A 65189-nucleotide genomic window follows, 5' to 3' on the forward strand; every position below is an offset into this window, starting at 1 on the left:
ACTAAAAAAAATACCTCAGTGAAAATTTCAAGCATGGAATAAACTGAGCTCTGAGAATGAAGACAGAGTAGAGTAAAGGGATGAATTATTTAAGTTACTGTAAAATTATGGTGGCACAGGAACAGGGAACTGGATGTGAAGTGAGGGGGACTGAGGTATAGATCCTGTTCTGGGGCTCACTAGCTCTGTGACCTTGGGCAAGGGACCTTTCCCCTCCAAGCTTCAATACCCACTGCTGTGAAATAACGGCGTTAGTAGATGGGACCCTGACTCAGGTTGGTGACTGCTTCCTAGGCTGCTTTTGAATAATCAAACATTGACTAACACAGATTTAGGAAGCCCATTCGTATCCAAAGGTAAATGGGGGTTTATCTTCTTTCCAGGCAAGTCCACACTTTCATTGGCTTGTGCCCAGGGAAGTGGAATTGTGTAACTGACAAACCTTACAGGACCTAACTTGTACCGGATCTTGGAAATCTCAGATGGCAGCCCTGGGAGAGGGTCTCCAGGCTGGCTTGAGCCCTACTGTGCTCAAGAGACAACACCACTCCACCACCCAGCCGTCTGAGAGAGGACTTTCCCATTCATTCTCTGTCCACCATCATGGAATCGCTCTAGAGCAAACTTGGACTACGAGCGCCCAAGGCGCAGCTGGTCTTGGTTGTCTCTTGATGACACCAGCCAGCGAACTGGAAGGTGGCCTGTAGGGATCCCGTGAAAACCACACTGGTTAGTTTATAAAGGTGGACACTGGCAGGTCGCACACAGGTAGCGACTCTGAAAGCATGTGAAAGGCAGAGTGCTTTGTTGACTTATTCCTCTAAATAGTAACCTTAGAATTTCTACAATTTTTAAAAATAGATGTTTTCACCTATTTTGAATTTCATACAATGAAGAAAGTATCTATAAGAATTGGAGATAGGAAGTCTGTCACTGTAATAGACTTTTCATGCAATCTGCCTTTAAAACCTGTATTCTGTCGCAAATAAGTATATTTCGTTCTCCAACAGTTCGATCTAAGAACTAATTAGGTGTTTGCGACATGAGATTTTAAATTTTGTTTTGTGAAAAATAAAATACACAAATGGATACGTAAAATGCCTATTGAGATTTGTTAGAACAAGGGTATGTTATAGTCAGAAGTCACCGATGCCTTTTCAGAGGCAGAACCATCTTCTCAGCCTCAAATAACGCCAGGAAATGCACTTGCTTTAAGTCCTGGTGAAGTCCTAACATGGACTTTGACTTTTGCCATCTCATTTGAATGACATTCTAGGGCTGTTCTGTCTGGGGGCTCTATGTGGTAAAGAGACATCATACTACTTAGCAGAACAAAAAAGAAGACCAAAGGAACTCCCATTTTTATACTCTTGGAATTTGACACATACTCAAATTCTAGCAAAACGTCCAGTAGAAACGATTAACAGTGCACAACTCTTGTCACAATGACTGTAATTCAGCTACATAAACACACAAGAGGCATAAACCGCTGCTGAGGACGAGATACAACACTGACAAGAAAAATAATTAGGTTGAAGACCACAAACCTCCACTGAAGTTTCTTCAGGGCCAACAATTTCTGTCTCTTGGTGTGAAGATAATGCGTATGTGTTGATCAAGGTGAGTGACGACTTAATTACCTATAGAGGAGTTTCTAAACTCTAGCAAGTCAAAGAGGGCTTTTATCTGCCTTCAAACCTCACCTCCAGGTGCAGAGTTAAGTCCTACAGGTGCTGGACCCGCACAAATGAAGCGTAATGGCTACGTTTCCTTTAAAGAATTTCCTAAACACAGGGAGGAGACAGGTGTTGTTAATAAGTTACTTTTCAGTCCCACCTGGATAAGGTGGGCGCCTGTTTGCAAGGCTCACCACATTTCTTTGGTCCCTCATGTTTCCTCTTCAGTGTTCCTTACCTCCTTCACATCTCCTTTGCCTGGCCCTAAGCAGCCCAATTTTCTTGCGTATCTTCAGGTATCCATAAACACTGGTATTTCTTACTAGTATCATTTAGGAATAAAAAAAGGTTTTTTTGGGGGGGGTGCTATTACTGTTATTGTTTGCATTTGTTAAAATGAGCATGTATTACTTTTATTCTAAAAAAAAAAAAGGATTTTCATAAAAATAAAAGGTGTCTGGACTCTACTTTAAGATGTGAATTTAAAACAACTGGCCAAGTATCTAAAAAAACAGGCCTACCTTGACCAGAACACTGCAGTACCATGAAGTATTAACATCAAGACCTACACAAGAACAGCACTTAACACTTTGTAAGGGGCCTCCATACATATTTTCTCATTTAATCTTCCCAGCCAGTGATGGGGGCATTCATTCTCCCTGTTACCCAAATGGGCAAACTGAGGCTTAGAAAAGTCAGGCAGCCCTCTCAAGGTCAAAAAACTAGCAGGTCTGGGTGTAGGGAGGCAGGAGCTAGTGTACTCACTCAAAACACAGTGCACTTTCCAACCAGAAAAACAATGCCCCAGGAGTGGAGGATGGGTTTCTTAAGAATGGGATCTCTGATGGGCTTGTGGCCATGTTGCTCCTTCATTCAACAAACAGCAGAGCCTCTGTGTGAAGGGCTGTGTGTGTGTGTGTGGGGGGGTGTGTGTGTGTGTGTGAAAAGGCCTGGGAACTCTCAAGTTAGCACATTTACCAATAAGCACACACACTAGAATGAACCAAGCGCCATAGGCGAGTTACAAGAGAATTCAAGGGGCTTCTAGATTGTGGGAAAGGTTTGAAAGCTCAACACAGCCTTCATGGCAGAAGGGGCCCTGGCTCACCCTCGCACCCCGGGAAAGGGGTGAGCCAGGAAGGAAGGAGGTAGAGGTCTGGAGCCACAAGAGGCTTGGCTGGAGCAGCTCGGGGCACACGTGTCAGAGAGCCTGGTGAGAGAAGGAACCAGCTCACAGCAGAGGTAGACACCTCGGCTCATTGCTGGAATCTAAAATACAGCTTTAAATTATTAAGAGTCCTGGAATGCCACAAACATTTTGGAAACTGCCGTTCAGGATCAGAAAGATACTGGGAGGAAGGATCTTCAAACTAAGTGTGAGAAATGAGGGATGGGCCCGTATGACCCCCCTTTACTCCGCACACGTTCATCAACCTTCAGCGGCCGGGTGGCGGCGGCGCGGCTGCGTGGAAGGAGACCCTACAAACTCATCGAATAGGAACCCACAGTCTGTGCATTTGTGTGTTTTGCCTACATATGAAAGGGAAAAACCGTCTGGGCCTTCTTTCCAAAATTGTGAAATCAAGGTATGAACCCAGCATGTTTGAAGTCTTTTCGGGAAAGGCGTAAAGCACTGGGGGAACCATATTTTGTGCAACAGCAATTCTTCTAAATATAGAACGCAGAGCAATCACAAGAAGGATGCGAGCAGTGTCCTTGGATGCTCCACGGAACAGGCGGATGACAAAGCTGCTAAAAGGGTTTTGCATCGAAATCCTGTGCTCCCCGATTTAGCAGAAGGCTTATTTCACTCTCTCACGAGTGGGTTGCCCGAGCAGACCCGCAGCAGTTGTATTTTGAAGCCCACAGCTTCACCTTGTCCTAGGCCTGCCTTAACAGGTACATAAGTCCCCTGGACGAGGGGAATTTCCTTTTTAAGCAGGTAGAAGTAAATCTCCTTGTCCAAACTTGGGCTATCGCTAATGTTTGCCAGAGATCACAGCCCCATTTCTGTTCCTTTTTTTTTTTACCTCATCTTCACAGCAGAAACATAAAAGGGAGATCTATAAACATTTCAGATTCATAATATACTACTTCCTCTAGGTTCTTCTAAGCGGAAACTTTGCTCTTCAGAAAAGGTGAGCATCTACTAAAAAGAAATGTTCTCTGTCAGGAGGGCTCGCCGAGCACTCGGTCGCAGCTGAAATGTGTTTTAGTAAGGCCTTTCTCCTTTACAAGCCCGCCTTGCTTTCAGCCCCATCCCGCAGCCGGAGCAGCGAAGATGGCTCTCAGATATCCTTTTGTTGCTCTAATCAGAGCCAGAAGGGCCGTATTGACTTTCGGGCCTTGGGGAGTTGTAGTTCTTTTGTATCCATCTCATCCAAGAAATCAAGTTTGATTAATTTGTCATCAAGGAAAATGTGTGATCTGCTCAGAGCCAGGCCTTTGAAGTGGAAGGATGAACTTGGGCTGCAAAAGCCCAGGTCAGCGGGTGAAATAACAGTGGTGCCGAATGGAACAAGTTCTTGTCCTCAGAGCTGCCTGTTCTTATTTAAAACACTTAAAAAAAAAGCAACAAAAAACCCTGTCTCCACACAAGTGTTCAGAGTTGGATTGCTTCCTGTCCGAGGTCTCCTTTTGTTTACTTTAATTTTGAAAATAGAGTTATCAGGGCTACAAAGCAAGACCCAGAACACATTGAGACACACCACAAAGCGTGGGGGTGGAAGGATCTGACCTCCTGCCACTCTTAAAAGACCACTGCGAGTGGGGGATTCGAGAGCGCTGAACTTGGTGTCAGCACGTGCTTCTGGAATGAATAATCGGAAGGGGTCTCCAGCTGGGTCACGGGACAGATGCTCATTTATGATGCTCTGGTCTTGTTAACCTGCACTTAGTGGAGTTCCCAAATTGCTGAAAATGCATAAGGTAGTGGCCCCAAGATATTATTTAATCCTAGACTTAGTGTCATATTTCTTGTTCAGATGCTATATATGCTTTATAAGGAATTACAGGGCTTTTAAAAATTACAGAGTAAGCAATCTTTAGACATTCCACAGTGTAAGAATCCCTATATTTAGCATGTTGGTGCACAGGCCTTTTTATGATGGTTACCCTTCAGGTATATACATAAAGTCACGGTGAATTACCAAGCAAGTCAAGGACTCGCTTGGCTTTTAAAGATGTTTGAAAAGCACCAACAAATTATAAGCAGCCTTTGTGGTTACTGAATTCAGCGTCAAAACTATTATTAGAGAATTTTAAAACAATAATGAGATTAGTGAGAACACTCAGCTTTAGGAATTGAAAGATATTTTGACTTAAAAAAAAACAAAACCTCTGACAACATTCAAACATTACTTCATTCAAACATGCATTCAGTTTGTAGTATGTGCAGGTATGTGGAACTCAAAGATGTTTAAGATATACTTCCTGCCTTTCTTATGGTCTAGTAGTTCAAATTTTAATGATATTTACCAATCCACTAAATTGTAAGCTCCATGAAGAAGGGACGATGTCTTGTTTATTTTTGTATTCTCAGTGCCTAGCATATCATAGTTTTTCAATAAATAGTTGCTGAGTGAATGAGTCAATATCCCATACGATCCATAACTCAGCTATATTAACGCCTATCAACTTCCTTTAAGGTATCCAAGATTCAAAGAATATGCATGTAATACAGGGGAACTCTTGGGAGCCCCTACAATCCTCCTTCAAAGGTAAGTGTGAGTGCCTACAATCCACAGCGGACTATATGGAACTTATGCTTCATCAGGAATTTGTTCAGCCTGGAAAACATTTTCATCAACTGAACTTCCTTCTTATATTCCTGAGTAGTGAATGCAATAACATCCTTAGAAAATAATTAATTGGAAGATTCATTCAGGTTTTAAATTAGTTCATGGCAAATCGACTCAGAAGTCAGGTACACAGAGCTCAAGTGAAGATGGCCGATTTGTTGTTTTTTCCAATATGGTGTGATGAGGTCAACAGATCAGTAAACAAGCAGTTAGGAGACTAGTGGGTTTGGCCAATGTTGTCACCAACAACTTGCAGGACCTTGAACAACTTAAGCTGGACCAAGACCTCAAGAGTAGAGTGAGAAAGTTTCATTGGATCAGTTCATTCTCTACTGTATGGACAAATGGAAAGTCAACTAATGGAAGTACCATTTACTAACTCTCTACATGAGCAAAGTACTGAGCTGGGTGCCTATATATGCTTTTTGCTTTGAAGAAGCTCTACCTTCTTCCCTTCTAAGATGAGGAAACTGGAGCTCAGAGAAGATAAGTAACTTGTTCAAGGCATAAACTAATAGGATTTCAACCCAATAACGCAAATTCCAAACTAAGCTCTTTGTATTATGCCAGTTTGCTTCCCTCCTGATTGTTGACATCCAAGGCTAAGTTGGGCATCCCAGAGGAGTTCAACCCAGAGAGAATCCCACAGTCTGTCACCAAAACCACCAAACCTTTTACTAGGACACCTAACACTGGTCAAGAAACAAAATCCCATCTTCTCTGCTCTTCTCTTTTCAAATCCCTGGTAGAAGCATTTGCAAACACAAATAGTTGAAGGTCACCAGTAAGAAGTAGAAGAGGGATTTTGCGGGATCCATCTGTGCTGGGATAATCCAGAATTGGCCGTGAATATGTTGAAGGGCCTACACTACAGCAGTAATTCTTTTTCACCTGCCATCCACACCAGTCAAATGTGTTATTCTTGTACGTTCTTAGGAGAAGAGTGTTAGGCATGTGCATCTACAGATTGGGCACTCAATAAGTGAGAGAGAAAAGCAAAATTCAAATATAAATTTTTTAATTCTCAGTTAAAACCTTGAGAAAATAAGCAAGTGGATGGTATGTCCTAGTTATAAACTGGTTTCAAGTCAAGTCTGCTTGTGTGGCACTGATGCAAAAAAGCAGATTAGAAAATGTGTATTTTTCCCACATAAGGTATGGAATGAAGGAAAGATCACTGATTTTAACAGCCAGAAGATTTGGGGGATCTGGCTGCAACTTTGCCACCAACTGCTTGTATGACCTTAAATAAATTCTTTCTACTTTCTGGGTCATTTCTTCATCTGTAAAATGAAAAGGTAGAACTAGACCAGCGAGTTTTCAAGCTTTTTCTTAAAGCTGTACATCCTTTCCTTTAGAAAGGATCTTATAATAGGAATCTCAAAATTCTTGTACACCAGAATCTTCAACTTCCGTCAAGGTAGCCTAGCATTGGGAGAACAGGCTGGAGCCACACTACCTTGGATGTATCTTGGCTCTGAGAGAGACTGTGTGACCTTGGGCAAGTTACTTCACCTCTCTGAACCTGTTTCACACATACAGAAAATGGGAATAACAATAATAGTATTTACCTTGTAGTGTTTTGTGGAGAAGTCTATTAAGTAATCTACTGCTTAGATGGCATAAGTCCATAGACATTAGCTATTATTTATTACTGATATTATAGCTATGAACAGAGCCACACACTACAGCAGAAACATGTCAAACTCTGCCCAATCACTGACTTATGGGGGTGGCAACTGCTTACAGAGTGTCATTCTGCACTTATGATTTAAAGAGCTTATATATAACTTTTCTGAACCCAACTTTCATAAGTAGAGGAGCTTCTATATAAAAAGATAAAAGTGATGTTTATCACTTGAGTGATAAAACCAGAAAGAAATGCAAGGAAGTGCTTACTGTAGGTCAGGGTAATGGTTATTTTAGTGGGGAAGGCAGGGGCTGTGACTGGGAGGGGACTCGTGAAGGGGGCTCCTGAGGGGGCTGACAAAGTTCTATTTCTCGACCTGGGTGCTGTTATAAGCATGTTCCTATAACAATTCACTCAGTTACACATTTGTTTTGAGTGGTTTTCTGTATCTTTGTTTTATTACAATAAAAAGGTTTTAAAAAATGATGTTTCACAAAACAAAATCAATAAGTACATAAATTATGCTTACTGGCTTCCAAAATGTTAACATTTTGCCATGCAATGCATATCAGTATAGATGTGTTATTGTTTTACTACACTTTAAAAATACTTTAAAAAATATATTTTACAATAGGAGCTTTGTTTGCAGTATCTAAAAGTATTTCTATAGACCCAGCTACCTGGGGAACACTCTTTGCAAGCCAATGGACTTCTGTTAAAATTTTATTTATGATTCCATGATGTTTGTTTTTTTTTTAAAAAAAGATACATTCTGAATATCAAAGTTTTGTCCCTTATAACTTGACTATCTTCATGAAACGCTAATTATTTTTGCCTTAAAAAGGGACCATTGCTTTAGTGTTTAACTTTCATTTTCATCATTCTCCAGTAAGAGTAAGTCACAAAACCCACAACTTTCCTAGGACTTGAAACCTTCCTTCAGTTCTGTGCTTTCTAGAATTCTGCATGTGCAAAAAGCAAATGATTTAAGTTTCCCGAGTGAAAGAGGAAATTGGGGAGTAAGATCTTGTCCACATCTTTGGGGCTGGGAGGAGCACACATCTAACCATACCATCTGTACAAATGGTACCAGAGTTCAACATGCTTATGATTAGAAGGCCTTATGATTTATGCTTGCTAGTTAAATATGCTTATGATTTAAACTTATTTTCTCTGGCAAGAAATAAGCTAGTCAGCACCATAGCCTAGCCAGATGATAGGAAATAAATACATATTTCAATGATATACATTTTAACTTGCTGAGCCTCGTAAATGCTACTGTTTTCTTTTCTTCCTATAACAAAAGATCTATCTTTCCGTAGGATTCCAGAGTTTTTTTTTTCTTTAACACAGTACATTCATTAGTGAACACAGTTAAAAGTTCTTTAATAGCCGTTAGTACACTAAAAGAATCACTGGTGTTAGTCTCGAAAACACTGTAGCTTAGGTGGGAAGACAGAGCCTATGCTTATAAAACAACCAAGAACAAAGTGCATTAATAACCACCAGATGATAAAGTACACGCAGATTACACAGTAATCAGACTCAAACATGAGAGGGAGATATCATGAAATCTTAAAGCCTTCAGAGTGTTATGCCCTGCCCCTCAAAGATTTCATTAAATTCACTGTGTTAAAATTAACTGGGCATCACATACATAACCTTGAATTGCTTGCTTCTACAGTGAGAGATAGGAAAGTCTACATATGAATGGGAGAAATAACAGTTGGCTGGTATTTTTTGTTTGTTTTTAAAGGGATATATTAGACTGTCAGAAAGGAAGAGTAAAATTCACTTTACTTGGGCTAAATGGGGGACAACTGAATCTTATAGGCAAATTGGAGGACAAAACGGAAACAAGAGTAATTGAGTTATTCTAAAATGAAACCATTCTTACGAAAGAGCACAGAAAAAGAATTGAAATACATAAAGTGTGTTTTCTAAAAGACCAAGATGAGCCCCGTCACCAAATATGTTCAATAGGGGAGTACAAGAAATAAAAAGAGCTGCTTCCAGTCAGAGTACCATAGACAACCTACTAAGTGTCAGGCACACGCTAGGAGGAGTTGGATAGAAAGTTTCACTATGTGCCAGATAAACAGGGTTATGACAATCACCACACATATACTTGGAATCTAACTAAGATGAAGCAATGTGGTTAACAAAACTGCATGACATTTTAAGCTTGAGAGAGGAGAATGACATTTCTATACTACAGGACCCAAATACAGAGTGAGATTTAGTGGCAACAGGTTAGAGAAAATCTCAACATAAAGTTCTACAAACTAATAAACATTTAAAACAAACCCGACCAAGTTATAACTTGAAAAAGGAAGGAGTACAAATTCATAGCAATATCGTCTCAAATGAGAAAACTGCAAGAACTTTTGCATGGAAAGTCTAAACATTTGCACTAAACACATAAATCACTACATTTTCAAGTAAGAAAAGGTCAGTCTCATCTTACCTTATTGCTGTAAAATGCTGGAATAAAAATTACTGACTTATAGAAGCAACTTTCACATGTATCTGAACATCAAACACAACACACAATATAAAATCAAAAATAACTAGAACAGAAAAGTTTTCAGTCTGACCTTAAAAATACTGAGCAAATCACTAGATGAAGCCAGATCAAAAGGAAGGGCATTACACCAGCTTGTAGCCAGATGTGGAAGGGCCCCAAATGCACAGGGCACAGATGGTATACAGTGGGGAGGAGGGGGCACAAGCATATCCAAAACATAAGGCAAATAAACCTGCTTCAACTTACACAGGTAAGACAGTCTGAAAGAATGAATAATTTTGACTGCAACTGATAAGATTTTCAATTTGAGACGAATGGTACTGGATGTACATGCTAAAGTGTGCTTACTGGTTTAAGCTCTGAAATACTTTTGTGTAGTAATTTAAATGGAACTAAAACATCCGTGAGGATACATGCAAAGGGATGGTGACTTGTTATTAAAAGATTACTAAGAAGATAGTTTAACTTTTTAATAAAACCATACAGTGGATGTAAGCCATATTATTTGATTAAGTTCTGAGAGATCTGGGGGGAATTTAATGTATGCTCACAAAGTTAATAGCTCTATTTGAAAACAGAAACCCTATAAGTTTATTAAAATGCTCAAAGTCCTTTAATATTCCCCATTCATCATATAATGTAAAGTGCTAAAATTAAAAATTTCACCTTCTGAAATCTTCGTATGTAAAAAGACCAGAGGTACCATTAATTTTCTATAGAAAACTCAGAAACGCTCATATTTACTTCATGCTCCGCTGTCTAACGCAAAGTGGCCAGTTTAATAAATCTCAAACACTTGTTCCAAAATAAAAGTTTAAGAAAAATTCTCTGACTTCAACATTAGAAGTTGAAATTTTCATAAATAAATCTTGCATTTAGTTAAATGAGTTGATGATCTTTTTCAGGCAACAACCAAAATAAAACATTTAACACAGATTCCTTCAACCCCATGATTTCTGAAGGACACAGGAGCATAGAATATCCAAAAGGCTATTTTATTGGATATTCTAATAAGGTACATTCAACACACACATATACAATGGGACTCTAAATTTTAGTAGCAATGATGAACAAAAAAATATTGACTTCACAATGACTTTTGCTTATCATTCACATGATTTAGGGAATACTTATTTGATTTTTTTGACACTTCTATGCATTAAAGAAACCCTCCAGTTTAGTAACAGCTCTGCTAACCTATGTCTAAGAGTGACAATTAATTTTAGTGCAAATTCATTCACAGACTACTTTGATAGTCATTTGAATGGTTTTGCGTTATTTTACATGCAATTTTATAGCTCTGTAATGTTCATTTAATCTTTGTTCAATGATGCTGAACCCCAGATGCCATAAGACATTATAGAAAAGCAGTTACCACACATAGGGAGTAACTACTTTTTCTGAACATTAATTTCTTTTTTCTTAACAGGCTGAAATGGTATTTAGAAAAGAGAAAAGCCACCACGCTGTATTAAAGGTTTTTTATGATGGACTTGCGGAGAGGGGCTACCTATTATGCTGTAGTCCTCGCCATAAAGTTCTTATTTACCAGCATCATCTTCTCAAGTCTTAGTGGTAACGGCTTTCTCCAGCCTTCCTGGAGTTGTTGGGATTATACATTCGAATCAGGTCATCTGAGAGGGCTTGGGAGGTGGGAGGCTTTCCTTATTTGTCATAGTGGGGGGTTGGCTATAATCAGGGGTTCTCAAAGTGAGATCTGAAGGACATCTGCATTAGAATCACTGGGCACTTGCTAAGAAGGCAGGTATCTAGGCCTTCCAGACCTACTGAAATCAGAATCTCTAGGATTGGAGTCAAGAAATCTGCATATTAAGTAAACACCCCAGTGATTCCTCTGCATGCTCAGGGGTGAGAAGCACTGGTAGATGATCTCAAAGGTCCTTTCCATTCTAAAATTCTAAGAGTCTGAGTTTTCTTTTAAAAAATGGAGTCATGTCAGCAAGACGAAAATATCTCTACAACACAAGATAGTGACTTTTAGCCTCAATGGGTTAACCTACATAAGAAGTGTTTCCAGATTTTGATGCCTATGTAAAAACAGAAAATGAGACAGAACAGTATCATCAGATGTGTAAGGAATCTATTGGGGCTTTTTCCCTTGTGAGAGAAGTAGAAGAAGAACCCATTCTAACTGATATCCAGGAGCATAGGTTCAAAGGGTTTTTCACTGCACCTCTGTTCCTATCTTGTTCCTCTTCACCTTCTGACTCCTCTCAGCTGCTGAGGCAATTATCCTGGCTTGCACAATCCTGTGTCACCAAACTCTTAAGTAATTTTGAATTGGTCTGCATCGATTCTTTTAAGAAATAAACTACCCACAGGCAGTCCTCTACTTGCATTTGTATTGAGTGAGACCTTACAGAACATACACCATAGGAAAGGTAAATCATAGACTTACATTTTTAAAGGGGAGTTCCATATTTAGAAAGCTAAAAAAAAAACCCAAACCCTAATTTTACTTCTCCCTTTGGGCACAATATTTGATGGAATATTTCTGGTATTTCATGTTAGTTTATTTCATTCTTTTTCTTCATAACTGCTTCTAGGCTCAATGAGAGCCTAAGATTTGAGATTTTTTAAGCACATCTGGGGAGTTCTACCTTTGACACACTTTTATTAGGTATAGGAGAGCTAAATTTCTATTGGTAGTATATCATCAAATTTTTATAAAACCGTAAAAGCAAAATGCAGTAGAATCTTAAAATAATTACAAAAACATAGCTGGATAAATTATGCTGCTGAGCCAGAACCGTCGGCTGGAAGGCAGCGCCACCATGTGATCGCTCCAAATGTTGTCAGTTTTGTGTAAGTACGAAAGTTGGGATCCTCTAAGAGTTGAGCATCTTATAGCAAAGGCCCAACTCCTATAATAATAAGGTTATTTTCAAACACCTAACTGTAACACTGCTTCAGTCACTGGGAATGAGAGGGAGAAAATGAGAGCTGTTTATAATGAGGACATCTGATTATGTATAGGCCTATCAATGGCCAGGCTGGATCACTTATGTAGTACTTGATCAGGGTGACGTGTTTTGGAGTTAGGTTGACAGACTTGGAGTGTTCTTGGTTTAAGGAAGCCTGGATTGGGATGTAGCCTGCAGACTTCAATGTCCAGCTCTGTTGCTCGCCAGCCCCATGTCCTTCCACAACAGACAGGTCTGGTCAAGGCACTGGCCCTGTCGGTAGATTGGACATTGCGTCTAATGGACCTAATTATACCCAGAGTTTCTTTCAACTATAAAGTCTTGTGACTGTGTGTATGATACAGACGTGAGCTAAATTCAAGAAGAGAGTTGAGAAGGTTAGAGTCAAACTCACTTAAAGTTTGCTAGAGTTGTGTTTTTCTTTTCATGGTTTTTCTCCATCGACTGTACCATGAATTTAATATCAACATTATATTAAATGTGTATATTTGCTGTAAACTACACCCTCATTTCAGAAATGTGGAAAAGTGGGGGAGAGGAGGAAATTTTTAATTGGAGTCAGTCAGTACTTCAGAAAGTGTTTAACGAAAATTGAAATCTAGACAAGTTACTTTAAATGGATATTATTCGTCCTTATTTAAGGGGTGTGACTTTCCCGATGTAAGCAAGCACTTGAGGTTTGACAACCCAGGGAATAATAGGAGGCGAGAAAGCATGCTGGTTTCCATGACAGTCGATGGCTCTGCATCACAGACCCCAGGAATGACAAAGACAAGAAAGTGAGCTCTCGGGCTTCTGTATGGCTCTTTGTGGAGAGCACAGGCTACGTCTGCAAGGACTTGGTTGAAAAAACCCAGATTCTAGTATAAGTTCCCACTTTCCCCAGCTTGGCCAAGATGGGTACACTGCCCTGACACAAAAGTCACATGCTCCACAAAATATTTCCTTGTATCTCGAAAGAGTATTAGCTTCTTTAATCCAAGGAGGTAATGAGAGGTTTTTAAAGTGATTAAATCAGCTTAGTTCACACAACGTCTCTTACAAACTAAATATTCAATTAAAACAATTTCCAAAGCAAAATCTGACAAAATCCTCTCAAAGTAACTTAGATGATAGGTTCTTAACCTAGGCAAATTAAATCCTTCTCATAGTTGGTATTTTCCACAAGGTCATAATAGTTGCACAAGTACTCTGGGACAAAAATCTACTTGTGTGTTAAGCCATGTTTTGTGATCATAAGCAATAGAAACTAGAAAACATGAATGTGAGCCTAACAGTCCTATTTATTTTATTTATTTTTTTTACTTCAAAGGCTACATACATGCAAAAGTTGAACATGTCATCACAATGCTTTAAATAAAATCCAAAAATAAAAATACTTCAAAATCCATTTACTTATGGAAATATATATGACAATTATAATGAAGATAAGTCAATTATATCCTTTTTCTAATCTATCAGAAAAATACTTATATTATAAAAAAGAATTTTAATTCATGTCCAGAATAATTTTTTTAAATCCTTGATGAATAATTTAAAAACAAGTTGGATGTTAGTACAATGTTTAGAGAAACAAGTCCCAGGCTTTTGAAAAATGGGTCGGAAATCCTTACACCTCATTTTGAAATCACTGAAAAAACTCAAGTTTAGAAACAAAGCATTTTTTTAAAACTATGATCATTGTTCTTGTGATTGATGTGGTTAGTAATGAAGTGAAGGGCACAACTTTTATAAATAGATATTGTTGAAAGTCCTTTAAAATGTGGAGAATTTTATTTACAAACACATGTTGGAAGCTTGAAGTAACCCCACCTTTCTCTGCTGGTCAATACTGCAAGAGGAATTAAAAATCCTGAGTACAATGAAGTTCTGAGAGCTTGGCCCTTCTTCAAAACATATAAGCATGCGCTAGCTCCCCTTACTCCAAAAAAAGCCAGCAGGAGGGAGCATCTTCAAACGGGCGGCCCTGCCCCTTTTCAGGTAAAAGCAGGAGGAGGCTTGGCAGAGTCCAGAGAAGGCAATCAGCACATTTTGAGCGAGTCTCAGTGTTCCAGAAGGTGGCCATTTCCTTCCACTAAAACCAGTATTTCTTTCCATATAAATACAATATATATCAACAATTCCAAAAATTAATATGAACAGAATGTACTCAAAGTTCGACTTTTTGAATGTTCACATTCATCCAGGAAATGAGATTTAACTTCCTGCTCCTAAATGAGAAAAGGAGGGGAGAGCCACCCAGGCTGGAGGACTACTTACTGATCATTGGAAACAACGTACAACATGAGCAGGAAAAGGGGCTCATTTAACAACACGTGTTCGAATTGATTTGGAAAGTCCTAAGTGGATGGTACACACACCCAAAATTTGGTAGAAGCTTAACAAACAATTAAAACATCACCTCCTCTTTAAATCAGAAATATAAGGTTTCCTATTGGGAGAAATTCTTTGCTACCACTCTAAGCCTTCCTTTGAAATGGCCAAATTGAAATTCTGGTTAGAAATATTTCCACAGAGGGTCTGAAGACCTAGAGTTTGATTTATATCCTGACACTCTACTGTGATTATAGTTTTTATGTTAGGCAACCCAACTATTATTTTCCTTTCATTGCAAAAAAAAAAAAAAGTCTTAAATAGGAAAAATAAAAGATGTGTGTGCTGTCAGTGCAAAATCAGATTAAGTATGGTTTTTCTTTTCCCTGGGACAGAAAAAAAAAAATGCCCAGTGCATAGTATGTAGGAATGTGTCACAACAAATAATCAAAAGACAGGTTTCACCAAGCTAGTATTCCTCTGAGTACAGTGTGGTTTTCAAAAGCAGTATTGTCATGAGTATGCATATTCTCATTAACTAGGTACAGCAGAGCTACTTAAAGGGAAACCGATTTCTTGTGCCTCAATGAAAGGGGAGTGTAGAAAACAATAATTAGACTGAATAAGGAATTTAAAAGGGCAAAAAAAAAAATTGGAGTGAATAGAACAGAGAATTTAGAAAGCCAAAAAAAAGCAAATAATGTGACGGTAGAAACCCACACAATCTCCCCCCACCCCACCTGTCACTTTGAATCCTAATTGCTCAATCTGCAAGGACAGAAACCCACTCTAAAATGACCAGCATCGGGCTTCGGCAAGTCTTCTCTTCACTCTCCCTCCTGTTAAGACCGTTTCCAAAACCAATCAGCAAAGGACAAAGAATTCTTTACAGAGTGCAATTAGTGTTTTCCACGTCCACCTTCAAAAGCATGATGCTCTTCATGGGCTAAAGGACAGAAAAAAACAAAAAAGAAAAAAAGGAAAGAAAACTTTAAGCAAAGGATGGGGCAACCCTTCTCTAAGGCATCTCATTCAGTTTCCCCAAATGTTGGCAAGAACTCAAATACCTTTTTGTGCCAGTAACTGTTAGCTAAGGCGTGCATTTCCTGAGAAACGTAATAATGAAAATTAAAACAAGGAATAAACAAGCAATGGGCATGCTGCCTGTTTCTTCTTGCTGTGCCAGAGAGGATGAGTAATCCTGACAAGCTGATGAAGAGGATATGTTGGGCTGCAAGCAGATGCTGTAGGGGAAGATGCGTCCCGCAGAACGCACAGGGTGGGGACCTGAGGTTACCCAGGACAGGCCCATTCATAAGCCTATCTTTAAAAATAAAATAAAACAAAAATAAAACAAAACAAAGAAGAACACAAGGGCAGTAGCAATTCTATTATGTTCCCCCCACCTCTGAACACCCTCTGTGGGAAATGACATTTCATTAAATTGATGGGTCTTTTATTTTTCCCAATCATGGGTTGTTTTTTCTTTTTTTTTTCAGCCCTCCTGTCTGGCTTGCAAATGACTAATTACAATTAGGAACTCAAGAATAAAAGATTACACTACCAAAAATATTTTCCAAAGAATTGAAATTTTATCAAGTGGAAGTGGGAAATGGGAGACCTAGGAAACACATAACGTTTCCTCCCAGGCAAAAGGCCAAGTTTGAAAATCCACTGCCTGGACTTGGTCAACCGTCATCACGAAGCAAGGGCACACCAAGTGGAAAAGTCGCTGTGGCTTGGGACTGATAAAGCCAAGGGTGACTCAGGACCCCCTATGCTTTGTGCCCCCATACCCTACCCCCATGGGCAGTGCAGGATATCCTAGGAAGGCACCAATGACCTGGCCCATTTCACCTGTTAAGCCCCTCCCAATTCTCTGTTTTTAATATAGACTAAATTCGTCAGACTACTGTGGGGTAGGCGGAGGGGAACAGGACCATTTTCCCTTCAGGATCATCCTGGATGTCACCTCAACCTGCTTGTCACTTGGATAAATGGTGGGAGAAGTACACTTTATAGCTCCCAGGGTAACCTCGCGTTGGCTCAATTCCTAAGAGTGGCTTGTAATCCGAACTGATTTCACTGAACGTTTCTTTCTTTTTTTTTTTTGGTGAGGAAGACCAGCCCTGAGCTAACATCCGATGCCAATCTTCCTCTTTTTGTTGAGGAATATTGGCCCTGAGCTAACATCCGTGCCCATCTTCCTCCACTATATGGGACGCCGCCGCAGCATGGCTCGACAAGTGGTTCCGAACTGGCGAACCCTGGGCCACCGCAGTGGAGTGTGCACACTTAACCAGTTGCGCCACCAGGCTGGCTGGCCCTCACTGAACATTTCTTACATGTAGAATTTCACAAATATTTTACTTTGTATGTTTTATTTTTTCTTTTTAGGAAAGACTTTTAGGACAGACACCAAAGAAAACATGGTCTGCCCTGCAATAAAATATGAAGTGCTGCTGGGTCAAGTGGAGGAGACACAGACCTCTCGGTGATGCTGGGCTCCAAATCATAAATCAAGAGATACGGACTGTCCAAGGATTTCTATTACTTCTAAGTGCGAGGGACAGTCTGAGGTGGTCATAGTTGAGACACTGAAATACTGCCATTTTCATGGGTTATGGAGATAGGAGAACAGAACACTCAGAATGGGGAAAGTTCTGGGGAACAAAGGAAGCTCTGTCAGCCTTACGTTAGCCTTGGTAGAAAGGGTATAGAGAAATGCTTGAAGCCAGGAGTCAGCAAACTTTTCTGGAAAGGGGCAGAGAATAAATACTTCAGGCTTTGTGGACCATAGGATCTCTGTCCCATCTATTAACTCTTGCCTTTGTGACACTAAAGCAGCCAGAGATGATATGTACACAAATGGGCTTTGCCAGGTACCAGTACACTTTATATATATATGGACACTGAAATTTGAATTTCATACAGTTTTCAAGCGTTACGAAATGTAGTTTTTCTTTTGATTTTTTCCAAAATTTAAAAATGTGAAAACGATTCTCAGCTGTAGCCCATACAAAAGTAGGTGGGGAGGGGGCAGATGTGGCTTGAGGTTTGTAGTTTGCCAACCTTTGCTCTAAACAATTCTCACATCAGAAAAGACATTTGTCATTCAGCTGCTCTGAAGAAACTAAAAGAATTTGCAGGGAGGGGTCTCTGTACATTGTGAGTTTCTCAGTCAAGTAACCAATCTGAATTCAAACCATCCATAACTTATCAACAGCCTAATCCTCATCCACTCTGCTGGAGGCCTTCACAGAATAGTCGAGGGCTGCCTACATGGAAAATGTGCCCTGTCACCTGGCTCCAGCACCTTGTGCATACTTACACCAGGATCCTATTAAAAAGACAGAGTGATAGCATGGAGTTGGCCATTTCTAACTTAGCTCACCGCACAACTGTTCCCATCATGCTGGGAATAAGATTTCTGCCCAAAACTCATTTTTCCAAATCAATTTTGCAGCATGTGGTGTATAACCCTACTGAGTAAAGGACTGCCTGCTTTCTGTGAAATAAAGAGAACTGCTTTTTTTTCTAATTCAATTTTTATTTGAATCATCTTTGAGTTTTTAAATGTTAATTTATGCCATTAAAATATGGATTTCTACTGAGACCAGTAGCCAGTTCTGCATTACTCACAAACTTCACAGTGGCATCTATCTTTAGGATGTCTACTCAGCTTGATTCAACTGGCCAAGCTGCATCGTCCCCCCTTTGTTTGTTTTTCCTTCCCCCCAGCCATCACAACAGCTAAGCAGTGACTCCTTCTGGTTCAGTCTTACCTGATTATTGCCACTGCTCTAAAAACTAGCCTAACCTTTTTTGGCCTAATTATCTAATGAAACACTCATATCATCTTAACCTGATGCTAACGAGCGTGTTACCTGGAAATTTAATCATAGAATTTTGAAGTAGAAGGGACCTTGGAGATCATTTAAGACCAACCACCTCGATATTTACATGAGAAAGTGAAAGGATGAGAAGTTGTGACTTCCTCGAGGTCACACTGTTGAAGTGGGACAAAAAGCCAGAGTGCCTGACTTAATGATTCCAAATTGCTTTTCTCCTCTTTTGAGTCAAATGTGGAGCTGGTTCAAAGGCGGAAAGAATGTTTTAGCCCCGTTCATAAATGGCAATGAAACACACTTCCTTCCAGAAGCAGAGTTTCTGCTGGGGTTAGTCTTGTGGCATGGAAAAAGGAAAAGACCCTTGGTGACCTTTCAGTTACTATCTGGGTTGAAAATACAAGTAATGTTCCCTAAGGAATGCAAATTGCATCTACAAATTGCAATTTCCACACTGCACAGCCAATAAGCGACTTCTGCAGTGCCATCTTTCCGTCTCTTTTATTGAAACTTTGATTTACAATTCAGAAGCTAAGCACCTCCTGAATACCTGCAGCACCTGATCGGTTCCACTGCTTAAAATCTAAATCATTCGGCCTGTGATTATATGATTCCTTAGAGGGAGGTCTTGCTTTTAACATCCTCTATCATACTAAGACAATCATGAAAAAAAATTCGATTTGTTCTCCTTTTTGGTAAAGGGTTGGGAAAAGCGAAACAATAATGAAGTGTATTTCAGCAATTCTAAGATGCATTCCCCCACTCCCCATGCCATGTTTGAAGACCCCTAGAATCAATAATGTGTCATGGTTTAATTGGAAGCCTTTTATTTTTCTTTCTTAGTAATACTAAAATAATACTTATCATCAAAGGCATCTTAGATTCAATGAAATACAGTAGTTAAAAAAACTGGGTTACTGACTCTTGGAACAGTTTGGGAAATAGGAAATTTATCATATACGTGTAAGGCTGTCAATGCTTTTCTCTAACTCATTGTTAAAAGTGTAACCCACAGTTTGATCTACCAAACATTGGTTTAATAGCACTAAGCTGTTTTCATTATGAAAAAGATGACTTTTTCAAAAGAGCACACAAAAGCAATGAACATGAATCATGATGGAAACAATGGGTCCACACACCTATTCATACTGCTAACATTTCACCACTAGGCGTGAATTCTCCTTCGGTTCTGTGTCACAGTCTCCCATAATGAGGAAGTATTAGCATTTCAGTAGAACATTCAATCATTCCAGCGCTCAGAACGCATTCCTCCACAAACTCAGATGTTACACATTATAAACTCCTGTTTATGAAGGGAAGATTGAATATCTACCTGCCAGCTCATATAATAACATTTTTGTTATTGTTGCTTCAAATAGAAGGTAATTTTTTCTGAGAATGACAAATGTAAGATCAGGTTTAAATTTTTGAAATAACAAATACATTATGTATCTCCTTTTCTGATCCATGCATTTAGGTGAAAATAAAATCTCATTTTAATTTCTGAGACTAAACTTGTTTTTTTAAAACAAGTGAATGTATCTTATTATTTTCTGGATTATAGAATTTCAAGTGATTCTGCCTTCACCTCATTTGCAACACAGTTTCTATCTTGAAAAGTATGATAGAATAAGCTAGAAAGTAATAATCCAAAATGAAGCACTTACGTTTATAAAATACTGCTTTAAAAGATATGTGGGGCAGAAGTTCATAGATCTTTTCTAAAACGGTCGCTTCACCCACTAAAGAGGCATTGACATTCCAGACTTGGACGACATCTTCTCGGTCCCGAACGCTGACACTAACTCCTATGACTTCGTCATCTGAGGGGAAGGTATGGAAAAAAGAAATAAGTGATAATTTCAAGTCTGCCTGCGTTGTTTTTAAGCACTTATCATTCTATCTGTAAGTTATGGATAAGATGATAAAAAGAAGGTGGCAAGAGAAAACCCGTAATAAATACTGTTTCTAAGGGGAATTGTTGGACGAAAGCAAGTTAGCAGGCAAAAGCTCTAGCAGTCACATCGCATTTATCCAGGGACTTAGATAAACACAGTGTTCCAGCCAAACAATTTTCCAGATAAATAATTTACCCTTTTTAACATGTTACCAAAGCTTTTTGACTATTTCTTACTCTGTTTTGATGAGACTTTTTCTAAAATGAGTTGCATAATACTTTGCCCTCGAAAGCCAAGTGAACTCAAATGAACTTTTCCTCGATGCTTGACTGTCTTTCTTAAGAACAGCAAGTATTTCTCCTGACCTCTGGCCAAGCGTTCAGGGATCTTGGGGTGGTTAGCGCTATTTGCCCCAACACTAACTGGCCCCAGACTGTGTGTTCTGAGTTGCTCTTTCTGCTTTTTGTGGTTTGCTCGTCTGCTCCTTTCCTATTAATTTTTCCTGCTCTCTAGTGCTTCTCTTTAGCCATCCTGCTGCTGGTTTTGGACTTTTTAACTGTGGGCTAGAGAATGAATGACCATCTGTTAGCACTGTGTATAAAGCAAGAGTAAATATCTCCTGAGAGTGGCTCTGCTATTGCAGTATTTCAGTGAACGGACATGAAAGCATTTATCTACACTGATTAATGGAGGTCTTTTTCTTTTTTTAAACTAAATTCTGGATGTGAGGCTGCCTTGTAGATATTTGAGAATGGCAGCTGGATAAGTAAGGTTTTGTTGTACTATTATATACTCCCTTGCAGCCACTTTGTGTACATTAATTTACAGCAAAATGATAGGAGTAAAGACTTTTGATTCCTGGTTTACATGTCTATGACATATTAATGAAACAGGGTCAGCTCTCTGCACTTGCTTATTCAGCATCAATAAGTAAAACGAGAAAGGTAAGCATTATCAAAATTAGAAAATTTTGCTTTAGTTAACATGCTTTGCCTAATTTGCCTAATATTCTGTAAATCTGTAAATCTAAATATTTATGCCATCAGTTTTTCCAATTGACTTCTGGACATTACAACATTCTAGTACTTGGATACAATTTAAATAAGGATATGTCCAATTTACTAAAGGAGTTCATCACCAGTAAAATAATTCCTTCTGTTCACCCTATCCCCCTGTCACCCGCACTCTTCCTTCTTTCCTTTTTAAAAATGAATTTGATCCTTGCTAAATGTGTATGACTTGACACTAAATGATTCCATTTATATAAATGTTTGAAAGCAGCAAAAATTAGCCTACAGTGTTGGAAGTTAGGTTGGTGGCCCCCTTTGGGGGAAGGGATGACAAGGAGGGAAGGATTCGGGGGGGCCAGTAATATTCTGCTCCTTGATCTGGATGCTCATTACAGGCATCTGTTTACTTTGTGAATATTTATCAATCTATACACATTATAGTTTTGTGTACTTTTCTGTATATATGTCACATTTATACAAGAATTTTCAAAGAAATAAATAGTACCTGATCACGGCCATCCACAGGAACTTATTATCCCATCAAGAAATCTGTTTTATGTATAGGTTTCTTATTCTTTAATTTAAACCTTTAAAATCTACTTACTAGAGCTTAATGTTAAATTTTGTGTGAACATAAAATCAAGTTGGGAGGGAAGCTTTGCAGTTTGCCACTTTCAAGAATGGCCATGAAGTCCCTAGATCAGCCTTTGGGGGAAGTAACAGCCTTCTTCAGTCTTTTGGTATTGCCCATTTCTACACTGTTGGTCAGGGGGTGCTATAATTGATGGCTGCTAAATATGCTGAACTATCAGTATTTCAGTTTGGCTTGGCTTTTGGTAACTAGGTGTAGCCTACTGCACTGCACTTTCAGAAACAGCATGGTAAAAGGGCTGCAGCTCTTTGACAAAGGCGGATCTATCAGCAAGCATGTCATATTCATACACAGAATCAACAGCAAAACCTTGATTATTTTAGGGTACTGGCAGCATAAGACGGTAGAGCTGGGAGGAGTCACTGTTTAAAGATGGGGGAGGTGAGGCCCAGAGAGATTAGCTGACTTGCTTCAAGTGGCAGAGCTGGGTTAATGGAAGAGTTAATGGTTAATAGTTAATGGTACTCTCATTTCCTAAGTCAACCACAAAACAATAGGTTTTCTTTACTCAATCCGGGCTATTTATTATTACTTAGACTATTTTCTCTGGTTCTGGAAACAGGAATAATTTATACAGAAAACTTCCTCTCCCAGGGATTTATGTGTTTATAATTATACCTAGGACGCATTTTTGGCTGCATATTGTGAAGCTGCTAACTTACTCCCTATTAAAACAGAAGGAATCTGTACTTTCAAGAGAATTTCATCTTAACCCAGGTTTTGTCTTAAGTGAATAAAAAGTGGTGTAAGAAGTAAGCAGAACAAAAGTAGAATTTTTGAAACAGCTAGTGAGATGAATTTGAAACTTGGTATGGCACTGGTTAGGCCTGCAGGGGCTCCCAAAGAGAGCACCAGCTAAGAAATCTGAGGGCAAATTAATCAATGCCAATTAGTTAAAAAAAAAATCTTAACTAAAAGCTCAGCAGGAAAAATGTTATTCTAAATGTTAACCTAGGAAGCATTCAGAAGGAACTACTCAAGAAGAAAACAAAACTTGAAACAAGCAATTCAATTCTCTTCTTTGAGTGGTTTCATGATAAAAACAAAGCAAAATAAAAATGTCCTCACAGAGGCTCTCAGAAATTCACTCAGTGTTTGAAAATGGTCTCTAAGGTATATAGTCCTGAAGACCTTATATTTTAGCCTCAATTGTGGGGTCACAGGTAATAATGATGAGCGCATCCCTGCCTACCCTTTCTGCTCTCTTTGAGGGGGGACCAAGAGAGGGGCAGAGGGAAGGGATTGGGAAGGACAGAAAGGACTGTCCTTTCTGTCTAGACAACCACTAGACACCAAAGGCACTTTCCCCTTCCGGAAGAACTGAAATAGGAAACCTACCACATATTGTGGTAAGAGCCCAACTGATATCAAATCTTCTTTTCTTTCTGCCTATTTATTTTGGACAGATGGTCATGGAAACTATTAAGATGAGCTATGAGGGGAAAAATATACGCATATACACATATGTACATAAATATAATATACACATAATATACACATATGTAAATATACATGTACATGCACATATAATGCTAAACAGCACAATGACATAAAAAAACCTAAGTAACTTCACAGTTATAAAATAAACAACTTCAAAACATGTTAAAAGTCAAATACACAAAAACAAACGTTGGAAGTAACAAGCACAAGGCACGCACACACAAGGAGCGCCGACCAGAGCAGTGGGCTTCTTTACCTGAAGCGGCACAATCTGTGAACTGTTCCCCGATAGTCGCTAACAACAACTCTTTCCAAACTGTGGACTGGCGTGGGAAAAGAACAAAAAACAAAAAACCAAACCAAACAAACAAAAAAAAACAACAACAAAAAATACATATGTATTTTTAGACAATTATCCTCTGGAGCTAAACAAGTCACATTTTCTTTACCTTCACATGCATTTTCCATGCCCGTGTTTGGAGCCCGCGGGCGTAAACACTCACAACAGTGGCATACGTTGTATTGTTTTACAAATAAATTTACACAGATAGATACAAGTGATCCAAAGTCACAACCTTTGTATCCGAAAAACTTGGTGTCCAAAGTCACAAAGCTAATCTCGAGTGAAACCCCTGATGAAGTTCAGAAGAGTGGGGGGAATATGCATTAAAATGACATAGTTTTCTGATTTCTTTACCTCTCACTGATTGAAAATTTATCAACTGGTTATATTTGAATGCTATTAGTAAAAATCCTTCTTTTCAAAACCCTTTCCTCTGTTTATTTTGCAGTTTATAAGGTACTTCAAAGGTTACACAAGTAAAGAACACTTAAAGAAATTTCCGGTTTCTTGAATACTAGAGACTTGCAAATTTCCATTCACTTGAGGCAGGTTGTTTATGCTAAGGGATAGAACTTTATGGGTAGATGTACGCATTTCCCTGGAAGAATTAGGACATGCTCTGGTCTACTTCCCAGCCGTGAGAAAAACTGGAGTCCTTTCTACTTAGGATCTACTAATGCTTTCCAATAAACAGCCAGTATCCACTCACACGTTACTGGAGGCCTAAAAGTTCTTCTAGTTATTCTCCATCGAAAAGTTCTTAGTCCCATTTATCTTCCTTGCAACAGTTCATAGGCTCTGAACTCTCCCAGAACTGAGTTTGAATTCTCACAGGCGGCTTAGTATCTGTGACCTGGGCAGGTTATCAACCTCTCTGAGCATCAGTTTCCTTAGGTGCACAGAGAATAATAACAGGGCCGACCTCCCGGGGTTGTTGTGACCATGAAATTAGTCCACAAATGCGTTCAAAGGGCTTAGCACTGTGATTGCAACAAAAGGACTCAACATTTAAGATTCATTCCATAAATAGCTGCGTGTTTGCTATATGCCAGGTGCTCAATACACATTAACTATAATAAGAGTGTTTATTACTACGTTCTTAGGAGCTGAAAGCAGCCCAGTTGAAGTTTTAACCAAGACGGCAGCAGTTACCCATGGCGACCTCTCACTCTCAAGAAGGAGGATCTTCTCTTCTCTTTCCTAGACCCTCCCCCTTCTGGTCTACTTGTCTGCCGTCGAGAGAGCATCCCTTCCATTTTCTCTCTCTCCCATCTGCAGTCTCTTACACTGTTAGGGACAAAGCTGATGGTGGAGAGAGGCAGTTAGGGGATGGGCAAGTTCCCTCTCTCATTTTGAATTCAGACAAGGTTGGCCCACTGGACTCCCACTTGGCGACAACTGAGAGTGGGCTGAACTGCTTGGGAGGAGGACATTTGTACAGACATGAAAGCGTTATTGTTTGTGACTGAATGTGGCCAAGTGGGCCAACAAGGAGAGAAAGGACACGTGTGCCTTTCAGCCACTTTTCACCAAACGCTGACATCATGATTGTTTCCACTGGAATTCAAAGTCTAGTGTGAGTAAATAAGAGCCATGAAAAGGAAAGCTTGTTCTTCTCGAAATTAAAAACAACTTACATTTTCTCCCTCTCTCATATTCTCTGCTGTCTCTCCTGTTTAGGGGGCCAGAGGAGTTTCATAGGCCCTGTCTGGTTTGTTATTTGCTCCCCTGGTATTTTTTATTATATATGTCAAATAATAGGCAAGTCTTGGAGCGACACACCTTGATGATAGTTTGCATCTTTGACAAATAAATTTGGTCTTATCTTTTGGTTTGTGCTTATAGGGAAATGACTCCAGCTCAAGCATATGAGTCCCTGGAGACATTTGAATTCTTTGAGCTTATCCACGTGAAAGAAACCATGAAAAGGTGGGACTGGGTAGCATTTGCCCTTTCATCCATTTTCAAAGAAGCTTTTTGGTTTCCCAGGGCTTAAGAATAGACCTGAATGTTCATTTTCAGTCAGTATGATGAATTAGAGCCCAATCCTGAGAAACCTAAGTTTCTGAGGCTCGCAAACCAGCCTCCCAGCAGACCATCCCACCAACCAGGTTCTCCTTAGCCCAAGAAGGAGGCCGGGCATAACCTCCCATGAAACCCCAAAGCATGGCGAGATGCAAGGCATCCAAGCACCCCCATTCTCCATGCCATGGTCATTCTCGGAACTGCTTTTGCCCCCAGTGGAAGAGGGATGAGCCTTTGGTGGGAAGGATCCTGCTGCTTACCATGTAAACCAATTTCTACATGTTAATTATGGCTGGTGGGGAAATGACTGCCATAATCAACTTTTCTGCAAAGTTTCTAGGCGTGTAGCTCTTCAGACTCTATGATGCAGTCACACTATTACACCGTTTCCGTAGAGAAACACAATAAGACATTTTCCAGGTGACAGTGTAAGGCAGAAAATCACCCAGGTCAGAAGAGAATTTCTCATCCCCAGTCCTAGTCTGAGACCACCAGGTAGACTGTCTGAAAAGCACAGGATGCTCATCATATGCAGTCAGCAACAGCCCCAAGCTTAGCCAGTCCTAGAAAAGGATCAGAACAAACCTACCGTGCTGTCCTTGGGGACTTTCATCTTCCATACGCCACCCTTTGCATTACTCTCCTCTTCCCTGGATCAAAGACCAACGTTTAAAGTGATATTCAAGAATTAGGTAGTTCTACATACATTTAGTTTAATAACAAATGACATTAAAAACAAAAAACAATGGAGCATTCTTCAATAAATTCTCCTCCAGTCCCTTTATTGGAAACAGAAGCAGATGAAAGAAAAAGGAAGGGGGTGGAGATGGGAAGAAAGTGGGATTCAGTGGCTACAAGGGCAGGGGAAGGTGATGGGACACCAGATTCTCATCCTCAAGGAGGTGGTGATGAGGTTGCCTAGACTATCTGGGGATGGACAAATTAATACAAGTGCTCCACCTGTGTGAGGGCCTTTACATTTCAATATCACGTTCATGACATCGCCTCATCTGATTCTCTTATCAACCTTGTGTTGTAGGCCTAATAGGAGACTTGGCTCCTGCAGTAGGCATCTGCTGTATTTCCCTGTTTAGTGTCTGCTCCTTCCTCTGGTAAGAGCACCCCAATTTCCCTTTAAGGAGCTACTTGTCCCCTACTCTTATATCAGACCCATTCTGATTGTGTTAATTTCACATCCTAGCTTCAAAGATGGGCTTATGACCCAGGTTTGCCTATGAGAACACTGCCTCTTTCTAGTCTTGTGACTGGCCAGGGATGGAAAGGTGACCCGTGGTGGGCCAATGAGAGCCAACACTGACATCTGACTGGGGCTGGTGAACACTGACATTGATAACCTTGTAGGGTGCAAGACTGGAGCTTATGAAAGCCATTTTACCACCACAAACAGGAGAGCCTGCCTGCACAGTAAACCAACACAGAGGAAAGCAAAGCCAATCTGATAGAGAGCGCCAGATTCCTAATAACATTTGAGCACCCAGATCTGCCAGAAATCAGCCCTACCAGTGGACTGCTCAGTTACGGGGGCCAAAAAATTCCTTTTTTTTGCTCAGGTTAGGTTTATGTCATTTGCTACCAAATGAGCCAAGATACAGTTCCATTTTATTAATGATTAAATAACTTAGAACAGTTGAGGGATATGATATAAGGACTTATTACTAATTGAGACTCTAGCCTAAGCAAACTGGTTTATTGTCCACCACCCTCATCACACCACCAAGCTATTAAAGGACACCGTCCCCTAGACCCTGGGCCATGATCAGTATCACAGACTTTCTACGTGGCCTGTGAGAGAGATATGTCTGAGGCAATATGATCTTCGTTCAACCATACAATAGATGTGGACAACACATCTGTTCCCCTCATCTCCCCACCAGCCTGTAAGCTTTTTCACTCCACCGTCCAGATCATTATTGAACAAATAAAAGAACCAACCAAAATGATGCAACACCCCATACAGAGACCTGCATCATACCTCAGTGTGCCAACCACGACCTATTTACCATGCAGCTGCAACGGGATGCTCAGCGGCGGGACACTGAGGTACCGACTGAGCATCCTGGAGCCCCTGGTGAAGTGGGCAGTGGGCAGGGGCTTGTTTCATAATTAAGTAACAGCTAAAATTACTTTCCAACATGGGGGAGAAAATTACTTTGGCATTCCAATTTGGCATGAAGTAAATATTTTATGAGGTTCACAGCCATTTCCCTCCCACCTTAACCTCAAATTACACGTTAGACACTTACCAAAGTGGTCGCCTCTCTCCTCTCATTAAATGATAACTACATCTCAAAGGCAGGCTAGTCACAGGAGGAATATTATTGTACACACTCCAGAATATCTTTAAAAGAAAAACACTTTGTTTAATACACCCAGTATTGATTTACTATGCCACTAGATTATAAAATTAATGCACTAAAGAAAAAATTAGATTCTCGTTAAGTTCGATCCATTCAAAATAGATTTTTCTCAGTATTCTTTCTAATTTTCTGCTAGAAAATGTAACATAGCATTAAAGAATGTTCCTTGCTGAAGTCGGGCCAAGTTCTATGCTTCAGGAAGCTATGGATATTAAGCAAACATTCCTATGCCAAGCATCTCCACATAAAACTGAGTAAGGATCTTGCTAATGACTCTTCTGACAGGTAGATGGCATCTAATAAAGCCTGTAGTGCTGGATATATGTACTGAACCATTCCTTATTACAGAGACTCTGTCTTCTTTCTAAGCCTAGAAGGAGTCTGTTACCCTTTGGATTGGGGATGGGGTATACAGGAGGAGACAAAGAGGAATCACCTTAGGTGCTCTGTCCTCTTTCCTTTCTCCTTCTAGAAGGAACTGGGAACAGCTCAGCTGCTAAAGTAACAAGGTGCCCAAGATTCAGGGTGTTATTGACTGTATGTTTGTGTCCTCCCCAAATTCATATATTGAAACCCTAACCCCCAGAGGGGTGGTATCAGGAGGCAGGGCCTTTGGGAGGTGATTAGGTCATAAAGATGCAGCCCTCATGATGGGATTAGTGTCCCTATAAGAAGAGGAAGAGACCTAGCTCTCTCTCCACCATGTGGCAATACAACGAGAAGATGACTGTCTGTCTGCAAGCCAGGAAGAGGGCCTTCACCAGAACCCAACCAGACTGGCACCTGATCTTGGACTTCTAGCCTCTAGAACTGTGAGAAATCAACATCTGTTGTTTAAGCCACCCCGCCTATGGTATTCTGTTATAGCAGCTAGAACTAAGTAAGACACAGAGTGGCTGGTAAACAGAAACAGATTATATAAAAATAACAGAGTAATAGTAACAGCAGTAACAGTAGTAGTGCCAGGTTTTGGTCTATGAACTTTTATGTGTTCATGTAATTTATCCTGATGACAACTTCATTAGGAGGTTCAATTATTATCCTTGTCTTCTAAATAAGGAAACCGAGGCACAGAGACTAACTTGTCCAAGCGTCACTGTTTGGTATGACCATTAGGATTAGGATGAGGTTTGAGGTTATGAGAAAGAAAACCCTTCCCCATTTGTTTGGAATGGGCCATAGAATTGCTACGCTGTGAACTCTATGCATAGAATTACTACAGAAATGAAAAATAACAGGCCGTGTTATTAAGTAAAGTAAAGGAGGATTGTCTGGGTCTCCTAGTGGATCTGAGGAGAACAGCACAAGCAATAGAACAATTAGAAAAATGAATCCTAGGGCATCATGGCACTGGTGGAATGAAATTTTATCTTGAATGACAATCCTTATGGGTTGTGTGAACCTGTCTTGTGTAAAAATTAAAGCTGAATTAATTGTAAGGGCAGCAAAAATAAATGGTAAGATAAACTCGAAGACAAAAACTACCTGACAGTAGATTCATTAATTAGAAATACCTTGGCTCCCTTCTACTAATATGGTGCTAATGTAGGGAACAGCTGAAAATAGATTTGAAGTAACAGTAGGTCCTCAAACAGTATGTGTCCTTATGGAGGTACTTACCCTATAAATGGTTTGTTCTTAGTGCAAAGAATAAGATTATCCTAATATTTCAGTGCTGTCTGTGGTGTGCACATGGACAGGTAAAGCTGGAATGTGAAGCCAGGCAGCCTGATTCCAAAACCTGCGTCTGTGGTTTTTAACCACATCCAGTACGGTGGCTGCCTTAGCTTCAGCCTGGGACTCTCGCTATGATGTGCTAATAACTTGTGAGGAATTTATAGATAAGACTATGCTAAACTAAAAATCTCTGCCTTAGGCAAAACCAAGAGGACTTTGGTGTTGACAAACTTCAAGTCTCCTAAAAGGCATCCCAAACCAGAGCACCTGCCCTCACACCCCTGCCAAAGTTCTCGAATCCTGACTTTTTGCCTAGTGTTTGAAGCACCTTGAAAAAAACAAGAAAATGCTTCTCCTGTTCCAAAGGTAAGAAAAACACTCTAAGGATTGTGCTAAGGTTTGCAGCTTTAGAAGCTCCTCTTGAAAACAAAAACAGACAACCGATTTTGTTAGTCTTGGCAAATCAGACAGGAGGAGATTACAGCCCAAGAAGATACAGTGATAGACTTCACTCTGACTTAATGTACTTATTAAAGCACCTCTTTGCCCGTTTGTGCAAGAACACAAAACAGAAGCGAAATATCTGGTGACACCTTGGAAAAGAGTCCCATTAAAGAAGTGCATGGCATGAAATCGGTCTGTTGCCTTGTTGCAAACCTCATCTAATATGTGGAATATTTGTTAGGTATGTATGATGGTGAAACAGTTCCAAGGAAGGAACTGAGCATTACACAGCTCCTTAGAACCTCTTCCTCCCCTGTGGAAGTGAAAGGGCTGTTTCCCTGGAAGCTTGATAATTCATGATCGTATTCTCTGTAACACATTTTTATTTTAGTTGAAACACCTAAATTTTACTATCAAGAGAAGCTTGTAAGTAGATTTCAAAAGCCATCAGACTTATAATTAATTCCATTTGGCCTGCAAACAGTAGATTGGAGTAAAAGAATAACTAAGCACAATGTTTATTAATAATGGTTAAGTGCTTTTTTCAAAAGCCTTAATGTTACCCGAAGGACAAGGAGAGGTAGAAGATCATTCATTCAGACATTTGTGGACACCAGTGAGGAGCAGGGCACTGTGACCAGTCCTTGGGGAATTGAGCAGAATGCATGGGGGGCAGCCTTTGCCCACGGGGTCCACTCCTTGTTGGGTAAGTAAGTTCTTGAGCATCATTCTGGCACCTCCCCTTGAAGAACTGAGGCAGGGCAGATGGTTGTCCAATGGAGTCTTAAATCCAGCTAGACTCCTACCAAGGTTCTCAGGATAACCTTCACAGGCCACATAGCCCTTGAAACCCAAGTTTCCTTCTCTGATACAGCTATTTCATTGGATACTTTAATGATTAAATGTGAAGGGAAGGTGCGTGGTAGGCCTAACATAAGGAAGCTAGGTGTGGTTAGACTCATCAGACAATGGTGACCACTTGATAAATCCCCAATCTACCCGTTCTGATTGGAGCAATTATGCCCCACCTGACAATCTTCTACTAAATAGATAATCATTCATTATTAGGAAAACTAGCAAATTTCTTCCTCAATTTTCTACTGGAATGTTCTGAAGAAGAAAAAAGAATATACTTGAAAATACTTGAGAAGAAAAAATGCCATGTGGTGACAGACAATAAGGTGTAAAACCCAAAACAAATACACCCAGGAAATACACCTCCAAAAAAACCCAAAGCCCAGGATTTCTTCTGAGGGGCACAGCACGTGAAGCAGGAGAGTATTTTTGAAATATTAAACATTTTTGTTCATTATGTATTTCTAGTTGTCTGGGGCTTGCTTCCCACCAACTGGATCCATGGTATTTACAGGGAGGGCAGACGGAGCCTGGAACAAAGAAGGCAACTGCAGGGCTTACTGGATGTTCTTAACTCACAGCAGACACAACAGGCTGAAAGCAAAATGCTTCAGATTTGCAAGAGCTGGGTACTTGAGAGAGAAAGAGAGAAACGGGTTTTGCTTTAAATTCCAAAAGGGCTCGACTTAAAGTGAGAACCAACGTTTGGAGGACTGATCATAGAGAAGACAAGATGAAGGACAGGATGTTAGGGCCGTTGCCACCACACAGGAAGTAAACGGATACCAAAGTCTGGGTTGCGGAGCTAAATGGGGTTCAAACTTTGAGAGAATAAGAGAGAACCCCCCACAAGTTTGGGGAAATGGAGCAGAGCAGTGTGTACCCTGCTTTCTGGGTAAAGCCCACTGGCCTACGTTTCTTTATTGATGTTAATATTTTTAAGTGCACACAGGCTTCACAGAACTGAAGTGAAAACTCAAACAAGTGGTTGGACTCAGAAGGTCATACACCACTTTAACAAAGGGTGATAAACTGTGGAGAAGCGATGAGACAAAGGAAAAGAGAGTCTGGACACCCAGAAGTGGTGAATTGTGGCAAGGGGATATACGGTAGGCAACGGTTGTTGAGCAAGGTTCGTTATGCAGACTCAAGTGATGAGAAAGGAGGAAGCCTTTACAAAGGGAAATTCATGCCCTAATTTCAGGCAGATGGGAGGAGGGCAGAGAGCTCCTCCTGTGTCTGCTGTTTCTCAGTTGCCGTCAGCTCAAAATAATCCTTATGCTAATGTAGCATATTTGGGGATGGCATAATCTGATCCCCTTCAGAAAAGACCAAGTTTTACATTTGAAGTGACTAAATTACTTTTATTTTGCAAGATTTAATCTCCCCCCTCAATCCTCACTCCACCCACACAATGGCCTCCACTGGCAGCAGACATCGAGGATCACAGGTAATCTGACTTCAGTTCTATTTCTACACAACTGGGTTGTGACTATAAATGTTAATCCCATTTACATGTAACAAATAAATGAAATGATAACGAATCCTGTTATACTCGATATTAAGTCTGCACTAGACAGAACTATGAGCTAGACCTTGCTCCAGGTCCTTTTCTCTGTCTCTTCAGTGAGGAGTCTCTCTCTCTCCCCTCAGCTCCCTCTCTTCACCCAAGTGGTTCACTCTAGGTCATACTATCGTAGGACACCACCCACTGTGGGCTGCCCTTCTGTATCCAGGGGAGTGAGTACTCTGAATCAATCTTTCCATCGTTTTCCATTATCAATACTGACCTATAAAACCTCTCTTTCTGAAAGGGACAGCCCTTATTGCCCAAGGATTTGGAAAGCAATCTATTGTCCTAACTTAATGACCTGTAACAGCACCACAACTCCACAACCTTCTGATAAGGGATGATGTCTGGATATGATTGGCAGTACACAGGTACAGAAGGAACATTCTCTTAATTTTAATAGATTGTATATATTTTTTTATGAAGACCTTCTGTTTATGATAAATGATGCTGGGTATCCATTTACAGGAGAAATACGAAGTTTCTGTTTTATGAAAATTTAAGTAAAAAGTCAATTTATGGGAAATACTGGGTAGAACATAGTGCAAGTGGGACACAGTGTGGCAAAATCCTGATGGTGATGACACAAACAACTGAGGTGGGATAGAATGCTGTACAGGAATAAGATTTCAGGGGTGGAATTTTTGGTCTTCTGGTAGCAAGGCTGAAAGATCCTGGGGAGGAGGGAGCCCTCCCTTGCAAATCACATCTGGCAGGTAGCTCTTCATTCTCCCACAGGTAAAATCAGACTTGTTCAGAAGCTGTGTTCTATTCTCTACTGCATCCATTTAGGACATAAAAACACAGGAGAAATGTGGAAAATCTGGAAATGTTTACAAAAGAGTAAAAGTAATCAATGAGCATCTGAGAAAAAACCACATCTAGATGAAAAATGGAATTTTCCAAGAATGGCAGGAAAGTAGGAAATAAATTTAACTCCAAGCAGAGAGAATTACTGTTGGCCTGAGGAGAGTGTCCTCAGCAAGGGTCACTGGGCCGTCTAGAGGCATGCACCTCCTCCACTCCTCAGTCGGTCCTCAGTTAGGAACTCCAAGTGGAGGGAGTTCTGGTCCCAGAGACACGGATGACAGGCTGTTTCCACTGGCTGTTTTGGGCCACTTATCTCTCAGCCTCAGTCTCTCCAGCTCATAAATGGGGATAACAGTTCCTCCCCCACCCCCATCAACATCTCTGATTTGCTGAAGGGCCTCAAACTACAAAAAGACATACTATATCCTTATGTGAAGCAATCATCAATAACAAGATTCCTATAGCTCATCCGAACACACACGGGGGGAGAAACACAGGTAGGATCAGGGATGCGGTTTTCTAGTGCTGACAGAGTGCGAGTTCAAGAATCAACCTACAGTCACAGAATAAGACAGTGGGACAAAAGCATGCCCTCAGATGACTTTAAAATGGGCACCCAGGCTAGTTCTTAAATACTAAGGACTATTCACAGATACTAAGGACACTCACAGGCTGAAATCCCAAAAGTTATTGATAAGTTAAATATGTTTTCATCAGTAGAGGTATGAGCAGTGGGATGATCCAGGGAATAACTGCTTGAAATAAACAGTTCAGAAGTAGTGGTGCACAGTTTTCTGATACGCAACGTGACTGAGGAAAGTACAAAGAGCTGCTCCCATGGAAGTAGGCAAATGATGGCAGATGAGCTTATGATTCTTACTGGGCACTTACTCTGCACTGTTTACTTCCTTGAGCCATTTCATTCTCACAGCCTCATGATACAATCGGTATCATGATTATTTTCATCTTAAAGATGAGTAACAGATACAGAGGAGCTGAGCCACTTGCCCAGGCTAGTAAGTGGCAGATAGGGATACAAACCCAGGCAGTGTAACTATCGTAACACCTTCGTCCACAGGCTCGCCAGTCAACCGGCAAAGCCGAGGGGCAGAATCCAACAACACTTTAGTAAAAGCAGCCAACGTTTGAGGGCTTACTAGCGCCAAGCACTACTAAGAACTACTATATGCAATCTCATTTAACCCTCGCTCAACCTTGAGGGGTAGGCACAGCTATTATCTGTTTTACAGATGAGGAAACTGAGGGGGACAGAGCATCAGATATGACAAAAGTTCCTGACCACTTAAAGCACTGTTTCATTATCACTCCTCTACCCCAGACGCACCCTTTTCCTAATCACTCCCTTGTGAAATTTTAATACCACAAAGAGACTGTATATCTGTTTATAAACTACATGTACATCTGTACTTTATATATAAAAAGAGTAAGATTTTTTTTGCCCCACCAAGAATCAATTTTTGGCCCCAGTGAGAATGTGTTGCCTACAACTTAATGGATCCTTATGCGAGGAGCCTGTTGTGACTCAGGACAGTGGTTCATTTATTAATTTCTCATTCATTCATCCAAGGCTTCAGTATGTATTGACTGAAAGGAACCAGACACAATACAGTATAGTACTGTGTGATTCCATTTATACGAGGTTCGATAAAAGACAAAACGAATGTATGGTATAGAAATGTGAACAGTGGTTGCTTCTGGAAGAGAAGGACCAACTGGAAAGGGGCATGAAGGAACGTTCTGGCATGATGGAAATTTTTTTATCTCGATCTGGGTAGAACTGTTTGCATACCTTTGTCAAAATTTATCAAACTGTACACTTAAGAAATCTGCATTTATTGAATATAAGTGATAAACCAATATAGTTTTTAGGAAAGTTTTAAAGAAAGTATTTCCTAGTATGTGCCAGCCTGGATCCTTTAAATTGGTCCCTGAAGACCCTGTCTAACTTGCTGCTGGATGCCAAGGCTCAACCAAATGCTCTGTTATCATCACAAGGGTCAGGGAAACAAACTCACCCCTTAATCTGACTTTACCAATGTATGCCCTGCAATCCCGAGCAGAGCTCTGATGATCCAATATCATAATGTCATAACGGAGTGGAAAAAGTCTAACCAGTACCTCAAAAAATCAATGGGATCTAAGAACTTCCATACGAGGACAGGCTTTAAAATCAACTGCCTTGAGGTTTATACAATGGCTGCCGGGAAGAGGTAATAAAATCCATAACGTCACACAGGGGAGAAGCGAGGGGAAGCCTTTTCCGGACTCCGAGAGCATTTATCCCTCTGGACAGTAGCCCACATGCTGCCTTGTGACACTGCTTGTATTTGGCACCGAATCATTATTGACAGCAGCACTGTTATTGTGCTTTCCACATGTTTATGTCATTTTCCCAACTAGATCAGAAATGGCTTAAGGTCGGGACTGTGTCTTTACACCCGGCTTCCTGCCCTCAGTGGCTACACAGGGCACCTTACAATCAGATGCCGGGGGCCGCATGACTATGAATACCCAATTTTCTGAACCAGGTATTGGGAGAAGTGTTGGAAAAAAGGATCTTTGTGCTACTTCTGCATGTGACAGGCTGCCTACGAGACAAAATCTAGATGCCAATCGACTGGAATTTCTAAGACATTAGAAGATTTAGGGGCATTGGCTTCTTTTTCTGGCCCTTCTAGAAAATTCAGGACATACAGTCAGTGCAAGTATGAAGCAGCCCTAAAAGCCTTATTCTGTCTATAACAGTGTATTAAACTAGAAAAGGAGAAGAAACTTGATAGAATGTGCTTTTGAAGAAAACAGAAACGTAATCAACTGAATAAACCAGTGTTTTTTTAGAAATGTTCATCATCAAAGTTGGAGAGAGAAAGAACTTTTTTTTTGTGTGAGGAAGATTAGCCCTGAGCTAACATCTGTTGCCAATCCTCCTCTTTTTGCTGAGAAAGATCGGCCCTGGGCTATCCTCTATGCCCATCTTCCTCTACTTTATACGGCATGCCACCACAGCGTGGCTTGATAAGCGGTACGTAGGTCCGGGCCTGGGATCTGAACCAGCAAACCCTGGGCCGCCAAAGCGGAGCATGCGAACTTAACTTCTATGCCACTGGGCCAGCCCCAAGAAAGAGCTGTTAAGAGCTTACATTTGGTGAGAACCTACTGTGTATCAGGTATTCTGCTGAACATGGTATAAATGTTATCTTCTTCGATCCTCACAACAACCCACAGGGGTAAGTGTTATCATTCTACCAATTTTACAGAAATTAAAAGGGTTGATACTTGCCCAATTTAGGATGATAGAATTTGAACGTGAAGGAGGAAACCGGTCTGAGACCTTCCATTTTCAAGCTCAACACTATCCGGCTCTTCCTAGTAACCTGTAACCTTCAACAACCCTGCAGGTGGGTGCCAGTGCCTCTCACAGATGGGAATAGAACTCAGAGAGGGAGCTGGCGTGTGAATGGGGACACAGATAGATGTCCTCAAAACGACACCACAGACTGCCTATTGTGAGGGTCTGCGAAAGGTTTAGGGAGTAGATAAGTTTTAGCAGGTCACCAAGAGAAGAGCAGGCCACCTGGGAGTGTGCTCAGCCGGCCTCTGGGGTAGACCTAGTCAAGGGCAGCTGCACCAAAATGGACGTGAGAGCCGAGGTGAGGGCAGAACCCTAGCGGGGCTGCAGGCACAGTGGCAGCTTTCAGGCTGGGTGGTTAAGGGTCCGACATAGCCCATGTTACTCAGGTGCGTCCCTCTCTCGATCTTACCTGGACTGTGTGCACTGTGTAGATTTTCTTCAGATTTGATGCGCACTCAGCAGCTGTGGCACCAGGGAGGGATCTGAGCAAACACAAGCAAAAGGGCAAGAAACAAGCAAAACAAGCAGTCAGTGTTCATGAGCCAGTCCACAGGGCAGGTCTACAGGTCTTCATACAAAGCAAAGAACTGGGCACTTCTAGGATGCTATTTAGAATTTATAATGTGAAATTCTGACTTTGTGAAGTCATGTATTTGCTTCTCCTAAAAATAAGCACATTTATCCTGTGGAAATTTAATTAATAAAAAAGAGAAATGTAAGTAAAAAAGGTATTAGAAACCTTCAAATCACATTTTAAAAAACACTAAAATAACCTTGCAATAACCAAGCCTTTTGCCTAGGACTTTGGACAAGAAACTGCGCATATTGTACAGATGACAGTGAAAACGCAGGGTCCTGACCTGGTTATAAGTTTGAAAAACTTAATTTCCCGGTGGTAAATATTCATGAACTCCTGAGAAACAGAGTGACCTTTTGCCAACTTTAAGAAAACATGATTACTAGAAGTCAACTTTAGTTTCACCTGAATTTGCATGTGTTTCCAAACCACTTGTCTTTAGAAAATACTTCCAGTTACCTTCTCCGGCTGATTTAATTAGCTCTGCTGAACTTTGCTGTCAGAATACATTAATCTTTAGTTTGCCATATGTTCCACTAGATGGCAACATACTACTGGTTTATTCACCAGGAAAAAACCATGCAATACCACTAGCTTTACCCAGCACCGTCTCCTGGGACTGGGGGTAACAAGACATAGGCTCATAAATCCTTAGCGTGAAGACTCTCAATTCCTGCCACCTTTTCTTCTCCCTAGACTGAATTAGCAGTTCTTGCTCAAGAATGTTGGGGTCCAGTTACGTCAGGCCTAAGATGAAAATTCACCACTCAAATAATGCTTGAAAGCCCCGTGTCTGGTTGTTACGTGAGAAATGAGGCTTGCTGCGAGGAGAAAGTACTGGCTCACAGCTGACCCACTAGGATCTGGAATCTATAAAAGGAATGCTCCTTTACCAGCCACTGACCCTCAGAAACACAGTCCCTAGGGAACCTCAAGGTGTTGAATTTTCTGGACAGTCATTAAACCATTGCACACTAGAGATGTGCACAAAACTCACCTAGCTCAGAGGTAGGGAGGATGGCAAAGCAAAGAACCATGCCCAGATGTGGGGTGGGCATGAGGCACAAGAGCCAGGGCTCTACAGACTATATTCCTGGAACTACACATCAGTGAATGCTCCCTGGTGTCTAACCAGAATATCAAAAATGCATTTCTGGATACAGTTCCCTTGCTTGGAGGTCACTAAGGAAGTACAATTATGGACTAGTTTGGGGGCCAAAAGGGGACCCTCATTGAGTAGGTGAAGTCTGATAAATAAATCTACCCTAAAGCACTGGGTTTACAACTCTTTTCTAGTTGTTTATAAATATGCTGGACATTGTTTTTTTAAAAAGTCAATCCACAATACCCATCATGATTGCATTTTGTTGCCAGACATGAAGCCTAAGATAACTATGTTGAAGAGTGTGGTGAAGAGTGTGGTGAAGAGTGAGGTACTCAGTCAACATCTTGCTATGATGTTAGGACAGTGCCTGGGTCCGCGACACATCCATCAGTCTGTCTGGATTCCCTGGGCTTGGTGGTACTCAAGTATGGACTAGAGTAAATATTAATTACCATTTTTTTTTGTGTGTGTGAGGAAGATTGGCCCTGAGCTAACATCTGTTGCCGATCTTCCTCTACTTTGTATGTGGGTCACCACCACAGCATGGCTTGATGAGCGGTGTAGGTCTGCGCAGGGGATCCAAACCCGAGAACTCTAGGCTGCCGAAGCAGAGCATGCCAAACTTAACCACTATGCCAGCAGGCCGGCCCCTTAATTAGCTATTTAATGCAGGTTTTATGCTGTTTTGGGTTTAAATTGTAAAAGGATGGGGGGAAAAAACTAGAAAAAAATAAAAACAAACTTTTTCTGAATAGATTTTTCACATCAACAATCTATTGCTGTTATATGAAAATCTTCTGGCATTTATTCCAATACTGATTTTTCTTCCTCTGAAAAGTTTAGCTGACCTCTCCATCAAATATGTCCAGCAAAAATATCCCTGGATCACCCAAAGCACACAGGAGAGCATATACAGGGCTCCTTCCTTATGGGGTGGCTGTTAGGGTCCAAAGACAGGAAATGTACTTTGCATTTCTTTTCATTTTTAAAAATTAGTAAAATATGAAATATACAGTTTTAAAGTTACACCTAAATTCACGACAGTTTAGAATGAGTAAAATCTGAATGTTCACCTCGTACAGCATTACATCAACTTAAGCAAATACAGTGTGAGGATAACACCATTTAACCTAGAAAAAAAATCACTGATAAACATTTGCTTTACATGCCTCTGTCTCCAAGTTCTGGTCTTTTACTCATATTCTGCAGGCGACCAATATACAAAGTCATTTAGGTCCTCTCAGTTTCACTGTCCAAATTTTTTGAAGAAATCTAGTTTCCAGAGTCCAAGAGAGGGCTCCAGAACAAAACGACAACTAGGTGATGCTCCTCAGTGTAAGACAACGATGTCAACGGCTAAGACGTGTAGACTGAGTTCTTGCTAGTGCCACAAGCGCTCCTTTCATTCCAGCACTGCATCCTTGCAACCCTCCTTATGCTGCTGTCAATATTATTTCTCACCATTCTATCGGTGAGCAAGCCAGGGCTTAGAGACGTTTGGTAACTTGCCCAAGGCCACAAAAATCTGATTTGAGGGGCCGGCCCGGTGGTGTAGTGGTTAAGTTTGCACCCTCCGCTTCAGCGGCCCAGGGTCCACAGGTTTGGATCCCGGGCGCAGACCTATGCACTGCTTATCAAGCCATGCTGTGGCAGACGTCCCTTATAAAGTAGAGGAAGATGAGCACAGATGTTAGCCCAGGGCCAATCTTCCTCAGCAAAGAGGAGGAGGATTAGTATCAGATATTAGCAGGGCTAATCTTTGTCACAAAAAAAAAAAAAAAAATCTGATTTGAATACAAGTGACCTGTCTGAGATTTCCTGCTCTTTCCCCCTGACTACTCAACTGACCAGTCAAGCCATACACACATTTACATTTTTTAATGGGGCTTTGCAGTTGACTCTTGGTGTGTTCTCATCAAAGGCACTGTTTTTAATGAATCCCATTTTTAATACAAGATTGTGTCCATATAACTTTCTTAGAACAGTTTTTCCAATAGAGCAGGGTAGAGAAGGTCCTCACTAAAACCAACAGGATCGCACTCAGCGACAGCTCTATTCTGATTAACATCTGATACTGATGCATTGGTGTTTAAAAGGAAATGTGCCAGGTTCTATGGAAACTCAGTTTCCTAATTTCTTAACGGAGGAGGTTGGATTCAGTGATCTTAAAAGGTTTCTTCAGGCTGTTGGACAGTTTTATGAATATCCAGGTTTCAAAGTAACAAAACAATACCGTAAGAATTTCTGACGGTAGTAAATGGTTGGCTTGGCCCACGCAAGGAACAGCAATCTTCTGCAAGCCAAATCTGATTCCAACAGTCACTGAAAAACACCATAATGCCTAAACCTCATGCCTGGACCTCGGACATCTTTAAGAAGCAAAACTGGGTCATATCCACAGCATCAATTTTAAAAGGGCAAATAAGCTGAGATTATTAAATGATCTGTCTTGCAAACAGGTCAGTCTAAACTGGACTTGCTGATTCAAAGTTGAACCAGAGGCTGTATCGTCTCCTGTTACTGTTTCTTAAAGCAGCAGTGCTGCTGCTAAAGGCAAAGCTGCAGCCCTGGCAGCAGACAGCCACACCCCCTCTTCCCTGTTACTCCAACAGATAGTTGTAGCAACTAGAAGGTAAATGTTTGTAGTGGATTTCGATGGAAGAAACATTTTTACTGGTATCACATATACAGTATATGCTCACATCTTTAAAAAATCTTTTTATTTCATTCATGTTACAAACCTAAACCTCCCAACGGAACCCTAACCAAACCGTCTCTCTGCAGACTTAAGGTGCCATCTGGGGGTGATGCTGCCCCCAAGGCGACATCTAGCAATATCTGGAGACATTTTTGGTTGTCACAACTAAGGGGGATGCTACTGGCATCTAGGAGGTAGAAGTAGGGCTGCTGTGGCACCTCCTATAGTGCACAGGGCAGCCCCCTCAACAAAGAATTATCTAGTCCAAAATGTCAATGGAGTCAATGCTGAGAAACCCTGCCACAGACATGTAACAAATAGTCTCAGAGTACTTATAATGTATTTAATCAACACAGATTCATTGCACACCTCTTTTAGCTAATGGGGATACAGCAATGATCATTCTAGACAAAGCCCTTGTCATGGAGTTTACGTTCTAGAACTGATACCCCTGCTCTCTGAATTCCCCAGACTCCTGAAGATAAAGAAACAATGTTTAGATCCTCTTATTGGCCTGGGAGGGAGGAGTTCGGAGAGAAAGCTGAGAGGAATATACACACTGTCTACGACCATTCCTAACAGGAGATACAGCCAGAGCTGTGGAAAACCATAGAACCAAGGAATCAGGACCTATTTTCACATTCTCTGAATTTGACGCTCCTCTCCCTCAGTATACAGCTGAGGACACAGCAATGGAACAATAAATACCCCCTGGATGGATCAGGTTAAGGAGTCTGAATTTTTCCACCAGGAGTTTCCCCTCTGATTTAATGATATTAATGTAATAATGGCATCTTTTTATCGAGCATGTAATATATAAGAGGGTTTTGCATATATTATCCCTAATCCTTACAGCAATCCTACCAAGCTGGTATCATTATCCCCACTTTACAGTAGGAAACTGAGGCTTAGTGAGCCTGTTTTTAAGTAGCAGCTCTGGGTTCTTTTCCTGGTCTGCCTGGCTCTGATGTCTATGATCCTCCTCTTGCATGAGGACGCCTCTCAGTGTAAACCAGGCAGTCACTGTCAGCATGGGTGGTCACATACAGCACATCTTATGGCGATTCCTCTCTCACCCCTTCTTAGATGATCTCCCATCTTGGGCCCACCCACTGCTCTTGCCTGTCATTCTCTCTGCCACAGCCATCTAGCCACTGTTGGGAGGGGGCAGAAGCAGAAATGCAGGACAGAGTTAGATGCCACCAGAACACCTGGCAAGAATGATACCCCAAAATATGATACAACGAAGACACTTCAGGAAGAACACATCTACAGGTCATCATTCTCTGGGGCTGGACGTGGGAGAAAGATATTTACCAAACAAATGCCACAGATGGGCTGTAGCAGGAAGGCAGGAAAGCAGAGGGATTAAGAGGATGGTCTTTGGAATTAACAGACCTGAGTTCAAATCTCAGCTCTGCCACCCACCAGCTGTGTGACAAGCCTGACCCTTTCTGACCCTCACTTCCCCTCTCTCAGAACATCGTTTCTAGCCCATTGCTTTGCTAGTTCAACTACAGGAGCTAATGCTATAAAAAGCATTTACACAATGCCTGGCATCTAATAAGCAATTGTTGCTGATGTCATCATCCTCATCATTATCACCATGAGCAGAAGAACAGGAACAGAGGAGAAAGCAATTAGAACTAAGAGACACCAAGTACATTTTCTAACCTGTGGGACAGAGAGGTAAGAATTCTAAGAAGTCTGTGAGAGTTGCACACAGAGCTGAGAAACTCCTCCATCCACCCTTGGAAAAGAAAGCCTGTCAGGTGCCAGACTCTCTGGGCCTGAGGCCATAGCTACAGCAAGGGCTGCTTCCACTCAAACTTGGCTAGTTCAGAAGCTGTGATGGATGAGGCAGAAGTAGGAAGGGATCTTCCAAGGTCTGCCAAGTAGATGATTAGTGTAAAGATGTCAGGGGAGCTCTTAATGTTACTTAACACCAAAACTCCCAACTCCAGCTTTATATATTACTCCTGTACGTCTTCAACTTAATAATGGAGTAACAAGAAATGCACCTTAAGATTCTCTATGTAAAACTGGTTAAAATTCCTTTTCATTTGGGGAGTTAGGAGAAGGCAGGAAGTCAAATAAGGTTGGACCAACTGTTCTACTTAAATGGTTTCCAGGCACCTAAGCACCATTTATATGCAAAACTTTAATGTGCTATTTACAAATCATCTTTACTCATTAAAGCAGGTCCCCAGAATCTCCGCAAGACAGAACTCTTTCAGCCCAATTTAAGTCTGAAATGATTCAAAGCATTTTATCCTCTCTCTTATTCAAGAAACACTTACTGAGTCCTCAGTAACTGAAAACACTACATATCATGTGCTACATGCATGTACTACCTCAGTTTGTCCTCATTAAAACACGATGAGGTAAATAATGGTTGCAACTCCACTCTGCAACCTAAGATGGCAAACTAAGTCTGAGGGCAGTAAGGTGACTTGCCCAAAGATACACAGTTGGTTAGTGGCAGAGCTGGGACCTGAACCAAGGTTTGCCTGGCAACCTTGCTCTTAGTCACCAGCCTAAACTGAACACTTACTGCATGACCCACACTCTGGTGCCATGAACACAACTCTGCACCAAACACAGTCCTAACTCTCCTGCAGCTTGCAATCCTCAATTCAGACCTTCCAGTAGTCCAAATGTCTTCTCCATTAAACTCCATCCCAAAAGATAAGCTGCAGGTTAAACTCATGGATAAAGTTGATGGGGACAGAGGCCTTTCTAAATACCTAAGGAAATTAACTGTTAGCTGGCTAGCTCTTAGTGGGCCACACCACCACTTACCGGCCACCTGGATACCTGGAGATGCTTCTTACAAAGAAGAAAAGCTTGAAAAGTTTTCATCAAACCCTACCTGTATCCTTGCCACTCAAAGTGTGGTCCATCAACCGGCAGAATCTCCTGGGAGCTTGTTAGAGATGCAGAGTGTCCAGGTCCATTTGACACCTGCTGAATCCCAGGTGATTCATGTATGTATTAAAGTTTGAGACGTGCTGGCCTATGTCATCCAAATCAAGTCACCATAAGAAATGCTAACCATTGGGGAAGTAAAAGCTAATGAACTATAGATAGCATTATAAGAAAAATGTAAAAATCACCATTCTCACAGATGCTTTTGTGTTCATCACCCAAAGAGATGATCAAGATGGGGTTATTATTAAATGTGAAAGACAAGCCTATAAAGGCACTTAAATATGGGTTTTTAGGCAGAGCTCTCTTCTTTTCTCTGCAAATTCTGAAGCAGGGTATCCTTGGCTTAATTATCTCCTGTGAAATGGGCCCTTGGTTTCCTTATTTGTGAAATTTAATCATAGGGCCAGCTTACCTCTCAAGTCCTGTGAAGCTCCCGTATTTTAGGATATGGAATATGGGAGAACTGCATCCCATTCCTTGTTCATATTCACAGGGAAGCAGTGTTCAGCGGGGTTAGGGATGCCAGTGCTTGGGGTTACACAGTCCTTAATTCAAATCCTGTTTCTGTTCTATATTAGCTGTGTGACCTCTCTGTGTGAACTTACTTCTCTGGGCCTCAATTTTCTCACCTGTAAAATCTTGCTGTTACGTCCTACTTCATTGTGAGGATTTTGTGGATAATTATGTACAGCACTCAGTCCAGTAACTAGCACACTGAAGCAAATGGTAGTTAATATAAAAAGGTTAAAGTGGAAAAAGACACTTAAAACTTTATGGTGCAATATATAAAACATGGCACAATATATCCATGTATGGATACACATGCCCAGTGCACACACACAATAAATGGTTGGTGAAAAATTGAATGATGACAATATTCCCCCTTATATGAGAGATCATTTCATTTCAGCCAAGAGAACAATCTTAAGGGGGAAAACTTTAAAGCTAGAGAGAAGTCTCCTAAAAGCCAGTCTTCTTGTTGAATTTACTAACATCAGGCTCAGCCACCAGAGGGAAAATCGGCACAGGCCCAGTAACATGACAAAGGGCGCCGCTTGTCTATCATCCACTCCATTAAAGATGATTTCATTTTAATTATTTTTAGATAGATCTGTGGCTTGCGGCTATACCAATTTCTTGTTTGCGAGTCACATACAAAAATGGTCCAAGGACTATTATTAACAGTTAATAATGCAACCAGTGAAACTGTCTACATAATCTAAATGTTTTATTTTTGCATATTTGTTTATTTGATTTTGATTTCTCTCTGCTTCCATCTATTGTCACTCCTAGTCTATAAGCTCCTTGACAGTAGCAACTGGGGTTCTTTTCATCTTGATATATAAGTAATCCTTCAGAACATGGGGGTTGGGTGAGGAGAAGTACAACCATGTGCCGCATAAGGACGTTTCCATCAACGATGGATGGCATATACAAGGGTGGTCCCATAAGAAGTATCGCGTAGCCTAGGTGTGTAGTAGGCTATACCATCTAGGTTTGTATGAGTACACGCTATATGATTTTCACACAATGATGAAATTACCTAACGAAGCATCTCTCAGAATGCATCCTTATCATTAAGCAACGCATGACTATAACAGTGTTAAGAGTTACAATAGAACTAAGTAAGGCGACATTTTGAACCGTCATCATGCCAGATAACTAAAGTCTTGCCAGCTGCCTTAGGTTTGGAAATAAGTAAATGGCATCTGTAATATTAAAAGTAGGAAAATATATTTTTTGAGCAGCTAGTATGGGTAAGGACTAGTAACTTTTCTGAGTGAAGACATTTAGCGCCCTTAGGACTGTCTGTAGGAAACAACCACTGAGCCACAGCTGGAGAGGCTGTGAGCCCCCAGGTCAGGGCGCTGTCAGATCTACCCAGACACCTTTTGCCCCGTATACAAAATAAAATCCCGGGCCATTAAGAGTGCCTGTGGCTTCAGAAGGGCAAGAAGGTAGGAAAAAACAGGAAAAGTCGAGATGGCAGCCACTCTCTCCCTATCAACTATAGCCTTCCAAGCAGCCTCCTCCACTCGCCTAGTCCCAGTAGGCCACTCGATGAACAAGGATGACTTTGGGATCCTCTTTGTCAAGTCTGGCCCTGCCTCCCCGTATCAGATTTGTTATTATGGAGCACATCACTGGAATGCATTTGAAAGCATCACACCCTGACAGGTGGGTCCCTCTAGAACTTGGTATATGCGGAACTCTTCATTGATGCTATTGAAGCACACGGCACGTGAGACACCCCTCCTGGGAAGCTCAGGCCCATGTTGTCATCATCTTTGCATTCTCAGCACCTAGAACAGTGACTGGCAACTATATGCTCAATTAATCTGATCAATAATAGAGCAATATTCTCAAGTTTTGATGCCTAAGGCATTTGTTACAAAGGCACATTCCACCGGGAGGTCTGACTGAGTAGGTCTGGGGCAGGGTCCAGAGCCTGTTTTTAACAAGCACAGCCGGGTGACTCGGATGTTAGTGGTGGGGGCTGCACTTTGAGAAACTCTGGCTGAGTGGAGCTAAACCCTGATGGGGTGGGGCTGGCGAGAGATATACATGATGGCCCACCTTTGTGCCTAAAAACACAGGACACAAATACTCACTAAGCACCTACTACGTGCACTGTAATGTGCAGTCCTGGGAATCAGAAATGAGGCGGTAAGAGTCTCCCCGTCAAGAGGGAGGGACAGAGGAGGCATCAATGATCCAAAATACGAATAGTGGCCTATAAAGAAAAGTGCTGTGGGAACACAAAGCGGGTGAGCTTCATCCTGCCTGGGTCGGGGCCTATTTAAGGACAGTTACAGAGCTGGCGTCTCAGCAGGGCCCTGAAGGGTGCATGGCAGCTTTTCAGGTGGACTAAAGGAAGAAGGGCGTCCCGAGCAGAAGGAACCCCATGAGACAAATCTCAGAGGCTGGCAAGTCCGTGGTTTATCCAGGCAAAGAGCCAGCAGTCTGCTGTTACCGGAGAGAACGGACAGGCCAAGTGGTATTCTGGAGTTGGGGAGAGGTAGGTGATAAGGCTAGGAAGGAGGTGGGTTTCATATTAAAAACAGCAATATAAAAGTTTGTATCATAATCTCTAAGTCTATGGTTTTCACTTTTTTTGTTTAAAGCTGGAGAATGCTCCTGTCAAATTATAGTGGCCCACTTCTAAAAACAAACAACAACAAAACCAATCAGTGCTTCTCTGGTAAAAGTAGGGGTGGAGATCCAGAAGCCCACCTGACTGGAGCACACAATTCCACAACAGAGGCACCCTGAGGTGGTAGAGACAGAGAGGCAAAACCCACTACCATGGCAGAGAAGAGGGGCAGGGGAGTTTTGGAATGACAAGATCAGGTGTGGTCTGGAAGGCTAACCCTGCGAGCCCAGGTGGGGGATGCCTGGAGGGAAGAGCTTGGGGGCAGGTAGGCTAGTCTGGCTAGAGAGGACCAGGGCCTGCAGAAGGAGGGACATGGAGATAGAGACAGCTTAGGCTTGGAGCAAGTTTTCCAATGATGAATCAACAAGCTGAAGGACAGAACTGGGTGGAGGAGGGTACTTGAGAGAGAAGAGGATTCAAGGACCAAATGGAAATTTCAACTTCGGGAAATCTGTAGGTTGGTGGTATTGTGAACCAGTACGTGGTAGGTAGTGTGTGTCCAGAACTCAGGAGAGAGGTCAGGGCTAGGGATGCAGATTTGCAAGTGATAATCAGAGTAGCATGAACCACTACGGGAGGATGGAAAGTCACGGTGGGTAGAAGTCAACAACTAGCTACATATGTAGTGCAGGCTGACTTGGGCTAGGCTCTGATCTAGGAGCTGAGGACAGAGCAATGGGGAAAAGAACTCTGTGAAGCTTGCTTTCTGGTGAGAGAAGAGTAGGCAAATGGTGCTAACCCAATGGAGAAAAGAAAGCCGGGTCAGGGACGTGGGGAGTGTGTCAGGACGTGTGTGCCATTTTGTATCAGCGGTCAGGGAAAGCCTCGCTGAGAAGATGACACTTGAACAGAGACTGGGAGAGGAAAGTGCAGGCCTAGCAGATGACTGAGGGAAGAGCATTCCAGGCAGGAGGGACCATTGGTGGGAAAGGCCCACGCTTGGGATGATGGAGAAAGAGCAAGGGTCCAGTGAGCTAGAAGGGCACGGGCAGGAGGCAGAGTGACAGGGAGAGAGAGGGAGACGTACTGTGCAATGTGTACTGGGCAGGCAGGAAATGCTGCAGCATCTCATGGGCTATTATAAGCACTTCAGCTTTTTTTTGTGTGTGTGTGAGGAAGATCAGCCCTGTGCTAACATCTGCCAATCCTCCTCTTTTTTTGCTGAGGAAGACTGGCCCTGGGCTGACATCCGTGCCCATCTTCCTCCACTTTATATGGGACGCTGCCACAGCATGGTTTGCCAAGCGGTGCGTCGGTGCGCGCCTGGGATCCGAACCGGTGAACCCCGGGGCTGCTGCAGTGGAGCACGTGCACTTAACCGCTTGCGCCACCGGGCCTGCCCCTTCGGCTTTTGCTTTGAGTGAAACAGGGGGCAGAGAAGTGACATGCTTTAACTCAGGTATTAAAGGGACCACTTTGGCTGCTATGATCGAGTGGACTATAGCAGGTAAGGGTAGGAGCAGGAAGGGACCACTTGGGCTGCTGTGATGGGAGTGGACTATAGGGGGTAAGGGTAGAAGCAGGAAGGGACCACTTGGGCTGCTGTGATGGGAGTGGACTATAGGGGGTAAGGGTAGAAGCAGGAAGGGACCACTTCGGCTGCTGTGATGGGAATGGACTATAGGAAGAGCAGTTAGGATGCTTGTGCATTGATCCAGGTGACAGAGGTGGTGTGGTCCAGAGGGTCTAGAATGCAGGTGGTGAGAATGAATTGGATTCTGGATACATTTTAAGGGTAAAATCAATAGCATTTGTTGATAACGGACGTAGGGCAGAGGGAGAAGGATGGGGAAGAGGAGAGAGAAAGGGGGGAGATGAGGAGGAGAGAGAGTCACAGACGACTCCAAAATTTTGGGGCTGAGCAACTGGAAAGATGGAGTTGCTGTTAACTGCTCTTATCTGAGATGGGACAAACAGAAGAAGACAAGTTTGGGAGAGAAGCTAGAGAGGTAGTTTGGCACATGCTGAGTCTGGATATGCATTAGACACCCACATGGAGACAGAGAGGAGGAGCCGGATGCACAAGTGTAAAGTTTTGGGAAACACCAGCATATAGATGGAACTGAAAGCCCTGTGACTGGATGAGATCACTGGTGTGGAAGGGGACAAGAAGAGGCCTGAGGACTGAGTCCTGTCGATAAAACTCAAAGGAAAAGGGGTCACCATGAGATGAAAACAAAGCACTCAGAGATACACAAGGCCCCCAAGAATCAAGACAGGACATGGTTTTACATTTCCAGAGAAAGCAAGGAAAACTCTTCATCCTATATTCCCAACCAAAATTACTCCCAAATGCTTAAATCCTCAGCCATACCGTCTAATTTTTTAAAAACCTAATAAGAACTTATTGGCGTTTTCTATTGAAAACACAAATAGCTCTACTGAGGGGCTCTCCACTTCATCTATGGAAGGAATGAATTTAGGTTGCTGGCTTCCTAACACTGAATTCAGACAAGCTGCTCCAGGACTCTTGGGGGGTTGGAGGGTGGTTGATAATTTGGGAACATCGAATAACAATGTTAGTAGTTAACATTTAAGCACTTATTCTATACCAGACACCCATGTTGATCTTTTACATTCATTGCTCTTCAGAACAGCCCTATGAGATATACCCTATGATTATCCCCATTTTACAAGTGAGGCTTAGGGAGGCTAGATCACATGTCCATCATCACATGTAGTCTGGAAGGTAGGACAGGCCAGGAGGTAGGTGGCAAATGAGAGTTTTAAGTAGCAGGAGGCCTTTGGATGCTTTGGAACTCAAAACTGATGTCATGGTGGCAGACATCAGCTATGCTGGGATGAAGGTTGCCTTGGAGGGCTCTCCTGAGAATGTTACCACTCTCCCTAGAATCTTGTTTCTTGGGGGGGAAAAGTTACAAATGAACCTCTAGAACACAATATGTTCACAACTCCCAGGGTATGAGGGCAGACTACCTAAGTGTAATGGACTCCTAGAGAAGTGGAGAAAGTTCAATAAAAGCTATGGGATGAGTGATCAAACAAAATGAATTCATATGTGCAATGTTGGAACTGATTCTAATTTCTAAATTAATACAGGCATTTCTAGTTAAGATTTGGACACTGTGGCAATAACATATTTCATTTGATTACTGGCTTTCAGAGAACAAAAACATGCAAATAACACAGTAGGAAAGCTATAGTTTGTGTCTTCATTGCAGTTACTGTGTTCTTATCTTAAAAGACACCAAATATTAAAGTTGTGTGTTGTTATGTAGTATTAATATCTTAGACCATTCTTAAAATGTTGTGCCTGTAAGTAGACTAATTTTTGACCTGTTTAAAAAGAAACTCTCTTAATACTGTTTCCACCAGGCAACAGTACCCACAACTTAGACCAGAGGTCCAGGTTTAAGACATTTAAAACAGATACCAGGTAACAACAGTATTTGCAGCACACCTTGAAAACCAAGACAGAGGATTTCACTCTGCTCAAGTTTGCCAAAACCATTCTTGTTATGATAGTAAAATGCTCTCTTAGTATCTCATAATGAAAGTGAAAATGTTTTGAAAAACGAGATTCACTGTATCTCCCCCACCCACAACTTCTTTGAGTACCCGGAAAAGACACTGGCTCCAAGTGTCAATTCTTATAAACGGATGCTCATTCCAACAGGAAGAAAGGAATGAGTTTGTCTTCCTAAAAAAGATGAGTATCGCTTTTAAAAAATTTTGCAGGCACCTTATGCAAGGCCTTTTAAGACCAGATTTGTGTCTACGAAACAAATTTCACAGAAAACTGTCACATACATTTTCTCCTAACACTTAACCATAGTAGATACAGTGTCATCAAAATTTCCATAAGTTCTTGGGACAACCTTGAGGTGTCATTGTTGGGCACCCACTGCGTGACAGATACTAAGAAGGGGCTTTGCATTCATCCATTTATTCATTTGTCAAAAATTTCTTGTGCTCCTACTATGTACCAAGCACAGTGTTAGATACTAGGACATAGCAAGGGTCAAAACAAGTCCCTGCTCTTTGGCCCCTAACAGAGGACAAGTGTTGAGGGATTGAGAAAGACTGAAAATAAACAGATTCGTACATAACACAATGCAGTAGCATTAAATATTATTAAGAAAACCAAGGGAGGGCAGGATAATACAGAATGATTGGAGGGTGGGGGTGTGCGAATTTAGATGCAGTCGTCAGGGAGGCATTTCTCAGGAGATGGCACCTGAGCTATGCCCTGAGAAAGCTATAATTGTGCCCACTTTACCGACAAGGTGAGGTATTGCTCACCACTGAGTCCCCAGCACCTAGCAGGCACGTGGCTCCACAGTAAGTGCTCAAGCAATACCTGCCCAGTGGATGAGAAGACTTCAGAAGTGTCCACGGCAGCCTCGGTGGGGCCTGGGGGGGAGGCGCCCGCTGTGCCGTAAGAATACCACCGCCGCACATTTCCCAGGGGCCTGGTCAACTTTCCCGAGCGCTGTCACAGCGAAGGTCGTGTCCTGAGCTTCCCCAAGAGCCCCGGGAGGTAAGCAGGAAGCATCACTCTCCCCACTTTGCAGCGAGGACCCGATTACCCCCGACCGGCCCCCCGTCTCCCACCGCCCGCGGGCATTCTTCTCTTGAAGGAAATAAAAGGGGAAAGTGCCGCCGAAACTTTTGGGGCTGCGCTTGTCCTCTCCCGGCCGGGAGGCGAGGCCGCCGAACAGCCGCTCGCCCCGGCCCCAAGCTCGGCCTCCGAGCCGGCTCCGCGCCAGTGCCGGGGCGCACGGAGGGCCGCGGCGGCGCGGCGAGACCGGGGTCTGAGCCACCGCGCGGCGGGGTCGGGGGCCGGGCCGCCCGAGCGCACGGGGTCGGCGCCGCGCGGAGACAAAGCGGCGGGCAGGGGCGGGCGCACGGCGGCGGCCGGGCGGGCGCCGGGACCGGACGCGACGGGCCCCGCGCCCCCTCACCTGTCGAGCCAGAAGGTCCAGGGCGAGTGCAGCGGGACCCCGCCCGGCTCGGGCTGCAGCGCCGACAGCTGCTGCAGGCCGAGCGGCGGCGCGGTGGCGGCGGCGGCGGCGGCGGCGCGGGGTCCCGGCGGCTCCCGGGCCCCGGCGGGGGCGCGGCGGCCGGGGGCATCGCCATTTTCTCCGCCCGGCCGGCGGACGCGCGGACCGCGGGGCGAGCTGCGGCTGAGTCACCCCGGCCCCCGCCCGCCCGCCCGGCCGCCCCGCCCCGCCCCGCCCCGCGCGCGCCCGGCCCCGCCCCGCCGCCCGCCGGGCCTGGGAACCGCGCTGCGGGGCCGCTGGGGACACGGCCCGGCCCCGGCCGCCAAACAAAAACAGCCGGCCGTCAGCGGGGTCGGTGGCCCATTCGGCATAGGCACAGACCCCGGGAACAGGGGACCGATGGACAAGCCAGCCGGAGGGAGGGCACAGCAGAGGCCAAGGATGGATCCGCGGGCTGTGGGGGTGGGGGGAACACAGAACAGGTGAGAGGGCTGGTTCTGCAGCCAGACAGGAGGTCGGTGAGATGGATGGGAGGCCTATAGAAAGATGGAGGGAGGGATGGATGGACCAGTGGATAGTCTCTCCGACGCACACGGTGGGAGGGGAGGAGAGGTGGATAGACATACCGGCAGTCGGCAGTCGGAAGGATGGGTGGGAAAGCTGGCAGATGGTTGGAGGAAGGATGCAAGGGCAGATGGAAGCACAGTTGGATGAGACAGATAGATGGCAAGGGGAACCGCTGGCCAAATGGATAAAGGGACTGGAATGCTCAAGAGTGCAGAAAGAAAGGGCCAGCCAGCCAGAAGCCAGGTACCACAGGCTCGTGCATGTGGTTGTAACAGGTCAGCTTTGCATTCCTCCTGGTGACAGCACGTTTCCTAACCCAGCTGACTTGAAGGGACCAGGGCCCCCATCCCACCCTCTCTGGGGCCACCACGTGCCCACAGTGAGGGGCCCAAGCCTGGCCCAAAGAGTGGCCAAGTTCAAAGGAGGGTTCCCAAAGTCAGCCGAAGTTCTCTAGGCTTGTCCCAAAGCAAGGAAAGAGGAGGAAACCGGGCTGTCTTGAACACAGAGCCCTCTGTTTTCTGAACCCCTGAATACAGAGGAAGTCTCTATGGCCATAAGATTCCTGAGCCCAAAGTAAGAGGGCTCCTCCTAGCACAGCTCCTTGCCCCGTCTCTGTCACTCTCTCTTTGAAAAGAAAAGGAGAGGCATGAGGGCATGTAAACACACATGTCATAACCGGCATGAGCATGGACACCCTCTTTAAGCTTGAATTTCTGGATAGTCCCTCTCTGGCCTTAAAGAGCTGTGGATGTAGAGTTCCATCTCCTCATAGGTTTTCTACCTGGCCTAGTATACGTTCTGCTCTTAGCCAGAGCATTCGCTGGGATAGACTAGAACAGGAACTGCAAAACCAATGGGTTCTGGGGCTTCACAGACATCGTAAACGCCTGTTCTGAATCCCAGGGTAGGTGCTTTCCCTAAAAGGTATTCAAGGTCGGATAAAATGACAACAATGAAAACAAGACCACTGCTATGCGATCTCTGCTTCAAACATAATTTCTATACAACATGTGATACTGGAAGCAGCAACATTTATAAAGTCCTTCCAACTTTGAGATACTGGGGGTCCTTTTGGTTAGATGCTTTTTTTTTTTTTTTTTTTGGTGAGGAAGATTAGCCCTGAGCTAACATCTCTTGCCAATCCTCCTCTTTTTGCTGAGGAAGATTGGCCCTGGGCTAACATGTGTGCCCATCTTTCTTTACTTTATATGTGGGACGCCTGCCACAGCATGGCTTGATAAGTAGGGCATAGGTCTGTGCCTGGAATCCAGGCCTGTGAACCCCAGGCCGCCGAAGCAGAGTACGCGAACTTAACCACTACTCAACCGGGCTGGCCACTAGATGCATTTTTTTTTTGGTTTAATTTCTCCTTTTATTTTTTCAGGAAAATGCATTTATGGCATTGTTTAGGCTGTTCTGAGCACTTGATACTTATTAACTCAGTCCTCACAACAATCCAATAAGGAAGGTACTATTATTAGCTTTTTTATGGATGAGGAATGGAGAGGTTAAATTTACCCCAAGGTCACACAGCTAGTAAATGATAGAGCCGGGATTTGAACACAGGTATGCAGACTCTAGAGTCTAGGCTTTTAACTGTCAGGCTCTACTGTCTGTCTAACTGGAAAACTAACAGACCCTCATAGTAAAAACAAGGCGATGAATAGTAAGTCTCCCTCCCTCCCAATGCTATCAATCTTCCTGCCCAGAGGAAACCGCTGTTAACAGTTTCTTTCCAGAAAAATGCAAGTGTGCACATAAAAGCATATATCTAGTTATACAAATTGTATACCTATCTACATTTTTTATAACAGAAATAGAAGCATTTTATACCATTGCTGCACCTCCTTATCTTACTTAACATTATATATATGAAGGCTTTTTTCCATATCAAAACATTTAGATCTACTTCATTTTAAGGGCTGTAAAGAATCCATTCTAAAGAAGTAATATAACTTAATTCACTAGCCCTCAAGATTTATGTGGTTTGCAGCATTTTCTTTTATAAATAATGCTACCATAAGCATTTTTATATTTAATGTCTTTTCTCATCTGCACAAGTTTATTTCAGAATAAGTTTGGAGAACCAGACTTTTTCCCTGCATTTAAAAATTTGACACATTGCTAAATTACTGTGCAAAGTGGTTACATGAATTTATATATAATTGATTTATAAATAATGCTTGATTCTGCAAATTTATATTTACTAAGTGACATTTATCTTTATAAAAGTCTAGAGTAGAAAGGGAGTTTTTGCTTTCTAATGATTAGAACTAGTCAAACTGTCAAGTTTAGCTTCTTCCTTATGTCTTTTAACAATACCCTCAGCAAGAAAGTGTTATTTTTCAAGTTAATCTGCAGTTTCTAAAAGAGAGCATGCATCACGTGATAAATTACTTTCAGAATTTAGAACTAGGAAGTTTTGCAATTTTTCTTTATTGAGTAACAATTATGCACCTCCCTCTCTTTTTGCTTTGGCTTCCAGGATGCTCAGAATTACATATGAAGCTCAATCATAACATCGATATTAACCAATGAAGAACCATCACTATTTTTATATTAATTTATTCCTATTTTTAATGACCTAATTGGGCACATATGTATCTTATACTGTGAATCCCTCAAATCTATTTTGGAAGTAGGTGATATACAAAAGAATAAAATGTAAATGATCTTAAGATTAATAAAAGAAGTCAGGCAACATGGCTAAGGGGAGAGGCAAGGAAAGAACAATGGGCATAACTTTCATTCCCTTCCTGTTTGAAATGTCTATGAGACTTAACTATTGTTATTGCTTTTCAGAATCATCCTTAAAAAATAACAAATTAGTAAAATTCCCCTCATCTTCCCCACTTTGCAACTGGGCAGCAGGAATTAGAAATTCAGGGTAGAAAGGGAACTTGGAGATTATCTAAGCAAACCCATCATGTTAGAAATGAGGAAACTGAGGCCCAGAGATGTGAGGTGACTTACCCGAGGCCACAGCTCTAGGAAATGACAGAGGCAGGACTAGAACGTGGGTAGCTTGAGATCCAGGCCAATGTGCTCTTCCACTGCGTAACACGCAACTCAGACGACTTGGGGTGGCAGGAGGGAGGAAGAGAAGGTGACCCCACAGCCCCTATCAACAAAAACAACAAAAAGGACTTGAGGCACTCATAAATAATTAAGCAATTAACTGCAGCAGCTACACCCCTCCCCTCCAGCATCCAGTCACCAAGGCAACTTGGGCAGGGTGCCTGCTGGTTGCCTAGTAACAGTGTGGTCTGCTCCCCTGACATGCTCCCTAGGCATCAAAGGATTTGAGAGCCAGGAAGAGCCTTAGACAGGGATCACTATTCCAACACCTTCATTTTCCAAACGGGGAAATGGAGGCCCAGAGAAGCCGAGTAACCTGCCCAAGGTCACACAGCTACTCAGAGGCACAGCCAGGCTCCAATTCCAATTGCTTTCCATTGCACTAGGGCTGCCTTCGGGATGCAGCAGATGGAGGAGAGATCTCTCTACAGTTCCTAGAAGAATAAGAAAGTAAGAGCGAGCGAGCAAGCAAGAAAGAGACAGAGACCTTGAGCTCTCATAAGCAATTAGCAGGAGCTGGTAATCCCATCAGCCCAACTTTCATCATCACCACGGCAACATGGGTGAGGCGGGTGCCGGTTGCCTAGTAACAAGTGATCCTCTCTCTTCCACTCACATCCGGCTCCCTGGGAGTCACAGGAACAGAATGTTGGAGCTGGAAGGGATCCTAACTCAGTCTCCTCCTTTGACCAACGAGGAAACTGAGCTTCGGGGACACTGTGCAAGGTCACAGAGCCACAGAGCTAGCTAGTGACAGGGACTCGTTGGCCAGCCAGCCTTTCCTGAATTCCCTCCATTTATTGCCTCTATCACAGCACTGCAGGAAGGGAAATTTCACTCAACGGAGTCAAAATATGGGAGGGCGATGGCTGGTGGTCCCCTGGAGGTACTTCTACCACTTGTCTAAATGGTGGCTATGCCACACACAAGGTCTGGCTTACAGTAGATGTACATAGGAGGCACTATGCACGGTAGGTAAATACAAGGTCTCTAAAGTCAGAAAACCTGAGTCAAAAGCCAGCTCTCCCCAAACCAGGCAAGCCCTCTGTGCCTCAGTCTCCCCATCCAAGAAATGGGCATCCTAACAGTCCCTACCTCTCGAGTTGTCATTAGGATTAAATGAGAAAATGTACATGTCAAGTGCTTGGTATATAGTAAGATGCAGTAAATGTTAGATATTCATTTATTCTACATTCAATAAATATTTGTTGCATGTCTGCTATGCAAATGCCACTGTTCTAGGCTCTTGAGATTCATTAGTGAGCAATACAGAAAAAGAAATCCTTGTCTCAGGGAGCTTACTTTCCAGTGGAATGAATATATATATTCATTAAACATTATACGTATAATGTTTAATGTTTCTTGAATGGGCGGAGGAGCTCATTGGCAATATGCTATGTTTATGTTACTGGGCTCCTTCTCTAAGACTGAGAAGTTTCCTGTTTACAGGGTGTGATGCTATAAATATGCAGGCCTGTCTTGTACGTGGGAACTCTGTTTTCCTTTCTTTTAAAAGCTCAGAAGAAAAAGGAAGGCAGTGACCACTAGATGGCAGACCTCAGTGTCCCTAGATAGCGGAGGAAGGCACAGGCCTGGGGTACAGGTCCTGACTGACACTTCCAGCAAAGGCAAGTGTTGCAGTCGGTCAGTCCTAGGGCAATGGCTTGGAGGGGTGGGGGAGACTTGAACGGCCTCTGGGACACTGACGGCGTTGAAGAGACTGTAGCATGGCTTAAGAGTGCTTCCTGTAATGAGACTGAATCTGCTTTAACCAAGAGCCTGCCATGGGTAAGCTGTGTGACCTCGGGAAGTTATTAACCTTGCTGAGCTCCAGCTTCCTCCTCTGGAACATGGAGATAATGACAAGAGCTCCCTAAAGGGGCTGCTTTGAGGCATATATGAGAAAATATGGCTAACGTGCCTTTCAAGCTGCACATAGGTAAAGCTCAACCAATGTTACTTATCTAGAATCTAAAAGATCCCTGAGGGTCTAGGTTCCAAGTTGCAAGTGGAAGGGAAAAGGGTAAAGGAAATTGCACTTGTTAAGCATTTGCAATGAGGAGACTGAGGTCCTCCCAGTCACCATGACTGGAAAATGTGACGTCGAGGTTTGGTTTCCCCACCCTCCACATCCAAATCCACTGATGAGCCGCGGAGTCCTTGTTTTGCTCTTCCTGCACCCATCGCATTGATCTCCCTTCTTTATTCCCAGTGGTACCACCCACTCCCGGTCCTCGCCTCCTGAGTTCCACCAAGCACAACACCCTCCTCCCTGGTTTCCCTGCTTCTAGCACTTGCCCCTCCAACCCACTGCCAGACAGCAGCCTGAGCAATTGTCCCCAAACATCAATTTGATCATACCTGAAGTGCTTCACTGGCTTCCTACTGCTCTCAGGATAAAGCCCAAACTCTTTCCGGGGGCCAACAGGGCTCGGCATCTTCCGGATCTTTCCTGCCTTTCTAACAGCATGGCTGCACTCTCCCCTTCCTCAAAGCTTCTCTGTGGCCAAGAGGCACCTGCACACGCTGTTCCCTCTCCGGAGCCTCCAATGCCTCTGCTCTGCAGGGCTGGCCCCTTCTCCTGCTCAGGCCTCCTGGGCAAGACCTTCCCCACCCTCCAGCTCTAGAGCAGGTCCTCTCTCCTACCTAATTATTTCCTTCACAGCACGTGTCAAAGCTGCACTGATTCACTGCCCGTCTTCCACACCAGGACATCTGGTCCAAGAGGGCTGGGCCCTCTTGTTCACCTCTGTGCCCCTGGTGCCCAGCACAGGGCTGGCTGCATGGATGGCATACCACCAAGATTTGTTAAGGAAATGAACTGGGTGTTCAATAGCTATTGATTGAAAAAACAGTCTGTGAATTTGTCTCCCAATTTCTAGTCTTTCTCTTCTCCCAGTTTATCCTTTCTGTGGATGGCATGTTAATTTTCCTAAAAAGCACTTTTTCCCTGTTACTTCTTTGCTCAAAAGCACTAAATGGCTGACTGTCTCTCACAGGCTGAGTTCCGAAATCTCCAGTCTAGCATTTGAAATCCTCCCCACCCACCCCACATCTCCAGATGCATTTGCAAGTATATTTCCTAATGCATTTGGTTATATGTATATTTACATATACTTGGAAATATATAAATATATGTTAAATATATGTATTTGGAAATATATATATTTGGACACACACTCTACCCCTTGGTGCGTCTTCAGCTCGGCCGTGACCTGAGCTCCTGGGGACTGGCCTGCACCCTTCTCCTCCATCACTGCCTCCCCAGTTCCTAGTACAGAACACGGGAGATTCAACTCTACTGAGTCCATGATCCATCTACTCCCCACTCAGTAAACACACTGCGTGCGCTCACATCTCCACACTTTGGCCTGAGACCTTTCTTTTCTTCTCTGGCCATCCAAATTCTCCAACTATCCTTTAAGGGCCAGGGCAAGTTCCATCACAGGAGATCAGTCACCAAACACACTCCTGAAAGGGGCAGGAGATCCAGAGTTCCACAGCCATGGCTGAGCAGGTGCCCAAACTACTTTCCTCAGGAACGCTGCTGCCCTGGCAAAGGAAACAGTGGAAACTAACCATGCTTTTCCTTGGTTCAGAAAAAAGTCCCAGTGATTTCGGAAACATTGGTTCTGTGTCCAGTCTAATGATTCAGATTAAGGGACCTTTGCTGTGGCTGCATAGGATTTTACTGAGAGGAGGGCCAATGATTCATATAACCAACTCCTACTGTTGGGCATTTAGATTACCAAGATTTGTCTCCATTATATGCAACCCTGCAATAAATATACTCTGCAAATCATTGGCTCCTTATCAAAGAGTAGTTATTAATGCTCCCCCAGGCCAATCAATCAACCAGAGATGTGAGGATCGCTGAGATCAGAAACTGGACATGAAGAGGAAGGCCAGCAGGCTTCAACTTGGTTTTTGGCAGTTTTTAAAGGAGAGGAAAAGATAGATAGTAGAGAGGCAATGTGATCAGAGAAAAACCCAAAAATGTGTGTTTGAGCCGACGCTTAACTGCTGTGTGATTTGGGACAAATCGATCATCCTCTTTGATTCTTCTTTCTTCTCAATTGAAAAATGAGTGCACTCATAATACCCGCGTCACAGTGCTGTGTGGAGGGGAGGCCCCGCGTAAGCCATAAAGTGCCACACAAGAGTCGGCTGTTGTTTCCTTACTACGATTCCTGCTGGGGATAACCACAGCTTCTGTGCTGTTTGAACACGGGTGTTCTCCTTTGCACTCTTTGGAGATTTAGAGGAGTGTGTAGAGCAACCAACTGTCCCAGTTTGTGTGAGACTACTGGGATTTGAGTACTGGAAGTCCCGGAAAACCCCTGCTCAGTCCTGGCAAACAGGAACGGTTGGTCATGCTAGGAGCATGTCCCCCGAGCACTGCCTTTTCCACTTGGTTTTCTGCATCCATAGTGGAGGCCTCCAATCCCCACTGCAAGCTGACAATTGCTTGCTAAAGAAGATAAGTCAGCAGCAAGCTAGTCACTTCTTTACAGCTAAGAAGCTAGCTGCTTTAGGGATAAGATTTTGTTTTGAGCTTTCAGTTAAGGCTCAGACATCATTTAGGGGAACATTTGGCAAGCAAGTACTCTGAGGAAGGGCATTATGCTTTCCAAAGCTTTATTTTTAAGCTTAAATAATCACATCATATTATGGCATAAGAAATATATACTTATATACAAAATATAAACTTAGCAAAATATTAGGAGGTGATGTGCCCTGTTACAAAACGACCACCTGTACCTTATTTCCCCTATTAGCCTAAGCTGCTTGAGAGTGGGGACCTCACTTCTGTAGTTCTCACAGAATATTATAAGGATTGCTTATGTAGTGGATACTCAATAAATATCTGGATAATGAATCCTTCTATGATTAAAACATTCATTGAAATGTATATTGAAATATTTTATAAGTCATTTACTTCTTAAGAGCTGCGTACTCTAAAATTTGAGAAGCTATTATCAATTGATGGGCAATTAGAAAAGGAAAAATAAAGCAATTTCTGAAATGAAGCCACATTATTTGTTTTCCAAAAATATTGTAATTGCATAAAATTTTCAGAACTATAAATACCGTGCCAAGTGCTACATTAGGAATCATGAAGTGCTTTCAAACAGCGCTTTAGGCCAACGAAACCTCTGCAGTTACTTAATCTCTTTCCTTTTACCAGCAGCAGAAATTGCATACTTCCTATACAGAAAGATACTGTCAACTTGTTACTCCTTTCCTGTTGATTGTCATTTGTTACATAATAAGCACATGATGTTAAGTTGCATGGCATGGTATTTCTTTAAAAGTTTCTTAGTTTTTATGGTAAGATGGTGTCTTTTTCTGAAAAGTAAAAAATATGCACATATTGATCATACTAGGTCCATTACAAAATGTGGTCTCTATTGGGAGTTATGATAAACATGATACCCCATAGATCACTTTGCATGTGTGTTTGTGTCTCAAATTTTTACTATCATTAACAATGATCTTGGAGATAGCTAAGAATCATTTTTGTCTTTCCCAAATCTTCCAGATCTCTTAGAATTAAACTCCGAATTATCCTAACTTGGAGTTAATTCTCTATCATTCCTAAAATGCCCAAGGGTCATGTTTTCTTGTCTTAGGGACTAAAATATTTTCTGTTACATGTACCATAATCTTGTCAGTAACATATGGTAACATCTTTTTCATATTTTGCAAAAGCATAGTTAATGATGCAAATAATTTCCTATCTTTCATTCTGAGGGAAAATCATTAATAAAACCATACTCCTTGGAAGAATTGAAATTCAGCAGTACGAGGGCACAAACCACCCATAAAGGCAAGATATAAATTAGCAGTGAGGAAACAAGCCTAATGATTATAATGTCCAGATGGAAATGAATAACTGAATCATTCTTTGTCAAATCAAATAGCATCTCAATAAGTTGTTGCATCATCTCTGTTGATTCAATTTAACTGGACGATATCAGAAAATAATCACGACCTGCAAAAATATCTTCATTTCCTACGCTCATTAGCATTTGGCCTGTGAATCCTCTCCTTTTATTTTGAAGGTGAAGTTACCCCCAAAATGGGCTTTAGGTTTCTTTCCCTCAAAAGCAGCCCAAGTTAAAAAGAAAAATAGCCTGAAACTGGAATTAAATTATTGGAATTTAAAAAACTGGAACCCCAGTGTTTGGTCAAATCTTTTATCAAAGAAAGAATTCAAACACTTCTTTTACCAGGCAAGCTGGTAAGTACAAGTTGTCATGGAAACAGGATGTATTCAAATTATACGAGGAATGATGTTCTTCATCTAACTAGGTGTTCATCTCTTCTAAATAGGGAGAAATTGTTGTAGCTGAAATCCATTATATTTCTTTCAAATTTGCATTAAAAACAATCATTTTATATAGGGATTTTTTATAGGCATTCACAGACACAGAGCCTCACTCTCATAAAAGTGAAAATTAAAATTACTTGCAAAAGAATTGGTGCGTAAATAAAGAGACATAAAATGAAAATGAATCCCACAATATAAATCTATTGACGCATAGTGAAGGGGTGCAAGAATGGAAATCAGATAATGCAATACCTCCTTCACCTACAATGGGACATAGTTTTCTTCTATAGCATTAGTGACTATTTTTTACAGAATGATCTAGGCCAGAAGAGTTCTCTGGAAGTTGGGGTGACTTGCTAACAGGTGCATTGTCATCACTGCTGATTATAGCAGAGTCTCTTGTTAATTCACAGACTTCTAAGGAAGACACAGAAGAAACGCAATGCTGTGTTGAACAGGCTTTTCTCACTACTTAATAAGGCAATTGCTAAGAAATACATGGCATGAGCCAATTTTGTGGGGAGGGATTTATAGCATGGAGGGCCCATGAAGTCACAGTTGTAACTAAGAGGCAGCCTGAAATTCTTTTTGGATCCAGGTAATCCTAGAGGAACATCCTTTTTTTTTTTTTTTTTTTTTTTCGGGTGAAGATAATTTCTCCACCTCCCTCCAAAAGAAGAGAAAAATGATTTTTCATGTTTTGCAGCCTAGAATGCTGAGGTCTCAACAAAGCCCTTGCTCAAGCAATTAAGATAATAATAATTCAAATGAAAATGCCAATGGCTCCAAAATATACAAAGAGCTCTTAAAACTCAACACTAAGAAAAAGAACAACCTGATTTCAAAATGGGCAAAAGACCTGAACAGACACCTCACCAAAGAAAACACAGAGATGGCAAATAAACATATGAAAAGATGCTCTACATCATATGTCATCAGGGAAATGCAAATTAAAACAACAATGAGATACCACCACACACCTATCAGAATGGCCAAAATCCAAAACACTGACAACACCAAATGCTGGCGAGGATGTGTAGCAACGGCAACTCTCATACATTGCTGGTGGGAATGCAAAATGACAGCCACTTTAGGAAGACAGTTTGGCAGTTTGTTACAAAACTAAACACACTCTTACCACAGGATCCAGCAGTCGTGCCCCTTGGTGTTTTCCCAAAGAAACTGAAAACCATGTTCACACAAAAACCTCCACACAAATGTTTATGGCAGCTTTATTCATAATTGCCAAAACTGGGAAGCAACCAAGATGCCCTTCAGTAGGTGAATGGATAAACTGTGCTATATCCAGACAATAGAATATTATTCAGTGATGAAAAGAAATGAGCTATCAAGCCATGAAAAGACATGAGGAACCTTAAATGCATATTACTAAGTAAAAGAAGCTAATGTGAAAAGGCTACATAAATTATACCCAAAACACTCTGGAAAAGGCAAAACTATGGAGACAGTAAAAGGATCAGTGGTTGCCAGAGATCAGGAGGTAGGGAGAGATAAACAGAGCAAAGAGGATTTTTAGGGCATGAAACTATTCTGTATGATACTACAATAGCAGATACATGTCATTATACATTTGTCAAAACCCACAGAATGTATAACACCAAGAATGAACCCTAATATAAACCATGGACTTTGGGTGATAATGATGCATCAATGTAGGTTCATCGAATTATAACATATGTACCACTCTGGTGTGGGCTTTTGATAGTGGGGGAGGCTATGCATATGCGGGGACAGGGTGTATAAGGGAAATCTCTGTACCTCCCACTCAATTTTGCTATGACCTAAAACTTCTCTAAAAAATAAAGGCTATTAATAAAAAAAATACCAACAGCAGTAATAGCTACCATTTCGTGAGTGTTTAACTATGGTACATATTTACTTATCTCATCTACTCCACATGTCAACTTTATGAGGTAGGTATGATTGTCATCCCCATTTTATATACCAGAGGCTCAAAAATGGTTAAATAACATTCCCACACTCACACAGCAAAGGGTACGGAGTTCAAACCCAAGTCGGTCTGGTTCCAAGCCTGTGCTCCTGACATTTGCAAACTCTTCTCTTGAGGACAAGTTTCACCTTCCTGAAGGCATCTCTAGATCATCTGAAAAATGAGGTGGGCCTTGGACTTGGGGAAGTATTCAAATTTTGCCCCAAAATGTTCAAAACAGAACACTGTGGAAGTGCTTGTGTACCTGGTATACAAAGAATACATATGCCTATTAACGTATGCCTACGTTAATGACTATATGTATGCATATGTACTGCATATTAAATAACATGGGACCTGGTAAACATCAGAGTTCAACTACAAATTAACAGGCAGTTTAGCATTCACCATGAGTTTGGTTGAGTCATCTGCTTTTGGAGAGGGACCATTTAAGAGATATAAACTCATATATCCAAGAATTTCAGTGAACTACAAACACAAAAAACATGTAGAAAATCACACCAAGGCAGAGCATGATCAAATTGCTCAATACCAGAAAAAAGACATGTTATGAACAGAGAAACAAAAAATAAGGATTAGAGAAGATTTTTCATAG

General features: G+C 42.1%; 1 protein-coding gene across 3 annotated transcripts; it reads right to left on the reverse strand.

Moving 5' to 3' along the window:
- Positions 1-13843: 13843 nt before the first annotated feature.
- On the reverse strand, positions 13844-52779 carry EIF4E3 (eukaryotic translation initiation factor 4E family member 3). Of its 3 annotated transcripts, XM_087431344.1 has the most exons (8): positions 52723-52779; positions 52605-52675; positions 37624-37696; positions 28372-28466; positions 26697-26757; positions 23996-24062; positions 20407-20562; positions 13844-15837 (listed from the first exon to the last, which is right to left on the reverse strand). In XM_087431344.1, the coding sequence occupies exons 1-8, from the start codon at positions 52777-52779 to the stop codon at positions 15791-15793; spliced, it is 627 nt and encodes a 208-aa protein (XP_087287470.1). In that variant the 3' UTR covers positions 13844-15790. The 3 variants fall into 3 exon arrangements, with proteins under 3 accessions (XP_087287470.1, XP_087287468.1, XP_087287469.1); XM_087431342.1 differs by having other exon boundaries at positions 52605-52750; XM_087431343.1 differs by lacking the exons at positions 52605-52675; positions 52723-52779 and adding an exon at positions 52001-52092.
- Positions 52780-65189: the final 12410 nt, after the last annotated feature.

Source organism: Ceratotherium simum, chromosome 5, assembly GCF_057802395.1.
Source record: "Ceratotherium simum simum isolate JZ-2026a chromosome 5, ASM5780239v1, whole genome shotgun sequence".
Taxonomy (NCBI): Eukaryota; Metazoa; Chordata; class Mammalia; order Perissodactyla; family Rhinocerotidae; genus Ceratotherium; species Ceratotherium simum.

Bases quoted from the DNA above. Each gene is read 5' to 3' on its own strand.
- EIF4E3 (XM_087431344.1), bottom strand. From the start codon at position 52,779: ATGGCGATGCCCCCGGCCGCCGCGCCCCCGCCGGGGCCCGGGAGCCGC. The intron at 24,063-26,696 runs GTAGGTTTGTTC...TTCCCACGCCAG, and splicing joins AAGTCCCCAAGGACAGCACG to TCCACAGTTTGGAAAGAGTT. The intron at 15,838-20,406 runs GTAAGTGCTTCA...TCTGTCCTTTAG, and splicing joins TAAAGCAGTATTTTATAAAC to CCCATGAAGAGCATCATGCT.